Below are 72,089 nucleotides of genomic sequence, written 5' to 3'. Positions count from 1 at the left end.
CTTACCCAGAATCCTCTTGTGCATTGGTAACAGTGTATATGGAGTGCGGGGATACTTGCCTAGATGTGCTAATTTCCTATGCAAAAATTTATATTGATTTACTTTTGAGACATGGAGGATTTTAAACTCAGACTTTTATCTCCACCATACGTTTAATGAATATATATATATATATATATATATATATATATATATATGTCTAAAGATGGATACGTATTTTTTTTTATATATAATATATATATATATATATATATAAAATATATATATATAATATATATGTATATACATCTAAAGATGGATATGTATTTATTTATATATATATATATATATATATATTGAAAAAAGAACTGAATAATATCCCTAAATTTGCATCCGTGTCATATGCAAACCTAAAGGGATTATATAGTATATTGAAAGACTCCCATCAAATCAAGGTGTGATGTCTCTTTAACGGTTATACAGGTATAATGATGTGTATATAAATAAATCTTCCAATGACGGCTGTAAACCTTGTATGTCACACCAAGAACAATTATATTCGTATAGAAAAGTCCCACAAAATGTGTATGTGGAAAAATAATCTGTAATGCGGTATAGGAAGTCCAAATATACAAAGAAAATTTAGCAAAGCACTCACTCACCCTTCTTCTTGTAATGCAGGGGCTGAGTTTCCCTTTTTCAGCAGTACCAGCACTTGAAATGCTTGTAAATCACAGACATATGGTTGTTGGGAGGTTGTTCCCCCAGTCGTATAAACACTTTGGAGAGCGTCCGGTAAGAGGGAGTGTTTGTGGAGCTGCTGGGAGCAGTATAGTGCCAGGACAAACCGCCAAACAGTATTGCAGGTTAAATGCTTCCACACAGGTGGAAATAGTCCAGAAGTGAATGGACCGATAAAGTGAAGTTTAAAAGGTGCCTTTATTGGATATACATTAAAAATACTGTGAATGGTCACAGAGAATCAAAAGCAATATCACAGCCTTAAGCAAGTCAGCCTAATAGCCCAATATCATACGCTCCAACATGTTTCGTGCTGTACCAGCACTTCGTCAGGGATAGTAAGGGGTTAACTGTTCAGCCGTTAAATACACACCCGGTCCAATCAAAAGCATGCAAGACAGTTTAAGCCAATGGCTGTGTCACAATATAAAATCGTCATGATCACCACTCTAGCTAGTTAGTTCATTTGCATATTCAGATTTTGACCGGTTGCAAATAACAGGTGAACAGAATAAAAGACATGATTGCTCGTATATATATATTAAAATACAACAATAGATATTGAGGTAACTAACTACAATTTTATATGGACAATTTTTCTACACTGATGCTAACCCATTTAAATCATGTATAAAAGCATATTTTAGGTATATAGATGACCTATTGGTAATTTGGAAAGGTACTGATATACAACTACAGTCTTTTTTGGAGTATATAAATGACAGCAATATGAACCTTAAATTTACACATGACAGTTCAAGGAGTGAGTTAGCTTTTTTGGATGTGTTACTTAAAATTTCTACAAATAAAATAGAAACTGAAACTTATCGTAAACCTACAGCAGGAAACACTATCCTTAGAGCTAACTCACACCATCCTGAGCATTTAAAGAGAGGTATCCCCAAGGGCCAATACATGCGACAATATCAACAACAAGCCGAGGACCTCACACATGGACTTGTAGCCAGAGGTTATAAAAAGAATACACTAACTAACATATCAAATGATGTTCTATCAATGGTGGATAGGAATGAACTCCTGGCCAATAAATCTAAATAAAAAATAAATCATTTCTCAGGACCAACAGTAGTCTTTTCAACAAAATATAGTAAACAGTTTCAACATATCTGTTTAATAATCAGGAGAAATTTAGTAATACTGGAGAAAGATAAGCTTCTTGATCCTAGTATTATAAATAATATAAAATTTGTATCGAGGGGAGCCAGAAATATTGGGAATAATTTTAAAAGACATTTTGACAAGAAAATAGATAGTGCACAAAGAACATGGCTAGAACCAAAACTTGGATTCTTCAAATGTGGCACTAATCCATGTAAGTCATGTGAATTTGCCGAAGTAGAATCTTCATTTGTTTCCAGTAATACAGGTGAGACATATAAAATAAAATATAATCTCACCTGTAATTCAATTTTTGTAGTGCATTTAATTACCTGTAAACTTTGCAAAAAACAATATACAGGACGTACTTCTCGCATGCTCAAAGATAGAATAAGGGAGCACTTATTGTTCCTATCAGATAAGGAACCAAAGACACCAGTTGCTAAACATTTTAGATCTCACTGTGATAAACCAACTAAATATTTCTAATTTAAAGCTATAGACCATGTTCCAAAGTTAAATACTGGTGGAAATAGACATGACAAATTGAACAAGCTAGAGACCTTTTGGATATTTACATTGCAAACTGGAGCCCCAATGGGTATAAACGAGAAATCTGATATAAAATTATTCATTGGATACAAATGGTAATATATCATACTATATGATCTTATATTTCTTTAAATATTCTCATATTCACAATTACACATTACACCATATTATTTCACACCTCTTCAAATATTTTTGCATTTCCATACACATATTTTCACTATTAATTTTATTCACTTCATTTTTATTTTCATTTTTCATTTTTCATCTCACTTATACTCTGTTTATATATTGTTTGGTTTAAACACTAGTAAGTACACTTTGAGTCACACTTCAGCTACATATCCTACACATCACGAATTGTTTGATAAAATGCACATGCTCCAGCCTCTTCTAATTTCCATATTCCGTGGTCATTCTATTACTTCACTGTATTTTTATACAAAGGTCACAGAACCATGGTATATGGGACAGGACAGCTGGAGCTTATGGACATGCATTAATCATTAGATTATTCAAATACTCATCCGGCCTTAGTGCACATGCATTTATTTTTAATACTTCACACACAACTTAGTTATATTGATATCATCTAAGCACATTATAGAGTTTTTAGTATTCAGTTTTTTCCATTATTCACGCATCACTAAGCGTATTTTTCACTACACCATTAATTCTTTTGCAAATTTTGACTTCATTATAGAAGTCAGTAAATTATTTATTTTAAAGATTACTGCATATTTTCATTTAATAATATAGGCATACAGTTAAACCGTTACATACTAGTCTCTCTTTTTTTGTAGATATTCCATAAATATTGGTCCCATAAAACTTTATATGCTCTAAGGACTATCATTGTTTGTCATGAATGTTGCATTTTCTGCAGCATTTTGTTTTGCACTTTTTTTCATAAAATCTGTTATGGGATTATAATTACGTTATACTGCGCTTCACTTAGCAGGTTTCCTTTTTTTATGACCAAGTTTGGAACACTAAGCATGTATATAATAAGCATTACGGCTTTAACGTGTTGATTTTCTATTCTATGAATGTAGTCCCTACGTGGTCAGAAAAAGCAAGATGCCAGATCCAATATTACAGCAAATGTTCGTGCTGAGTGTTGATTTCAACAAACTAACGGCTAGATTTAGAGTTCTGTGGCCAAAGGGGTGCGTTAGCTACGCATGCTTTTTTCCCCCGCACCTTTTAAATACCGCTGGTATTTAGAGTTCACAGAATGGCTGCGTTTTCAGTGCGTTAGGTTCCAAAAAGGGAGCGTAGAGCATAATTTAACGCCACTGCAAATCTAAATTCTAGCGGTGCTTACGGACGCGGCCAGCTTCAAAAACGTGCTCATGCACGATTCCCCCATAGAAAACAATGGGGCCATTTGAGCTGAAAAAAAACCTAACACCTGCAAAAAAGCAGCGTTCAGCTCCTAACGCAGCCCCTTTGTTTTCTATGGGGAAACACTTCCTACGTCTGCACCTAACACTCTAACATGTACCCCGAGTCTAAACACCCCTAACCTTACACTTATTAACCCCTATTCTGCCGCCCCCGCTATGGCTGACACCTGCATATTTTTTTTAACCCCTAATCTGCCGCTCCGTAAACCGCCGCAACCTACATTATCCCTATGTACCCCTAATCTGCTGCCCCTAACACCGCTGACCCCTATATTATATTTATTAACCCCTAATCTGCCCCCCACAGCGTCGCCTCCACCTAACTACAATAATTAACCCCTAATCTGCCGACCGAACTGCACCGCTACTATAATAAATGTATTAACCCCCAATCCGCCTCACTCCCGCCTCAATAACCCTATAATAAATAGTATTAACCCCTAATCTGCCCTCCCTAATATCGCCGACACCTAACTTCAAACATTAACCCCTAATCTGCCGACCGGAGCTCACCGCTATTCTAATAAATTTTTTAACCCCTAAAGCTAAGTCTAACCCTAACCCTAACACCCCCCTAAGTTAAATATAAGTTAAATCTAACGAAATAAATTAACTATTATTAAATAACTTATTCCTATTTAAAGCTAAATACTTACCTGTAAAATAAACCCTAATATAGCTACAATATAAATTATAATTATATTGTAACTATTTTAGGATTAATATTTATTTTACAGGCAACTTTGTAATTATATTAACCAGGTACAATAGCTATTAAATAGTTAATAACTATTTAATAGTTACCTAGTTAAAATAATTACAAAATTACCTTGAAAATAAATCCTAACCTAAGTTAAAATTAAACCTAACACTACACTATCAATAAATAAATAAAATAAAATAACTACAATTATCTACAATTAAACCTAACACTACACTATCAATAAATTAATTAAATACAATACCTACAAATAACTACAATTAAATAAACTAACTAAAGTACAAAAAATAAAAAAGAACTAAGTTACAAAAAATAAAAAAATATTTACAAACATTAGAAAAATATTACAAAAATTTTAAACTAATTACACCGACTCTAAGCCCCCTAATAAAATAACAAAGACCCCCAAAATAAAAAATGCCCTATCCTATTCTAAATTAAAAAAGTTCAAAGCTCTTTTACCTTACCAGCCCTTAAAAGGACCTTTTGTGGGGCATGCCCCAAATAATTCAGCTCTTTTGCCTGTAAAAAAAACATACAATACCCCCCCAACATTACAACTCACCACCCACATACCCCTAATCTAACCCAAACCCCCCTTAAATAAACCTAACACTAAGCCCCTGAAGATCTCCCTACCTTGTCTTCACCTCACCCGGTTCACCGATCGGTCCAGAAGAGGGTCCGAAGTCTTGATCCAAGCGGCGGCTGAAGAACTTCATCATCGGGCTGAAGTCGGAAGTCCATCATTGGGATGAAGTCTTCTATCAAGCGGCATCTTCAATCTTCTTTCTTCTGGAGCGGAGCGGAGCGGAGCCATCTTCTTCCCAACCGACACGGATCCATCCTCTTCAACCGACGCCTACTAGCCGAATGATGGTTCCTTTAAATGACGTCATCCAAGATGGCGTCCCTCCAATTCCGATTGGCTGATAGGATTCTATCAGCCAATCGGAATTAAGGTAGGAATATTCTGATTGACTGATGGAATCAGCCAATCAGATTCAAGTTCAATCCGATTGGCTGATCCAATCAGCCAATCAGATTGAGCTCGCATTCTATTGGCTGATCGGAACAGCCAATAGAATGCGAGCTCAATCTGATTGGCTGATTGAACTTGAATCTGATTGGCTGATTCCATCAGCCAATCAGAATATTCCTACCTTAATTCCGATTGGCTGATAGAATCCTATCAGCCAATCGGAATTCGAGGGACGCCATCTTGGATGACGTTATTTAAAGGAACCGTCATTCGGCTAGTAGGCGTCGGTAGAAGACTTTATCCCGATGATGGACTTCCGACTTCAGACCGATGATGGAGTTCTTTAGCCGCCGCTTGGATCAAGACTTCGGACCCTCTTCTGGACTGATCGCTGAACCCGGTGAGGTGAAGACAAGGTAGGGAGATCTTCAGGGGCTTAGTGTTAGGTTTATTTAAGGGGGGTTTGGGTTAGATTAGGGGTATGTGGGTGGTGGGTTGTAATGTTGGGGGGGGGGGGTATTGTATGTTTTTTTTTTACAGACAAAAGAGCTGAATTCTTTGGGGCATGCCCCGCAAAGGGCCCTTTTCAGGGCTGGTAAGGTAAAAGAGCTTTGAACTTTTTAAATTTAGAATAGGGTAGGGCATTTTTTTATTTTGGGGGGCTTTGTTATTTTATTAGGGGGCTTAGAGTAGGTGTAATTAGTTTAAAATTGTTGTAATATTTTTCTAATGTTTGTAAATATTTTTTTATTTTTTGTAACTTAGTTCTTTTTTATTTTGTGTACTTTAGTTAGTTTATTTAATTGTATTTATTTGTAGGTATTGCATTTAATTAATTTATTAATAGTGTAGTGTTAGGTTTAATTGTAGATAATTGTAGGTATTTTATTTAATTAATTTATTGATAGTGTAGTGTTAGGTTTAATTGTAACTTAGGTTAGGATTTATTTTACAGGTAATTTTGTAATTATTTTAACTAGGTAACTATTAAATAGTTATTAACTATTTAATAGCTATTGTACCTGGTTAATATAATTACAAAGTTGCCTGTAAAATAAATATTAATCCTAAAATAGCTACAATATAATTATAATTTATATTGTAGCTATATTAGGGTTTATTTTACAGGTAAGTATTTAGCTTTAAATAGGAATAATTTATTTAATAAGAGTTAATTTATTTCGTTAGATTTAAATTATATTTAACTTAGGGGGGTGTTAGTGTTAGGGTTAGACTTAGCTTTAGGGGTTAAAAAATTTATTATAGTAGCGGTGAGCTCCGGTCGGCAGATTAGGGGTTAATACTTTAAGTTAGGTGTCGGCGATGTTAGGGAGGGCAGATTAGGGGTTAATACAATGTATTATAGTGTTATTGAGGCGGGAGTGAGGCGGATTAGGGGTTAATAACTTTATTATAGTAGCGGTGAGGTCCGCTCGGCAGATTAGGGGTTAATAAGTGTAGGTAAGTGGCGGCAACGTTGGGGGGGACAGATTAGGGGTTAATAAATATAATATAGGTGTCGGCGGTATTAGGGGCAGCAGATTAGGGGTACATAGGGATAATTTAGCTGGCGGCGGTGTACGGAGCGGCAGATTAGGGGTTAAAAAATTTAATAGAGTGGCGGCGATGTGGGGGGACCTCGGTTTAGGGGTACATAGGTAGTTTATGGGTGTTAGTGTACTTTAGAGCACAGTAGTTAAGAGCTTTATAAACCGGCGTTAGCCCAGAAAGCTCTCAACTCCTGTTTTTTTTTTTCTGCGGCTGGAGTTTTGTCTTTAGATTTCTAATGCTCACTTCAGCCACGACTCTAAATACCAGCGTTAGAAAGATCCCATTGAAAAGATAGGATACGCAATTGACGTAAGGGGATCTGCGGTATGGAAAAGTCGCGGCTGCAAAGTGAGCGTTAGAGCCTTTCCTTACTGACTCCAAATACCAGAGGGTGTTAAAAAACAGCGTTAGGACCCTCTAACGCTGGTTTTTACAGCTACCGCCCAACTCTAAATCTAGCCGTAAGTCCCTATATATGTCCTATAGTCATATTAAGCACTATCTCAGTATGGTAATAATAGGTTCCCTCTGCAGTTAGAATAATGAGGACTTTAAATATGGTCGACATGCTTTGGATGTAACATGTAAAATTTAATTAAATTACCATTTAACAATTGTACCTCTATTACCAACAGGAGTAACTCAAATTCCTTTTGTTAGGATTTTGTAACTACATTAAATAAACCTTGCTACTTTGTTACCTAGATATAGCTTATATACAATTCCACATGTAGCAGGCATATTATATTATATATCGTAACTTAGGCTGTTCTTATATATAATATCCACAAAGCTGGTATTAACTTTCTTAGCGCATTACTATAAAAACAAGAAAAAGACAAAGGCAGCAAGTTTATTTATTTATTAAAATTATTTATTAAAATTGTATATTTTAATGTTTCTTTTGAAATAATTTGTCCATATAAAATTGTAGTTAGTTACCTCAATATCTATTGTTGTATTTTAATATATATATACGAGCAATCATGTCTTTTATTCTGTTCACCTGTTATTTGCAACCGGTCAAAATCTGAATATGCAAATGAACTAACTAGCTAGAGTGGTGATCATGACGATTTTATATTGTGACACAGCCATTGGCTTAAACTGTCTTGCATGCTTTTGATTGGACCGGGTGTGTATTTAACGGCTGAACAGTTAACCCCTTACTATCCCTGACGAAGTGCTGGTACAGCACGAAACATGTTGGAGCGTATGATATTGGGCTATTAGGCTGACTTGCTTAAGGCTGTGATATTGCTTTTGATTCTCTGTGACCATTCACAGTATTTTTAATGTATATCCAATAAAGGCACCTTTTAAACTTCACTTTCTCGGTCCATTCACTGCTGGATTTTTTCCACCTGTGTGGAAGCATTTGCCCTATATATATATATATATATATATATATATATATATATATATATATATATATATATAATAGGGCTGGGCGATATGAGGAAAAAAAAAATCGCAGTTTTTTTGGAAAAAAAAACCTGATTGCTATTTAATCGCAATTTTATTAAAAATTACTAAATGACTAACACACCTTCATTTAGCATTAAACAATTTATTTAACACTACAGAATCTATATGTACATGTTTATCAAGAGCATAAAAATACAAAACAAAAAATAGTTACAATAAAATCTGCTGCCTGTGATGTGATTAAATAGTAGCCACTAGCCAGTTATTAGGTCTTATGACACACAAGTTCACACAACATTGTCATGTTTTATTGGACAGTCATTCTAACAGTGTGGACACAGTGGTATGATTAACATATGAAGCAGTGTAAGCATGGAGAAACCTGAACATTGCTGTCTTTACAGCAGTATGACTTGTAAAGTTCTGTATATAAATAAATATACGTGCAATAAAGTAAGTACAATGAATGTACACACTGCTGCATGTGTTATTCATTTTAGCAGTTACTGACCAGGGAAACATGAGGGATGTGGCATTGACAAGGTCAATCCTGGCATCCTGCAGCCTGTCATATACATCACACACTAGTCACAGCTATTCTGTAGTAGTAGATCTATATAAAAGACCACTAAGAAGTAGAACACATCAACACAGTTATATACAGGAGGTTAGTAGTACATAACAAGTTAACTCAACACATACAAACAAAGCTAATTTAAATTAAATTAGCTGGCCAGTTCTTACCACATTGCCCATGTTTTCTTGGGCAGTCAGTCTACCTGTGGTAAGAGTAACATATGAAGCAGTGTGTGCAGCATGTAGAAAGAAACCTGAAAAGTTTTGACTGAGGACTATCCAGCTCCAGCTGCATGATTTGTGTTTCTAAGTAAAGGTAGTACAATGCAGCACACTGCTGCATGTGTTAGTAGTTTAGCTGAGTGACTGTCCATGAAAACATGGGGAATGTGGCATTGACAAAGTCAATCCTGACATCCTGCAGCCTGTCATATTACATTAATTTTTACAGCTGTAGCTATAGTACAGAACACAGTAGAACACCAGTTATAGTTAGAGTAACTAGTACAATACATAATACAAACAACTGAACTCAACAAACACACAGCTAATGGAAATGAAAATAGCTGTCCAGTTCTTACCACATTGTCCTTTGTTTTCTTGAGCACTGGGCAGTCAGTCTAGCTGTGGTATGAGTAACATATAAAACAGTGTATGCATTGCATGCATGGAGAAACCTGAAAAGTGCTGAGTGTGCAGCAGCATGATGTGTGTTCTGTTTCTAAGTATAGTAAAGCTATTACAATGCACACTGATGCATGTGTTAGTTATTTAGCTGAGTGACTGTCCACTGTCCAGGAAAACATGAGGGATGTGGCATTGACAAGGGCAATCCTTACATCCTGCAGGCTGTCATTACATACATTTTTACAGCTCTAGCTGTAGTACATAACACTTAGAACATTGGTAGTTAGAGTACAACTACAATACATAATACATTACAAATAAGTAAACTCAACACACACAACAGCAAATTGAAATTAAATTAGCTGGACAGTTATTACCACAACATATTGTCCATTTTTTCTTGGCCAGTCAGTCTATCTGTAGCATGAGTAGCATATGAAGAAGTGTACATGGATGGAGAAACTTGCAAAATGCGTACTGTGCAGCACTGATTTGTGTTTCTAATTGCACATTAAAGGTAGTAGTACTTAGTACACTGCTTCATGCGTTAGTTATTTAGCTGAGTGACTACTATCCAGGAAAACATGAGGGATGTTGCATTCACAATGTAAATCCTGCAACCTGTTTTTAACATCCATGCATCAACTAATAGAAGCAGCACTGCAGCATAGTACAGTAAGAGTATATTATTCAAGATTAAAAGTAAAGGTAGTACAATGCAGCACACTGCTGCATGTGTTAGTAGTTTAGCTGAGTGACTGTCCATGAAAACATGGGGAATGTGGCATTGACAAAGTCAATCCTGACATCCTGCAGCCTGTCATATTACATTAATTTTTACAGCTGTAGCTATAGTACAGAACACAGTAGAACACCAGTTATAGTTAGAGTAACTAGTACAATACATAATACAAACAACTGAACTCAACAAACACACAGCTAATGGAAATGAAAATAGCTGTCCAGTTCTTACCACATTGTCCTTTGTTTTCTTGAGCACTGGGCAGTCAGTCTAGCTGTGGTATGAGTAACATATAAAACAGTGTATGCATTGCATGCATGGAGAAACCTGAAAAGTGCTGAGTGTGCAGCAGCATGATGTGTGTTCTGTTTCTAAGTATAGTAAAGCTATTACAATGCACACTGATGCATGTGTTAGTTATTTAGCTGAGTGACTGTCCACTGTCCAGGAAAACATGAGGGATGTGGCATTGACAAGGGCAATCCTTACATCCTGCAGGCTGTCATTACATACATTTTTACAGCTCTAGCTGTAGTACATAACACTTAGAACATTGGTAGTTAGAGTACAACTACAATACATAATACATTACAAATAAGTAAACTCAACACACACAACAGCAAATTGAAATTAAATTAGCTGGACAGTTATTACCACAACATATTGTCCATTTTTTCTTGGCCAGTCAGTCTATCTGTAGCATGAGTAGCATATGAAGAAGTGTACATGGATGGAGAAACTTGCAAAATGCGTACTGTGCAGCACTGATTTGTGTTTCTAATTGCACATTAAAGGTAGTAGTACTTAGTACACTGCTTCATGCGTTAGTTATTTAGCTGAGTGACTACTATCCAGGAAAACATGAGGGATGTTGCATTCACAATGTAAATCCTGCAACCTGTTTTTAACATCCATGCATCAACTAATAGAAGCAGCACTGCAGCATAGTACAGTAAGAGTATATTATTCAAGATTAAAAGTAAAGGTAGTACAATGCAGCACACTGCTGCATGTGTTAGTAGTTTAGCTGAGTGACTGTCCATGAAAACATGGGGAATGTGGCATTGACAAAGTCAATCCTGACATCCTGCAGCCTGTCATATTACATTAATTTTTACAGCTGTAGCTATAGTACAGAACACAGTAGAACACCAGTTATAGTTAGAGTAACTAGTACAATACATAATACAAACAACTGAACTCAACAAACACACAGCTAATGGAAATGAAAATAGCTGTCCAGTTCTTACCACATTGTCCGTTGTTTTCTTGAGCACTGGGCAGTCAGTCTAGCTGTGGTATGAGTAACATATAAAACAGTGTATGCATTGCATGCATGGAGAAACCTGAAAAGTGCTGAGTGTGCAGCAGCATGATGTGTGTTCTGTTTCTAAGTATAGTAAAGCTATTACAATGCACACTGATGCATGTGTTAGTTATTTAGCTGAGTGACTGTCCACTGTCCAGGAAAACATGAGGGATGTGGCATTGACAAGTGCAATCCTTACATCCTGCAGGCTGTCATTACATACATTTTTACAGCTCTAGCTGTAGTACATAACACTTAGAACATTGGTAGTTAGAGTACAACTACAATACATAATACATTACAAATAAGTAAACTCAACACACACAACAGCAAATTGAAATTAAATTAGCTGGACAGTTATTACCACAACACATTGTCCATTTTTTCTTGGCCAGTCAGTCTATCTGTAGCATGAGTAGCATATGAAGAAGTGTACATGGATGGAGAAACTTGCAAAATGCGTACTGTGCAGCACTGATTTGTGTTTCTAATTGCACATTAAAGGTAGTAGTACTTAGTACACTGCTTCATGCGTTAGTTATTTAGCTGAGTTACTACTATCCAGGAAAACATGAGGGATGTTGCATTCACAATGTAAATCCTGCAACCTGTTTTTAACATCCATGCATCAACTAATAGAAGCAGCACTGCAGCATAGTACAGTAAGAGTATATTATTCAAGATTAAAACAGAGAATACAATAGAAAAACATTGGAATTTGGAAGCTGGCCTACCCTGGTTATGGCATTGGCCATCGATACAGCCAGAATACAGTCAGTGCACAAAGTGCATGTGCATTTTCACACAGGAGAGAAATGTGAATAACTAAGTATTTGAGCTCACAACATCATAATGTTTTTTTTTGTCATAGTGAATGACACGTTAAGTACAACTATAACATAGAGCTTGTAAAAGCAGGGCCCATGAAGGAATTCTAATGATTTTTTTGTAATAGTAAATAATTTAGTAATATATGTAATAACAAGAGAATAACATACATAAAATATATTATAGCATTTAAAAATTGCATGGTTTTTAGACTTTGGATACAAAAACCAACATCTGACTAGGACAGTACAGCTACAGTAGTACTGTAGTACCATTTTTTTAAGCATTACTAGTGTTTTTAGTGGGTTAGGTTTTTGGTTAAAAAAACAACAACATATGTACCATTTCTGGCTTTAAGCATGAACGTTGACAGGTCACCACATTTCCTCCTGTGCTAAACACCCTCTCTGATGGTGAACTAGTTGCAGCAACACAAAGATATTTTTGTGCTAGCTTGCTCAATTTTGGAAAGTTAATCTGATGTAGTTTCCACCATTGCAGAGGATTTTCCTCACTATCAATGGAGGGAGAAAGCAGGTAGCTGTTCAGCTCTGATGCTATGGCTTCTTCAAGTTGCAGAGATGGCGCAGCGGACTCAGTCTTGAAAAAACTTCCTAAAGACTTTCTTGATTTCTTTGCAGGTGGAGGATCATCTGCTGCAGGTGCTTGCACTGTTTCTTCTTCTACATCTATAACTTTGCATGGTGGACTGCTGATTGCTTGACTTGCCTTCTGCACAACTTGCTGCTCATGCTCAGACACAATGGCCATATCAGACATCATCCTGGCCTTGATGCTTGTAATTTTATCCGCATTTATGTAGGTTGTCTTGAATCGTGGATCAAGGAATGATGCCATATCTAGCAGATATTGAGTATCTTCATCTTCATAATTTCTATTTATATATTCAAGAATTTTGGATTTCAGTGTCTTGGTAAGGTCAGAATCATTTTCCTCCAGAGTCAGTATCTTTGTGTTTAATAGATGCAGAACTGGTTTAACATATGATACACTGACGTAGTTTTCTCCAGAAAGGGCATTAGTAAATTCTTGAACTTGCCCCAGTGCCTTACTCACAGATTCAAGAACATCAGTTTCCTGCCATTGTGGAACCAGGGGCGCGATCCGATATATGGCGTAGTTTTTGGCGCAAGCGAGGGAATCTGCGCCACCCGTAATTTCACCTCGCAACTCGACCTATCCAATATACTGCGCCATCAGATTCTAAACTGGCGTAAGTAGGAAAAACCGGCGATCAGCTAAAATGTGCGCAAATACACATTTTAGTCATCGCAAGTACTTACGCCAGTATTTTGTTCACGTAAACTCTCAATAAAGTGTAGTTTTATGCAAATTAGGCAACGAATCATCCAAACTAACCGCCAGCTCTAAAAGATGTGCCACGTAATTACGAAATTCAAAAATCATACTTAAACCCTTGCACAGCCGCAATTTTCTTTAGTGTGTTTGGTTGGTTCTTGGAGCTACAGCACACTACAGTGAGTAGGAGAAAGTGGTTAGAGTAGAGAGAGAGGCGCATTGCATATATTTAGTTAGGTCAGATTTTGTGGATTTGTTAAGCTTGTACATTACTGTCACTTTTTTACATATTGCACACATTTTGCATACACACATATACAAAATACACAACGCTTTTTTTTTCTAACACCTTACACATTTTATTTATCTTTTACAGTGTGAAAGGCTGAGTGTTTGGTTGTGATTGTGTGTGATTGAAGTGGGAGTGAGTGTGAGTGTGTGTAGTGTGAGGATGTCAGGGAGAGCTAGGGTGGGCGGGAGGAGGGAAGGGGAGTTTCAGGGAGAGGATTATGGTCAGGAAGAGCCACAGGGTCCCCGTCAGGGAGTCAGTGGGGTGGGGAGAGGGAGACATAGAAGGGAGGATGGGAGTGGGGTTGCCCCAAGGCCAGGCACACTCCGTAGAAGATGGATAGAGGGTGCACATGGGGATAGAAGGGGGGAGGAGGGAGAGGATATGGAGAAACCCACACCAAGGACATCCCAGGGATGGAGCCAGGCGGCCCAGGACGAGGAGCGTATGAGGTGCCCCAACTTCACCTTTGCTGAAAACCTCGCTCTAGTCCAGGCCATCCTGGAGAACCATACCGCCCTCTTTGGCCAAGAGAAGGGCAAAGGAATTGCCCGTAGGTGTAAAGATGCCTGGCTGAAGGTGGAGGAGGCAGTTAATGGTGTGTCCCAGCAGAGGAGGACTGTGGATGGCCTAAAGAAAAGGTGGAGTGATTGTAAGAGGAGAGTCAAGGAGAAGATGGGCCAAGAAGCAATGTCCCAGAGGGCAACAGGAGATGGGCCTCACCAGGAGGCAGAATATAACGAGTGGCAGGAGCTCATTTGTAGGTCCCTGAGCTTCACAGCAGTCCGTGGACTTCCAGGGGTTCGTGACTCAGGGATTGCAACATCAGCGCAGCATGCTGGTGAGTAACATCCCACACACCAGTATTATATCTATTTGAGATATAACATCCTATAATGTCACACATTCATGTACACAATTAGGAGCATGGTATTTGGCCTACTAACAAAAACATCTACAATTAGATTTCACATTAAAGGGACATTAAAACAAATCTTTTTATTTCATTATTCAGATAGAGAATACAGTTTTAAACAACATCCCAATTTACTTCTATTATCTAATTTCCTTCATTATTTTGTTATTCTTTGTTTATTAAATATCAATGCACATGGGTGAGGCAATCACACGAGGTATTGATGTGCAGCCACCAATCAGCAGCTTCTGAGCCTATCTAGATTATTATGCATTTCAGCTAAGAATATCAAGAGAATGAAGCAAATTCGGTAATGGAAGTAAATTACAAAGTTGTTTAAAATTGCATGCTCTAGCTGAATCATGAAATAATAAAGATGGGTTTAATGTCCATTTAATGCTACTTAACACATTGAAATTCAAGATATGATGTGGAATAGTGAAATACTAACATGTCTCAGAGTAACACAGGCCACACACCACATGTAGAGTTTTCAGTAAATGGACACTATAGTCATCAAAACCATAGTGTCACTTAAAGAACACATTTTCACCATCACTGACATGTACACAGAACTATTGTATGAAACACATACATGTATACTTTGCATATTAAAAACCCTCATATCATAAATCTCAATGTGCACATGCATGTTATAGAGTTTGACATGAGAATGTGTATAGGCCCTATTGTATGCCCACATGGATATATATCTGACTGTACTAATCCCTCTCATCATTTGACTCCTCCACAAAACCTCCAGTCCCCAGGGTGCAACACCCATGCATCCACCTCCATTACCGCTAGAAAGAATTTCTCCACCTCGACCACCGGTCCAGAGAGTCCAACAAGAGTATGCTCCCAGGCATGAGCTGGGATGGACTGCCTCTATTGACAATCCAGATGTCATGCCGCCAGCATTGCAAGAGGATACCTGGCAGGAGCCCTGGCCGGAGGACAATTCCTTTGGCTTGGAGGGGGAGCCAAGTCAGCCCCGAAGGGTAGATGTCTTTACCCCCCCAACAATATCAGGCCAGTCAGGGATTATACCACCAGGCTGAGTGGGTGCACACCAGCCGGCAATGGGACTACCAGTCCATCCGGAGATCTCCACCATCTGCTTCGCTTGGAAGAGCTCCAGCATCTGAGGAGGAGCATAGAGCTGTCATCATCCCTCAGGCAGCACCGCCTGTGATCCCTCCGGCAGCACCAGCAGCTGTGATCCCTCCGGCAGCACCAGCAGCTGTGATCCCTCTGGCAGCACCAGCAGCTGTGATCCCTCTGGCAGCACCAGCAGCTGTGATCCCTCCGGCAGCACCAGCAGCTGTGATCCCTCCGGCAGCACCAGCAGCTGTAATCCCTCCGGCAGCATCAGCAGCTGTAATCCCTCCGGCAGCACCAGCAGCTGAGGATATTGAAGTTGAAAGAACAGATAGAGGTGAACCTGCGCCTAGAGTCCCTGCTGGGGAAGAGCCTATAGATCCTCTGACTTTCGCCATGGGTGATGAATACATTGCCCTACAGAGGAGGCAAACATCAACCTGCAAGAGGCTCACATCAACCTGCGAGAGAATGCAGAGAGACCAGCGCAGGTTTTACAGGAGCCAACAGACTTTACTACAGCGTTCCATTGAGCTGCAACGGGACATGGCAGCATCTTTAAGTGGTATCGTCCAGAACCAATCTCAGATGCTGAGAGTTATTTCGGACATGCAGATTCAGAGTGACAACAGATGGAGGGAACAAAACCAACTGTTGGGTGTGTTGGTGGAGCATTTCACACACCAGCAGGACATTGTCTCCAGCATCTCATCTGTGGCCAACACTCCTGCTGGATCCTCTGAATCCACACAACGCAGGAGACCCACTCCAGGCCCCTCAGCCCCCTCATCTAAGAAGCCAAAAAAAAAAAAATATTGTTATATTTCATCCTAAATTTTGTCCTCTGTTATTTACCATATAATTGTCATCCACATCCATGTGAGGGGTGTTTTAGTACACTAATATCTTTGAAAAATATAATAAGGCCTGTGTGGAAATAACCCAGAAAAGGTAATATCATCATGTTTCTGACATATTCATGTTCTCTAAACCACATCACATAGTTGTGTATGAAGGGTACATATAGTGATATTCACTTTTAAGATGTAAATCAAGGTTTCTCACATCCAATAGAAATTGACCCATGTGCAGAGATAGGCACGAGCCAAGGCTCTGGTGGATATTTTCTAAGGTAAAGAGTTTTAGTGAAGGACACCTTGCCTATCCCTGCACATGGCTATATATATCTAAATAATAATGTTTTACAGAAGGTGTGAACATAAGGTATAAACATCCATTTTCATTCCTCGAAAATGATAGTCAATAAATCATAGTGACCAAAACATGAATTGAACTAATGATATATTTTCAGTAATTAGGGTGGTTAAGGGAATGGGGGTGGGATGTAGTAGTTTTACTTACATGCAGTGGAACTCCACAGTATGTAATTCGATGACCAGCTGCAGCAGGGGCAGCACCATCACCATGGACCTCAGCAGCAACTATAGAATCAGCATGTGTAGACATAACAACAGGGAATTGTAGGGCTTCCAGCACCCCTTGTGCCCCATGATGTCCCCTTGTGCCCCATGATGTCCCCTTGTGCCCAATGATGCACCCCTTGTGCCCCATGATGTCCCCTTGTGCCCCATGATGACCCCTTGTGCCCCATGATGCACCCCTTTGTGATTGGTTTGACAAACTTGCAGGGGCAGGAATAATAAATGCTTTGAAGAGGTTAACTATTTGTGATCTAGCTGCTGATATGTATGTTGTTATGCATGCACTTGTTAGGCCTTCAGAGAGTTACGTTGGTTTCTAAGTCAGTGCAAGGGTTCCTGCGGCTGAAATTTGTGGCGAGATGAGAATGGAGTAGATTTTCTGAAATCTGCGCGCGTAAGTACTTATGCCGTATATTGGATACCAAACTGCGTGTGTTTTGTATGTCAGTCTATGGGCCAAAAAACGACGGACAAAGGCAGAAATATATGCGCGTAACTTCTAAGTTACGCCGTATATAGGATACCAAACCCGTGCAAATATTGGCATCGCCGGCTTTTGCAGGCGATGATTTATATCGGATCGGGCCCCAGATGTCTGGTTTTTCTGTCTGCAGAGAAAACCTGAGTCAGTGCTCTCTGTTGCTCTAAAACTCTCTCTATCATCTTTTGTCTTGAGTTCCACCTTGTTGGGCTCTCTGTTATAAGTGAATGCTTTGGCAGTTGAAGTTCTTCCTGGGCTTGAGTTAATGCCACCTTCTTTTTCCAGTTGTGTGAGAAATGGCAAACCATTTTCTTGCATAAGCCTTTGGCTCTAGAAATGCGAGGCTCATCTTTCACTGCATTTTCAATTGCAAGATGCAACCTAAGCCCAAAACACTGTAGTCTTCTCCATTTATTCAGAGCAACAGCCTTGACGATGTTTGTGCCATTGTCTGTGGTGATTGATACTTGTTGATCCTCACAGAGTCCCCATGAGGCCAAAGCTTCTCTCAAACCTTGTGCTACATTCTCTCCAGTGTGGTCAGAAGGAAAGTATGATGTTTGCAAACATAGACTTTTCATCTCAAAATCATCATTGATGAAGTGCACTGCTAAACTCATATATGGCTCCATTGTTCGGCTTGACCACATATCTGTTGTTGTTGCATAGTATTTCATTTGATTTATCTCAGATTCGACTATAGCTTTGCATTTTGCATGCCTTTCTGGGATTGCAACTACTGAGAAGTAATTGCGAGATGGCATTTGGTATCTCTTGTCGAGTGTGTGTATCATTCTTTTGAAGCCTTCTTTACTAACTGTGTATGCAGGCACCATGTCTTTGCATATATTATATGCAATAGCGTTGGTTATTTCTCTATGCCTTTTTGAGGTCTTCCCATATGGTGCTGTGTTTGCAAATGCCTTTATGATTGATCACTGCTGCTCAACTTTAGATTCACAGCTTGTTTGTGTTGTCTTTTCTCTACCAGGGTTTTTTTTTTTGCCATACATCGTTCAAAGATTTCCTTATGCCGCTGTTTATGGTGCTGGAACAGGTTTGATGTGTTACTTCGTTTTGCTGCAACACTCATTCCACAAGTTTTGCAGATTACTTGGTTCTGTTTCACATCCTCTTTTTTGAATCCAAAAATCCAAACTATTCCCAAACAACTGATGTTGAATTTTTCTTTGGCACCAACAATTCTGTAGCAACATCAAAATAATTTTCATCATCATCATCATTGTTGTTGGACATGGACAGCTCTTCAGAACTCATCTTGAATTTTATGTACCACGCACACAATACCAGCTGGCATAAAAAATATGAGGAGATTATACTACCGCACACACTGCCAATATCAGTAGGGTCAGGTGTCACTGGCAACCATGGCACAAATAGACTAGATCACAGTCTTGCACTTGAATACAAAGACAGGGAACTATTGAATGGCCTTGATAATGCAGTTAGTTTAGCTTTGACGATGCTATTATAGCTTCTTCAAGTTGCAGAGATGACGCAGCGGAAGCAGTCTTAAAAAAGCTTATTAAAGATTTTTGATTAGAATCAAACAATTTATTTTGATTAATAATTAAAGAATGGATGAAATGCTTCTGTTGCAATTAAGACAAGAGACCACAGGCACTTGAAAGTCTTGAATATAAATAGATGACAACAATGTGCTATATGATGTAGTCACCTTGATTGAAGAGAGAAAACAGGCTAGCTGCACTTGAATATAAAGAAGACAATGATGGGCTTGATTAAGCTGTCACCTTGATTGAAGAGAGAACACAGGCTTGCTGCACTTTAAAGAAGAAAAAGATAGTCTGACAGTGCTATGATGCAGTCACCTTGATTGAAGAGAAGTAGAGAACACACTGGCTTGCTGAACTTGAATATAAAGACAACAATGGGATTGATGATGCAGTCACCTTGATTGAAGAGAAAACAGGCTAGCTGCACTTGAATATAAATAACACAACGATAAGCTTGATTAAGCAGTCAGTGCACCTTGATTGAAGAGAGAACACAGCCTTACTGCACTTTAAAGAAGAAAAAATAGGCTGATACTTAGTGCTATGACGCAGTCACCTTGATTGAAGAGAAGTAGAGAACACTGGCTTTCTGCACTTGAATATAAAGACGACAATAATGGGCTCGCTAGATTAAGCAGTCACCTTGATTGAAGAGAGAACACAGACTAGATGCCCTTGAATATAAAGAAGACAACAATGGGCTATTGGGCTTGATTAAGCAGTCACCTTGATTGAAGAGAGAACACAGGCTTGCAGCACTCTAAAGAAGAAAAAATAGGCTGATAGTGCTATGATGCAGACACCTTGATTGAAGAGAAGTAGAGAACACAGTGGCTTGCTGCACTTGAATAGAAAGACAACAATAGGATTGATGATGCAGTCACCTTGATTGAAGAGAACACAGGCTAGCTGCACTTGAATATAAAGAAAGAATACAACAATGGGCTTGATGATGCAGTGACATCACCTGGATTGAGACTAGAGACAAGAAACCACAGGCTTGTACTTGGTCTAGATGTAGAATATAAAGAAGACAACAATGGGCTTCCTTAACTTAATGATGATGCAGTCACCTTGATTGAGAAGATACAAGAGACCACAGGCTTATACACTTGAAATGATTTGAATATAAACTTTAAAGATGACAACAATGGGGTTGCTCATATTCATGTTTATTTAGACTGAGGCAACACTGGCTTTCATTGTAGGAGACTGACCTTGCAGCTGTAGAATACTCTGGGTTTGGAGGACTGACCTTTCTGTTGTAGAAGACACTGGCTGAATGGCTGACCTTGCTGTTGTAGAAGATACAGGTTTTAAGAGTTGTAGTACACCTGCAGGATGACTTTGCTGTTGTAGAAGAAGAAACAGGCTGCAGGATGTGTGGATGACCTTGATGTTGTAGAAGAAGAAACAGGCTGCACTAGGATGTGGATGACCTTGCTGTTGTAGAAGAAGAAACAGGCTGCAGGTTGTGTGGATGACCTTGCTGTTGTAAAAGAAGAAACAAGCTGCACTAGGATGTGGATGACCTTGCTTTTGTAGAAGAAGAAACAGGCTGCATGATGTGTGGATGGCTTTCTGTTGTAGAAGAAACAGGCTGCAGGATGTGTGGACGAACTTGCTGTTGTAGAAGAAGAAACAGGATGCAATCTGGAACCACAGCTGTTGGCTGACTTTGGTGAACTTGAGTAGATGACACACAGGCACTGTCAGGCAGTATTTGCTGTTGGTTGAACAATGAACATTAAAGATTTTTAGAATAAGGTGGTGGTGGGAGGGAGACAAGTTCTACTTTTTGGAAAGACAAAATAAATGAATGAAAAAAGTGTTTTTTTACTTTGATGTCCCTCCCAGTCCATTACTGTTTCTGACTGTGTTGTGTTTGTTCATTGTTGTCAACAACACAGTCAGAAACAGTAATGGACTGGGAGGGACATAAAAGTAAAAAAACAGTTTTTTTCTACATTTAATTAATTTGTTTTGTGTTCTGAATCAAGAGCAATAGAGTATAGCATGGCATCCATAGCTTAGCTATTTTTTTTTTTCTTAAACACAATTGGTTAGACATATTTAGGGCTGCTATTTTGTGACTGCACAATGCACATGGACAGTTAATAGGGTATTGCAGACTTGACACAATGGGGCCCATTTTATCAAGCTCCGAATGGAGCTTGTGGGCCGTGTTTCTGGCGAGTCTTCAGACTCACCAGAAACACAATTTATGAAGCAGCGGTCTAAAGACCGCTGCTCCATAACCCTGTCCGCCTGCTCTGAGCAGGCGGACAGGAATCGCCGGAAATCAACCCGATCGAGTACGATCGGGTTGATTGACACCCCCTGCTGGTGGCCGATTGGGAGGTTGGGATTGGGAGGATTGCAAGGTCTGCATTAATTGCAGAGGCTGAGCTACAATAAAAAATTATTAGAATTGTATTTTTTTTTTAAATAAATAAAAAATATTACTTTATTTGCACTTGCAGCAGCTGCAGCAGTGCATCCACCCATAAATAAAAAATAAACATATTATTAAACCAATATAACTTATTTGGGAACATAAACTAATACAATAAGAGATCTTTTTTGATTATTTATTAAAAATGATTTGTGTTATGGTACACTACTGGACTGCAAACTGGTATAATAAGGGTAATGGTAATGCAAATATAATATTAACTATTTAAAATTAGAGGAAAAATATTATAAAAAAACAAAAATATGTGCACTGACTGCACCACTGTACTGTTTAGGAGATTGATGATCTATCTTCTGGGAATCTAAATTAGTATCTATTAAAAAGTAACTATCTCGTTATCTATATCATTATCATGATAATCCTCTATATTCTGATGATGGAGTAGAGCTAGAGACTGTAATGTAGTAGTAAAATATATTATTATTATATTTATAATATTATTTTATGTGTAACATAAATAATTAAAATTCACAAATTTCACAAAGCAATACATCCTACAAGCAAATAGTAGTAGTAGCAAATGCAACCCTTAATGAACAAACATGTTATCAAAATTTCAATGTTTACATTCACAATTTAACATGCATCACAGAAAAAAAGTGCATTTTAAAAGTTTTTATTTTAATACTCACTTTATTGCTCACAACTTTGAGCTGTCCCACCGCCACACCACTGCTTGACCAAAGCTTGACCACCGCCACACTACTCCCAGATGGCTGCAGGATTAAAGCCAGTTGCTGCCACACACTCAGAATTCTCGGCAAAAATGGCCGTTTCACGGGCATTCTCAGGTCTACCCACGGCCGCACCCTGGTCCGCCTCTCATCCTCCCTCTCCGCCTCCGTTTTCATGAAGAATAAAGAATGTTTTTTTTCATGAAAATCACGTACACTCGCGGTTTTTAAACCGCGGCGATTAATCGCGGTTTAAAGCCGCATGTGCGGTTAATCGCGCAGCCCTAATATATATATATAGAGTATATCTGTATATATCATACCTATATATAATTATCTATATATAGGTATAAATATATATTCTAACAAATATAAATGTCCCATTGACTTATATGAGGGAATACATTATCAAATTCATGATATTCATAGTTCAGCTTTTTATACACGGGTAAGCACGCAAGCGAAAAAAGTTTACTTTTGACTCATAATACCAGCGCAATCCGACACGTGCAAAAAGCTTACTTTTAGAGCAGTTAACACAGTTAAATAGTGCTCCACTTGTAATCAAGCCCTCTATGTTCATGATACTGGATGTATATAATGTTGATAATGTAAACAGGGCCGCCATCAGGGGGTGACAGGGTGACCCCTGCCAGGGGCCCAATGGGCTAGGGGGGCCCCATTAGGCAAGAACTAAAAAAAATTTTTTATTTTTTTTTTACATTTTGGCAGCCACCAGTGGGTACTACAGCAGAGTGCTAATTGAACATTGGAAATGTTATTACAAGGAGTAAATTATTAGCATTTGAGAGGATTTCTGAGTGTGCACTTGGCACTCTGTTTGTAGAGTGTGTGCCTGAGTCAGACGGCTGATCACTTTCATTTGCAGAGGAGGTAGGAATTACTTAGCAAATGTTTTTTATTTCTTTGTGCAATTTAAGATTGTAACTTCAGTGTGGTAGTAGTTGTATGGTGGGGCCAGGGGTCCATAAAAACACATTTTTTTAGCAGCAGTGTATTTATGATTATTTGACAATGCTGTAGAAATTCTATATTTAAAACCATGCAGAAATGTTTTCTCCTCAATACACAAATGATATATATTACATTCCAGTTTACTGCCCCTTTATGCAAGGACTTTCCAGATACAAGGAGGCTTTTTATCTAAGATTTTTACATCTGCATAACATGTTATACTCTCAGACTAAGATTGCTCAGTGTTGGAAATGAGACAGGTTAACTTAAAACTGTTCAGTTTACTCTACAGCTGACTTCATTTTAAAATGCATACCAACAAGCTTAAATCCTGGATTTAACCAGATCTAATGGTATGAGTACCACAGCTTATGGTTCCACCAAGACCATATAGAGTACATCATTTTCAAAATCCACAAGTACAGCTGACAGATGGGAACATTTGTACACTATATTTGAAGTGGTGCTCTTGGTTGGGGAAAATATCAAACAAACATATGTCAACCTTTTAAAAGTACTTTTCTTCATCTAGCCATCTACCAGATCATTAATGTACAATTTTGAATTCACAGAATTATTTTTGTTTGCACATTTACAAATATGATTCTTTAAAAAGTGATCTCTTAATTTCTGCATTTTTTATCATGCATGTCACACACTGTTGATTTCGGGGATGCAAGGTGCATAAATGTTTCCTCCTTTGAGTGTTTCTGTGGGTGTCTGTGTTTATGTCTTTGTGCTTTGGTTTGTGTCTCTATGAGTGTGTATGTATTTTTTTTCTGTTGGTATCTGTGAGGATGAGTGTGTATGTATTTGTGCATTTTCTGTGGATGTCTGTGAGGGTGTTTACATATGTCTTTGAGCTTTTTCTATGGGTGTCTCTGTGAGGGTGGGCGTGTGTTTGTCTTTGTGTATTTTCTCTGGATACCTCTGTGAGGGTGGGTGTGTATGTCTGTGTTTTCTGGGGATGTCTCTGTGAGGGTGTGTGTGTGTGTGTATGTATGCCTGTGTTTTCTGTGGATGTCTCTGTGAGGGTGTGTATTTTCTGTGGGTGTCTCTGTGAGGGTGTGTATGTCTTTGTGTGTTTTCTGTGGCTGTCTCTGTGTGTGTGTCTTTGTGTGTTTTCTGAGGCTGTCTCTGTTGATGTTTCCTTGGGTGTATGTGCAAGTTTGAGCTTGTGTGTGTGTGTCCATTGTGTGTTCCTTTTTAGGATATTTTGACCTTACTACTGATTATTCACATCTTTCTACAGACTTTGAGACTAATGAGACCTTTCCGGAAGTCACCAATCTACCATTTAACCTTTAAATTATTGTTTAGGCAGTTCAGGGCCCTTCCTTTCAGCCACTGCCTGCTGTTGTCATCATTTAGTTGGCATCTTCCTTTACAAAAAGATAATCAGAACTCCATATTTTGTTTTCTAAATCTCCTTTTTTTACAAAACTGTAGTTTACCTCATTACTTGTCAGGTCAATGTAAACAAGTGCTAAGTGTCTGTTTGGGTGTCTGTGTCTGAGTTTCTTTGCGTGTTTGCTAGAGTGTCTATATGTGAATCCTTATGTGTGTGTGTGTGTTTCAGTGTATGTTACTACCTTTACAATATTTCCAAGTTTAAATAGACACTTAAGAATAAAGTGCATATACGTTTTAGTCACTTGGTCAAAAATTGCACATGTCAAAGGAGGGGGGGGGGTCTGATCAATGGTTAAGTCAGGGACCCCAAAATTTCTAGTGGCGGCCCTGAATGTAAATTGAAAATTATATAAAAAAAACAAAACTCAATATGCTGCCCTTCCTGTGGGAAATCATTCTTCAGTTTTCTTAGATAGTTCTTAACTTAAGGTATAATTGTAAAACCATAACATATTTTTTGCAGGTCACAGAGGGCTCCATGTACTAAGTAGCGTAAAGCTGCTTTTCAGCCCTTGTGGGGCCCATATTCTTAATATGGATCATACATTTGAGTAATAATAATAATAATAATAATAATAATTATATAACTTTGGTTACACTACTGCTGAAATGTAATTTATTTTAATTAAAAAACTTGGATTTTCTCCAGTTCAGAGTGTTATTAGCAAAGTAATATAAAAAAGCACAGTGTAAATATGTTAATTAAGCTGGACTTTAATAACCTTAGCAGAAACTTGTTTCATTTTTTCACCAACAGCTATACACTTAACATATTTTTTTCCTTACAAATTAAATATGTTAATAGAAGGTTTCCCATGTCAGATGCAGTCAGTGTAAAACGAGACAGTTTATTTTGGCACCGTTTCTGGAATACTTGCCAATTTATCATGCTCCTCCCTTGTGTAACTGCTAAAAGAATGTAGCAATCAGTGTTATTCTTGGACTTCTTTAGAAATGCTTTATGATTCTGTTGCTCTTTTAAACCAGTTACCTTAATAATATGTCAGTAAAATTTCAGAAAACTAAATGTTTAGGTAGGAAAATTATTGTACTATATAGATTAGGAAAAATATGTAGTTTAATGATAAAATTACTTTTATAAATATTTGTAATAATTAGAAAAAACATTTATTCATTTTATCAAACATTAATAAAAGGTTAAATACAGAATACATAAGCTTTGAACTTCAGAGGGAAAATGTATCAAGCAGTTCAAGGTATATTATCGGCAAGATTTATTACGAGGTAAATGCCCCGATCGGTTGCAGGCCCGCTCATCTGAGACTGCAACTAATATTTATAAAGCAGCATTTTAAACTGCTGCTTCATAAACTCTCTGCGCCAAACTGTAGTTGGCAGATGAAAATCACCCTGGATTCATTCTACCAGGGTTGATTGACAATCCGTACTCATGCAATTGGCTGAGTGATGGTAGAGGGGCAGTATTGCACAAGTGTTCCCTCGGGCTATGAAAAATATGAGGAACATATTTGCCCCATATTTTGCGATAAGATGCGGATAGGTTTTGCTCACAAATTGATAAATCTTGCCCTATGTAATATGTTTGTTTGGTAAAATACTTTAATCTTCTTATTATGTCAATAACAAAAACATTTGGACAGTATTCTCTATTAAAAACAGCAGAGCAGAACATGTATCAATAACTTATATCTCCATATTGATGCTTCCAACAGTCTCTGTAAAGCCTTGCAGCTCATTATTTTCCCAATCATTCAAGAGACAACAGTATTACTTTCGATAGGTGGTTTTAATTCCTTCAGATTACTTTATGGATAGCTTGTACTAGCTTTACATTTTAGGCAGATAATTAATAACTGTCTTTAACATATATGAAATTGTATGTTACCTCATTAGAAGAGAAAAAGATGATGCAAAATCAAATTAGTAGTTTACATATAATATCTGTATTTTGTAACACAACGTTTTTGGAGCGGCACAATGGTGATGTGACGTTTAACTGTGACTCACTGTGGGTCATATGTTCTGAAGCTCTCTGCTCAGATTCATAACAAGATCCTTCACAAGATTCTAAAAAGGCAAATGTTGCTATACTTCTTTAAGGGACTTTACCTGCATTTCTGGATGTAAAGGAGAGACAAACCCGGTATATCCCCAGACAGTCTGTTCTCAGTGCACAGTACCTTAAAATCACTGTTATTTTCATATGTATAGGTTTTCCTTTTAGAGTAATTATGCCCAGATTACAAGTGGTGTGATATCGTTACTGCATAAAGCGCAAAAGTGACCTCGAGCTCGCAAAATATTTTACGCTCGCATCAATATTACAAGTGCCGCATAGATTTAATTATCACTCCCTATACAGTCTATGCTGACCATCAAACACATTTTTTCACTCTTTTTACAAATTTCTGAGTAACCATTGGGCATGAACGGGACTTGTATTATTGCACAACTCTTTTACCAGAAAATAAAGCTCTGGTTAACCAATTGTGCTTCCCAGCTTCAAGCATATTTCAGCTAACAACGTTCACTTATCATTATGAATGTGTCCCTAGTGCACTATAAATATCACATAGTCAATATGTCCTAGGTGACTAAGTTTGTGCATCAGATCACATTTGCGTGTTTTTTTTTATCTAAATCATTTTTATTGAGGGTAATACAAGTACCAGACATACAGGCCGCTCAATGAAATAGATACATACTTATTGTTATGAGTAAAACATATACATCTCTAGGTACAGTGATCAATTTGGGGAGCAAACCCACAAGCCACCATCTATTTTTGTCCCTCAAGAATAACAAAGGCTACTTTTGGACCTTCAATTGCACAGCACACTAACTGAGGGTTTTTTAAAGAAGATAGACCACTCTTGGGTCTATACCTTTCAATCACACCTCCTAAGCCAGCCAGGGCCTCAGAGTGCCCAAAAACAACTAACATTTCAGAGGAGGGCAAATGGTCTATTATGGGTAATGATGGGCCACTTTTGAGCCCTTAACTATTACTTGAAAATTTATACAGAAAGTAAGAACTATTTGTGTAGCAAAAGCCATTTTTTAAAATTAAATGCACAAGAGGAAATATCTTGCTTAAGGAGGGGATTGTAGCAGGGTATCTAAGACTCGGGCATATCAAACCTTATTACTAAGCTGTAATTGAGGTACTACATGACATTATCGATTATTCAGAAAATATACATATAGGGAAAACATTCTATGATATGGGATATATATAGGACACTTCCGGTTAAATAATAAGTTTGAAAACAGGTCTCTAATAAGACTATAAATGGCAACTTCACTGTTATGCAGGGTAAATAGGGAATGATAAAAAAGAAAGGGAGCATAGCTTTCATCCAAACATTATGTAGAACTAAAACCAGCATTCCGGGTACTGAGCATGGTAGGTACAAAATCCAAATACCCCAGAGGATATATGTACATGTATGAAAGGGTAAGTCATACTATGGCCCACCAAGCCTACTATTCTCTATGCAATAAACATGTAGAAACATTCTAATCATCAGGGATGTCAGTGAACCTAGATAGTCCCATTAATAAACATTTTACAAGAAGCAAATCGTTATAGATTCTAGACTTCTAAGCTGTATTAAACTGCCCTATGTAAATATACTAAGCCGATTGCAATTAATAGACATAAAGTAAAAACGTTCCTTTCCCACAAGCAGCACACTAACAGAGGCTGCTGTTGCTAAGTACAATTGGTTGTTAAATCGGGTTGGGAATAAAAATGTATATTAGTCAAAGTATAACGCTACACACAGATCCCTGAAATGCCATGAGTAACTAGAACCCTCAAAATGTCCAGACACTTCGGCTTAAGCATCATAACTTACATGGTACTCATAAACAGGGGCATTTAAAAAAAAAATATGCCACATAAATGAGCACACCCATTATTAGTAGGTTATCTGTTTTCACCCATCAGGTCTTATTATCCCAATACAGCTGATCTAGTTGTGGAGCTTTGGATAGACTGTCATAACATTATAGTATGCAGTGTGGAATAGATGGGGTGGGGCGGAAGTGACTACCCCATGGGCAAAGGCCATGAATCCAGGTTAGCCATATCCTATACGCAGCTTCTAAGGGAAGAATCTAGAACATAGTCCTCTTGCTACATGAGTAGTACAAGCGACCAAACATGTACCTATTTGAATGAAACAGTTCACACTTGGTCCCTATGGCAAATGGAACACTCAGAAAAATATGTATAACACTTATGTATGACCATGACTCATCTCATTAAACCTCTCTAAATAAATATCGCCAAACTAAGCAATTAACTGGAACGAAGTCTGATCCTTATCTTAGTCAAGGCACATATTTTGTAATATTAACATGTGAAAAAAGCATATACTAGAATAAAAAAACAAAAAAAACCTGGGTGTAAAAGGTGGGACATCATGTGAACAAATGTAAGTACATGTAAGTGTGTCCCTTGTGCTCATGAAAAAACAGACCGGGCAGTAGTTGGAATGCAAGTGCTTAGCGTCGGCATTGTTCTCAGATATAAGCCTATCACTGAGCCTGCCAGCTAAGAGAATAGGCCTCCTCCACTAACCAACACCAGCCCTGAAGATTCTGCAGAGTCCCAGTCCTGAGGAGAGACCGCAAACTATGCTGCATGCAAAAAATAACAATGCGTTCCCCGGGTCGATGGTGCTGCAGCATGAATCCATTTCTTTCAGGGTAAAATCCACTTGACATCTTCAATCCAGATAAACGCTGAGGGGCTGTGGGAGATGCCAAGTAGTTAGGCATCCCTGGTATAGAGGCAAAGGTCTTTCCAGCCTTGTCGCATAATGTAGTCACTCCACTCTCCACCGACTCAATCATAGCAACTTCCCTCTCCTTGTCTTTCCCTAGAGGGCCGGCCACATCCTCCTGGGACACAATAGAAGGTAGAGATCTCACTTATGCTGGACTGTAAGCAGACCTGCCCCCCCTCTCAGAAGGTGCAGACATATGTAATTGCTTTTCCGTGACCACTTCTTCTGGCTCTGCATCAGTCTTTGCTTCATGTATAGATGCCACCTCGCCTAAGTGGATATACTCCATGAGGGACAAGAAGCGGTCTAATCTATCGCACATTGTGCGCTCAAAAGAGGTCATCAGTTCTTGTAGAGTCACACATAAATCCCCCATCTTTAATATTGCTGTTAGGCAGAGGATTTCGATATTCTCTGCTTGCCCGGTTCTCTGGGGGGTGGGGAGCTGAGCTCTTTCTTCTTAGAAGCCGCCAGAGACACTCAGCGGTCCAGTCTGGGAAGTCCTGTTGCAATGTGAGCACAGATTTTTATGTTGTTCCATTCAGCAAAGTGACCTCTGTGTCTTGAGTTATGAATACTTGCTGAATGGCTAATTATTTTCCAGATTACAGGCGGAATGTAACACTGAATTACAGATCTCCCAGTTTAGTGGCCATCTTGGACCATAGCGCGGACACGCCCCCCACATTTGCGTGTTTTATTACCATTGCATACCAGTACTTTTTTGTTTTGCAAAAATCGATCCAGAATTATTTAACTAAATTGCTATTGCACAGATTTGTCTCTACAGGATTACATGTGCCAGGTATCTTGCACAGAGGCACAGGGAGTGTGTGATAGAGAGGTCTTTGCCCAGGGTGCATGCACCATGAGTAGACAGGGTTAGGCTCACCTCAGTGATGCTGAGGTTTATGACAAATGCAGGCTCAAGAGGCAACAGATTGCTAGCCTATACAATGTCATAAAGGATGATTTGAAGCCACACAAGTGTATGTGCATATCTAATATACTCAGCTGCATACATGTATTGGCATCCAAATATTTACAATATACAGAGGAGTATTTGAGTGGCTTATCTCAAAGCACCTTTTCTGTGTTTTTTTGGAAAAGCGATCGACCAACAAATGACATCTGTTTATAGGATTCCCTCACACTGGGGACACTTGGCTTGACATCAAGATGGACTGCACCCATATTGCTCTGCAGGATCCATGGGCCTAGGAAATGGCATATTGAAATCACAAACACTTTCATTCTATCAATGTGCAGTTTATGGGTGGCACAAACATGCACAAAATGGGGCTAATATATCAAGCTCTATATAGAGCTTGATGCCCCTGTTTCTGCGTGAGCCTTCAGGCTCGCCGGAAACAAAAGTTCTGAAGCAGCAGTCTAAAAACCGCTGCTCCATAACTTGTCCGCCTGCTCTAAAGCCGCGGACAGAAATCAACCTGATCGAATACAATCGGGATGATTGACACCCCTGGCTGCGAATCTGCAGGGGGCGGTATATCACCAGCAGCTCACAAGAAATGCTGGTGCAATGATAAATGCAGACAGCGTATGTTGTTGGCATTTATCAATGTGCGGCAGACATGATACGCTACATCGTATAATGTCCGTTCCCACATTAATAAATAGGCCCTAATGAGTGTGTTTGCAGGCTTTCCTGGGTCTAGACATGATTTGTATGTCCTTAGACAGTCATCCATGCAATGGCAGTTTGAGGGGAGACAGTTACCTAATGGATGGGTCATTAGTGAGTACTACTGGCCATCATGCTCACAAGAATTAACACTGTATAGGAGCTTATTGTATTTCTCTTTAAAAAGGGGTCATGCATATGTTTGTATTTTTTTCTACAGTTTGTTATTCTGTTTTCAAAGGCTTCCTTTTTTTAATTTTACTTTGCATCTCTAGCTATCTTGATCAATATTGCAAGTTCTAGGCTTGAGGAGATCTCACAGTACGTTTAAAGGGACAGTGTATGTGTTTTCATTTGATAATCAGAAACCTATGTGTTATCATTTGGTTATACTCTTTCATATTTTTTAGTAAAATTTATTTAGTATTGGTAAATTATAATTGCCCTTGATGTGTTTAACATTGTAAATTGACTATTTAGATATTAACGGAATGATATAGCCTTGCGTTGTTGTCTGCACAATCTAACCCACAGTGATTTCTGAAAACAAATACATGGATGTGTATTACATCTTTTTTTTTATAAATTTAATCAAACATTTAATCCATTTAGACAGAGAGGCAAGCTTTTGAAAAATATTTTCATTTCAATGGGACAATATTTTAATTTCTATATCATATTAAACGTTTTGTTGATTATATTAAATAATCAAACCTATATATATATAGACAACAGTCTAGTTACATGCTGAAAAACTGGTTACTTACACCAGAACATAACCCCACAAGTGAGACTGAAGATGCCTATAATGAAGTTCATTGCCAGACCAGGGCTGTTAAAAAGAGACTGTTTGCGCTGCTGAAGATGCATTTCCGGTGTCTTGATTAGTCTGGTGGAGCCCTTCTGTACAGCCATGAGAAAGAAGTGAAGATTTTCATCACCTGCAGCATCCTTCATAACATAGCCCAGCAAGGAGGATTGCTGCAGGACCTTTTGGTTACTGTGAAAGAAATGTAACATTTTGTGCATTGATCTAATGCATTTTTGCTGTAAATGAAATTGCAGACATGTAAAACATTTAACATATGTCAATTTTTAAGTTTTTAAGTTTTCTTCATCTAAAAATATCAATATACCATCAGAAGGTAAGCATCATATTTAAATATGAATAACCTGCATGCTGCATTTTTAGTGACATGACAGAAATTATGACAGACAATTGGACAGAGGAATTGAGCTAAATTGCTTATTTTTAAACAATAGATGTAATTTGCATTGTCTTTATGAACAAAATTTGTTCAATATTAAAATCTTACACTTTTACATTCCATACAGAATTACCCCACGTGTTACTGCAATGGCAAATGTATCATTATTAGAGTGTCCAAGCAGATGAGGAAATCAATAGTATACAAACATTTTGGAATCAATTCAGGTAAATGCTTTTTTTTTTTTTTTTTTTTTTTTTTAAATAACCTACACATAAAGGGATAGTCTAGTCAAAATTAAACTCATGATTCAGGAGCATGCAATTTTAAGCAACTTTCTAATTAACTCCTATTATATTTTTTCTTCATTCTCTTTGTATTTTTATTTGAAAAAACAATACTGTAAATTTAGGGGCCTGAAATAATTACATTACACAAAAAAGAGAAAGTATGGGGACTTGCAGCACAAGTCCCTACTTATAAAACATAGCCTTTATTAATAAATTAAAATCATTAAAGGGACATAATACTCATATGCTAAATCACTTGAAACTGATGCAGTATAACTGTAAAAAGCTGACAGGAAAATATCACCTGAACATCTCTATGTAAAAAAGGAAGATATTTTACCTCACAATCTCCTCAGCTCACCAGAGTAAGTTCTGTGTAAAAAGTTATACTCAGCTGCTCCCAGCTGCAGGTAAAAAAAAATTAAAAAATTAAGAAATGAACAGCAGCCAATCAGCATCAGCAGTGCTGAGGTCATGAACTCTTACTGTGATCTCATGACATTTGACTTAACTCTCATGAGATTTCATAGTAAGCTTCCTTTACCTGATTGGTGAAATAATATGAGAGTGCACAACAGACATACTAATATGCTGCTTAGAAACCTTTACAATGGGAGGTGGCTACTGAGGAGCTTTTGAGGTAAAATATCTTTCTTTTTTACATAGAGATGTTCAGGTGATATTTTCTAATCAGCTTTTTACAGCTATGCTGCATCACTTTTAAGTTTTTAAACATTTGGGTATTATGGCCCTTTAACAGAAGGTAATATCACAGCTGAGAAAATAAACATAAAAAGTTAAAAAATAAAGCATCACACTAATCCCAAAGAGTCCTGACTGATATACTGGAACCTCGGTATCAGGTGGGATAGTGGAGAGGCAAGTTAGAAAAGTGCAACAAGTTTCGGCCCTGTACTGCCTTTTTCAATGCTGAAATGGAGTTTTTAATTGAAAAAGCAAAACTGTAAGTTTAGGAGCCTGAAATAATACCTGATAATAATAGTAATACTGTAAGTTTAGGAGCCGGACCATTTTAGGTTCAGTACCTGGGTAGTGCTTGCTGATTGGTGGCTAAATTAAGACACCAATCAACAAGCATTACCCAGGTGCTGTAACTCCTCCTGAACTTTTAAAAATGTTATTTATTTAAATATTGTATTGTAATCAAAATTATTATGCACATTTACAACACAATTCAGGAATTAATCCAAAATATAAATAATCAAAGGGACGTTAAAATAGATAAATTAAATTTATATCAACCAACACAATTTAAATTAAAACACAAAAATAACTGGGGGGGAGGAGCCGACCAGCAACGAGTATGGTCGTACTTTGTTAGAGCTCTGTGATAGCCAGCTCTAATGGGCCCATAACAAGCCGGATCAAAGGCAATATTTAGCTCCAATCCACATCCCTTCTGCCAAAGATAATCTCAGGGGGTGGATAGCATTGGGAGTGGACTACAAACCTCGACCAAACAATCTGATATGACGAGCTGCAGCACACCCTCAGAACAGACCACGATCAAGAATACGAGATCCCTGGTAGAACACAGTAGCTCACGAGCACCGTAATACAGGACAAGGTCTCCAGGCATTGAGCAAAGCTCTGGTAAGGCCAGAACACTGGTTATGGATAAAGCTAGCAGCAGAGGCCTGTCCCAGCGCCATGGCCTACATAAACAGGCAACACCTCATGGTGCAGCTCCTACCATTTCAGAGCCTAAGACTTTAAAAAGACACGATTTAAAAACTTGCAAAGTAAGTGAAGCTACATATCTAACTCTGTGGGGGCATTTAAGAAGCCATTGAAGGACACTTTGACCTGTCAAAAAGCGCATATTAGGGGCAAATACTCAACCTAACTAACAAAACAAGCTACTACACGAGTAAAACAACGCCATTCTCAACACGCTATTTCTCAGACAAATAGCAGAACTGAACAAGGCAAGATTTATCACGATAGGATAGCTTCTAAAAATGAGAGCAAAGCTGATAAACTGTCCAGGGGCCCTACTCAGTCAGGTGGGAAACTTAACACTTTTTTAAGGCCATGGAGCTGCAGATCAGCGGGGAAACAGAGTTACAACAGAAACAACAGACATCACAGATCACACGGCTACCTCACAGTTGGGAGACTATACACCTATAGCTAGAGCTGACCTCTAAACCTTGACCACCAAAGTGGATCTTACATTCTTTATGATGCAGGTCAGTAAAGTTATTAAAGATGGACTTGCTGAAGTCAAAATCAGTGAGTTTGTAACAGAGTCCTTCAGTTAGAAGAGCAGATAGAAGAAACACACCAGTCTTCAGATAACACGACAATGGCTCTGCAACAGCAACACACAGCTATTGAGCACCTACAAACACAAATAGAGGACTTAGATAACAGAGGACGCCGCCAAAATCTGAGAATCCATGGTGTTCCTGAAAAAATATTACCGCAACAAATTCCTTCATACCTCCAGAATTTATTTAAGTATCTGCTTGATGATGAGAAAAATGCCATCAGTCTGGATAGAGCTCACAGAGCCCTAAGGCTGAAGCCACCATTGTCAGCTCCTCATAGGGACATACTCCTTTGCTGTCACAGATTTTCGGATAAGGAAAGAATCTTACAAGCAGCTAGGAAAAAATCACTGATATACTTTGGGGAAGATGCTCTTCAAATCTATGCTGACCTTAGACCCATTTTATTGGTGAAGCACAGAAAAGCACGCTATCTGACCCTTCATCTACAAGATCTAGAGATCCCCTACCGTTGGGGGTTCCTATTTGAAATAAAAGTGGTGAAAGAAGACAAAACCTATATCTACACAGGACCAGATGATTTGGATCACTTTTGTAAACAGCTGGACATTGCCCAACCTTCTCTACAGAAGCTATCAGATAACACCCAAGACAGACAACAGCATAAAAAGAATGCATCAAAACCCCAACATGCAGAATGGACAACAATGGCAAAGAAGAGGAAAGTGCTGTCATTACAACTCCTACAACTTCATCAACATTCCTAGACCCAACTTGAAACCATGCCATCAATGGATCTCATAGATCTAGGAAGAAGAAAATCACTAAATGGACATTAGCCTATGGGACAGGCTTAATAATGAGAGTAGCACTTTGATCCGACTTTATTATAACTCTTTACTATTCTAATATTTTGTGGCCACCCAGAGTGGACTGGCATTGGCAGCTGCCTTACCCCCCCCCCCCCCTTTTCACCCCAATCTCATTTCTAAGATGAGAAGTGGCTTTATCACGAGAATCCTTTCTCCTTTTAAGTTTTACGCATATATACTCAACTGATTTTTGTTTTAAATTGTATGTTAACTTGTTTAAAATGTTTACAGGTTTATTGTTGTTTTGTACTTACTCACTCTAGATCACAAAAGAAGAGAATTTCAGGCTCCCACCTTAGTACCAGTTTTACCAACTATCTCGTCGCTAATCCCTTACTCCTAGGCTGGGGGATCGCCCAGACTGACTAAAGGATACAACAAAAGGGTAAGACCAGCAGAACCCACAATCATGACACATACAAACGTAAATATTATTTCCCAAAATGCAAAAGGGCTTAACTCCCCTACTAAGGGCTCAATTGCCAGATACTTTGCCAGATATAAAGATTCTATAATATTTATCCAAGAAAACCACTTCCCATTGAAGGCAGAACCGAAATTCACCTCTGGAGACTTCCCATTAGGGTTCACAATTCATACACATCTAAAAAACAGGGATTAAGCATACTAATTCACAAACATTTACACTTTTAACTTTTGAATAAGGCTATCGACACTGAAGGGAGAATATTGTTAATTACAGGCCTCCTATTTAACAGACCAATTACTTTGGTTAACGTGTATGCACCACACAGCAATAGACATAGGTTCTTCCAAAGCTTACTTTCACTAGTAACTGAACATAGGAAAGGGACATTGATACTGGGAGGAGATCTAAATATTACAATAGACTCCATTTTAGATATAAGTGTGTCTAAAAAAAGAGGTGCGCCAAAGAATTGATATAATACCATATACTAACTTACTATGTAATATTGCATCTAAAAATATATAGGGCTACAGTGTCATAGGTATATGAGCCAATAAACCATAGCATGCACTTACACTAATAAATTGAAACTCTATAAAAATTATTATTAAACCTCTATATACAATTCATTACAAGTTAGAAACTCTCATACAAGAGTATGCAAATATAATTAGTCCCAAAATTGGTGATCCAAACAAGGTGTGATCAGCGTGTAATGACCAGAAGGTAGCTCTCTCCAAATGGATGAAAATAATGACAACAAGTCCTAGAAGACAAAAAACGAGAGGCGCTCTTGGTGCAGCGAGTTCTAGGCAAACACAGTATACAAAACGATGATAGTCAGGTACTCACAATGGATGTTGCACATCCAGTGCAATATAAAATGAGCCGAAACTTCAGAGCCATTCGGCTGACTCCCCCAGGCAGAAACTGCTGTTACCGGAACAAGGCTCCTGACGACCTCACCACTTCCGGTTCCGTATCCCGAATCAAAACGCTGGTAGCGACACTCACAGAAGTGTGGCGCCAAATGAAAGTTACCCAACCAGGCGGGTTTCCCAAAAGATGTATGGATATTAATAGTCCCAGAGCAAGGTTGAAAGTATAACAATACTTTATTAAAACAAATTAAAATTTTTGCTTAGCAACGCGTTTCTCAGCTGTATGCCGTTTCATCAGGCTATATAATATCAAATGATACCTTGCTCTATTTATATCTCCAATATCCAATCAAATGCTGAGAAATTTACACACCAACCAAATTCACGTAGGCGTTAGTTGGAGAGACAATATTCTAATATCCAATCAAATATCAACTGTAGATCAGATGTTATGTGGTCAATAGTTAGACAAAACTTCTAGCATATATATATATATATATATATATATATACGTGATATGCGTGATGAAGGGGATTATTCATATGTGGCTAGCCCTCATAAAAGTGTAGTGCTCAAATGTATATATTGCTACCTTATATAACCCACATTATACACATATATGTCTTAAAGTATCCTTAATAGGGGCATTGTGCTAGGTACCCAAAACCCTCAGACCTCCACAATGCCAATTATTAGAAATACATTGCCACATATTGGATCATGGGACACAATATTGACACAGAAGCAGTATATATCAGGAGAAAGATCCCCCCTTTTTCTCATTTCAGTCAATGCCAAACTCACAGGTAGACTAGATAAAAATTCCTAAAGATCAACAGAATGGGGATATACAACCCCCTTAAGCAATTTCATAAAAGAAGGTAAACTTCTAGACAGAGATAATATTAAAGACATAGCAAATGGTAATTACTCCACATGACTTAAACACCTACAACTCTCTCATTATATACACACATCTCCACATAAGGCAGACCTCTTAAGCAACCTTACCCCATTCGAAAACATTTGTTTTTGACAACAAGCCAGTACCACACTCTGTCGAAAATGTGAGTACTTTTGCAAACACAGCACAAAACTAAACTACCGATATATGCTACTAAGTGGCATGAGGACTTAGGAAAAATTTTAACTGAGGAGGAGTGGGAGCCTACATTTCAAAACTCTAAAAATTCCTCCACATAACCCAAGCTACTAGAACTTAACTACAAAGTGTTAATGAGGTGGTACCACACGCCTACACTCTATTTACGCAGGAGCCAGCGAAAAATGCTGGAGGGGTTGTGATACTAGGGGTAGCTACAGACATATGTAGTGGGACTGCAGAACACTAAAACAGCTATGACAACATGTGGAAGACCATTTCCAAAAGATATTAAATGATTACTTCAATCTGAAACTCAACATAGCATTATTAAATGATCTTCCAAAATTCCCATGTAAATTGAGACTGTGATTGATCCAAATGGGGTTAAACGAGGCAAAATCACTGATAGCACATAAATGGAAGACACAAGACACCCCGACTAAAAAACTGTGGGTGGACAAAGTATCAGACCTATTGACTCTAGAGGAATTTGAGTACCTTAAAAGACAGAACCTGAACTTCTTTCATGACATAAAATTCATATGGGATGATTCAATCCAGCCCACACGTTTGAACACAGATGAGTGACAGACATACATGACATAGACAATGTTTGGGGACGGACGTGGTGGGTCCCCCAGTCATTAATCCTTAGCCCTGTGTACCTCACCCTTTCCTTCCTCCTCCTTCCTGAAGCTAAACCCCCCTTAAAAGGTTCATCCTACATAATGACAATACCAGTAGGTTAGAGGCATTAACGTCATCCGGACCGCTACAACAAAAGACATTACCCATAAGTTTCCTTACCATTACCCTTTAACAGGTGAGGAGAGGTTATAGGAGATCAAATTTAATTGTACAGAGATAAGAAGATTATGGAAATTCTCTTACATATCAATATTACAAAATAATAACAGCTTGCGTGAGTACAACCAGTTCATTATTGTTGTCAATTTTATTTGTATTTTTTCTTTCTGCTTAAAAGGACAGTCTAGGCCAAAATAAACTTTCATGATTCAGATAGAGCATGTAATTTTAAACAATTTTCCAATTTACTTTTATCACCAATTTGCTTTGTTCTCTTGGTATTCTTAGTTGAAAGCTTAACCTAGGAGGTTCATATGCTAATTTCTTAGACCTTGAAGGCCACCTCTTTTAAGAATGCATTTTAACAGTTTTTCACCACTAGAGGGTGTTAGTTCACGTATTTCATATAGATAACACTGTGCTCGTGCACGTGAAGTTATCTGGGAGCAGGCACTGATTGGCTAAACTGCAAGTCTGTCAAAAGAACTGAAATAAGTGGGCAGTTTGCAGAGGCTTAGATACAAGATTATCACAGAGGTTAAAAGTATATTAATATAACTGTGTTGGTTATGCAAAACTGGGGAATGGGTAATAAAGGGATTATCCATCTTGCTGGTTGCTGCTACACATGCTTGACACAATCTGAACCAAATAAGTTTATCTTGGTCTCATCTGACCACAGGACATGGTTCCAGTAATCCATGTCCTTAGTCTGCTTGTCTTCAGCAAACTGTTTGTGGGCTTTCTTGTGCATCATCTTTAGAAGAGGCTTCCTTCTGGGACAACAGCAATGCAGACTAATTTGATGCAGTGTGCAGCGTATGGTCTGAGCACTGACAGGCTGACTCACCACCCCTTCAACCTCTGAAGCAATGCTGGCAGCACTCATACGCCTATTTCCTAAAGACAACCTCTGGATATGAAGCTTAGCACGTGCACTCAACTACTTTGGTCGACCATGGAGAGGTCTGTTCTGAGTTGAACCTTTCCTGTGAAACCACTGTCTGGTCTTGCCCACCATGCTGCAGCTCAGTTTCAGGGTCTTGGCAATCTTCTTATAGCCTAGCCCATCTTTATGTAGAGCAACAATTCTTTTTTTCAGAGCCCCAGAGAGTTCTTTGACATGAGGTGCCATTTTGAACTTCCAGTGACCAGTATAAGAGAGTGTGAGAGCAATAACACCAAATTTGCTGTCCCCTCAAAATAACTCAACACACAACCATTAATGTCTACACCGTTGGCAACAAAAGTGAGTACACCCCTGGAGTGGAAATGTCCAAATTAGGCACAAAGTGTCAATATTTTGTGTGGCCACTATTATTTTCCAGTACTGCCTTAACCCTCTTGGGCATAGAGTTCACCAGAGCTTCACAGGTTGCCACTGGAGTCCTCTTCCACTCCTCCATGACGACAACATGTAGCTGGTGGATGTTAGAGACCTTGCGTTCCCCCACCTTTCATTTGAGGATGCCCCACAGATGCTCAATAGGGTTTATGTCTGGAGACATGCTTGGCCAGTCCATCACCTTTACCCTCAGCTTCTTTAGCATGGCAGTGGTCATCTTGGAGCTGTGTTTGGGGTCGTTATTATTTTGGAATACTGCCCTGTGGCCCAGTCCTGAAGGGAGGGGATCCTGCTCTGCTTCTGTATGTCACAGTACATATTGGCATTCAAGGTTCCCTCAATGAACTCTAGCTCCCCAGTGCCGGCAGCACTCATGCAGGCCCAGACCATGACACTCCCACCCCCATGCTTGACTGAAGGCAAGACACATTTGTCTTTGTACTCCTCAACTGGTTAGTGCCACACATGCTTGACACTATCTAAACCAAATAAGTTTATCTTGGTCTCATTGGACCACAGGTTCTTGGCAATCTTATTATAGCCTAGCCCATCTTTATGTAGAGCAACAATTCTTTTTTTCAGAGCCCCAGAGAGTTCTTTGCCATGAGGTGCCATTTTGAACTTCTAGTGAACAGTATGAGAGAGTGTGAGAGCAATAACACCAAATTGTATACACCTGCTCCCCATTCACACCTGAGACCTTGTAACACTAACGAGTCACATGATACCGGGGAGGGAAAAAGGCTAATTGGGCCCAATTTGGACATTTTCACTTAGGGGTGTACTCACTTTTGTTGCCAACGGTTTACACATAAATGGCTGTGTGTTGAGTTATTTTGAGGGGACAGCAAATGTTATACAGGCTGTACACTCACTACTTTATATTATAGCAAAGGGTAATTTCTTCAGTGTTATCACATGAAAAGATATAATAAAGTATTTCCAAAAATGTGAGGGATGTACTCACTTTTGTGACATACTGTATTTATATCACTGAACTCTTAAAAATATATCCTGACAATATTACACTGTAAATACCACAAAGTTTCACAATAAACCTAAAAGTGCCATTCTTCCTCAGCAGATTCATGGCTGATGCATTCCTACCACTAACTAAAGTTGGGGAAAGCTTTGTTGCAAGTGTTGATGATTTTTTAGACACAAATCTCAATTCATTAATCAGTGGGACAAAATCACATCACGCCTAAAAATGTTCTTTAGAAACTTACATACTTCATTAAATTAATTAAGTTGCAAAGACTATTCAGTTGAAAAAAACTATTGCATTATCATTAAAACCAAAAAATATTTTTACAAATACTCAAATGTGAAAGTGATTTAATTTCATCTAATGCATGGTTCAAATCACCAAAATGGTATCCTCTTGCCTCCAATCTTCCTATCAATCTCTTGGCCTGTTGTTCAAACAATTGATCTAAATTCTTACTCCTTCATTGCCTTAGAAACTGATAGGGATAATAAAATGACTTGGATATGACAGAAGTGCACATGCAGGATCATATTTCCAGCTGTGGGTTTATGGTAAGTATCAGTTAGAATTACACCCACCCATCTCAGTTGAACCTACTAGTTGTAAATCCAAGAAATGGATTAACTCTTTTTGAATTTGACTAGAAAATGTTAACCCCATGCTCTTGTTGTTTATTGTAGAAAGCCATTAAATTCAATAGGTACTTGGACTATAAAAATAAGATCAATGATGACCCTCATATATTGGACAATTTGCTCTGAATACGGATCTGAATTACTGAACATCTAGTCCACCAACCAACATACAGGTTTCCAAACAGAAAAGCTAATTTTGTCCCATCACTGAACCGTAAAACCAGCAAATAAAATACATAATCAAACATACAAAAAATAACTCAAAAGGAACTCAACTACCTCTGTCATATTCCTATGTACCTTTAAGATGGTTTCCCTTTCCCCTCCTACACATCTAGCTATAAAAGGATGTTCATTCCCCTTCCTCTTTGCTTGATAATTAATGTGTTCTCAGTGTATCTGTTTTCACTGTTCATTGAGCCCAATTTTGCTTACATCAAATCTTACCTCTAAGAAGCCATTTCCTCCCTGCTTCATGGGACATTCTCAACTAAGGATTTGCTTTTCCTTATCAACCTACTAAAGACTTGTTCTTCCTCATATGTGGTAAAGTTAAGTTTGCTACTATTTTCAAATACTAATCTGAATCAAGTTCACATCTAGTTTTCTTTGCTTACCAGCTGCCGTCTGTAGCGGTCATTCCGATTCACGGAGACACTACCATCCAGTGCTGACGTCACGAGCCTTGCTCTCAGCTCCACTCACACAGAGCCTCAGAGACCCTTCCAGTCGGATCCTCTAAAACAGGTACTGTCCTGAATTGGAAACATTATATCTAATACTACCTAATCAAGTGCTAACTGAATAATATTAACTGTTCAACCTGATCTGTACTTGGAAAATTTTACATATTTGGGACAAGGCTACATGTTTATATCACATGGACTAAGTAATTTGGATAACCTCATATGTTTATATAACTCTCATACAAAGTAACTACAAGTTATATTCTGAGATCACAAACAACATCCTTGGTCACAGTCTGCATCAATTAAATATTTACATTCATACAAACAAAACCTGATCAATACAAGACTCACTTTGTTAACTAGTAGATAAACCCAACCTGTGCTGATTATGTTTAACTTAATCAACAAGAGACCAAATGCTTTTCCTTTTTAAGGTTCAATTCCTCAATATTGAACTATATAACCTGAAAAGCTACAAATCCATAACTAACCTCTAATTAAAGTGGTTAAAGCATTACAAAATGATCAAGCCATTAAAGAAATACCTTAAAGAGATAGATTGCTATGGATACAAATCAAATTCAAAACCTTAACCAAAAGGTAGATATTTTAGCTCAAGCTATCACTACCCTACAAACAGAGAACACAACATTAAAAGGAATGATTAATGATATAATAACCCACAAGACATCAGAGTATCCTGAACCAAATTTAAATCCAGTAAAAAAATGAAAAAGTCCCGGGAGATAAAAATATTGAAGTTTATTAGTAATAACTAAAACAGCAAAAAGTATATAGTAAAAAACATAGTCTAACACAGTCTAACGCGTTTCAGCTAGCTTATGCCATAATCATAGACCATGCCTAGTATACATTTACTCAGATTTATATACATATCTAATTACATGTTGATCAGAGTCAGCTGTATAGTTAACCCATTCAAACCAGAAGTGGAATAAAGGGGCTGCAGAGAACAGAAACATAATCCTATCACACTACGTATATCGAATATTTTCATTGTCATTATAATTAAGATAAAAAAAGAGTCACATATCTTTTATATAAAGAAATTTGCAAATAAGCCTAGTAATTTCATAAAGCTGGATAACATAACCATTATTAAGGGACCTCTTATTGCAACCTAGCACATAATCAGCTTATCCGTTATATAAATACTATTAGCTCAAACTTGGTTCACAGACAGGGGCGTGTTATGGCCTAGGCCAACAAGGCCTGTGCCTAGGGCGGCAGATTTGGGAGGGCGGCACTTTTAGCCATCACTTGCAACTAAGGCTGCCACCACTGCCCGCAATTTGCCCACCAAAGTTTTAGCCCGGTGCGGCTGGATTCTTTGTACGCCAATGAAGGGTGTGTCAATGGGCGTGTCAGCTATTTCAGAGCACACTACGCTAACGCCAATTTCACAGCATGGCATGGAGCAACGCTACACTAACGCTACAGGATTTATGAGCTGAGAATAAACACATTCATAGTTAATTATTAGATGAGCAGCTAGGATAATAAATCCTGAATTTTGGTCACATTCAGTAACTAATGAATACCTGCATATAGAGATATTCAGAAGATGCACAATTTCTATTCAAGTAAATCTTTTTAAGAAAAAAAGAAAAAAAGAAAAAGCATTTTAGGTACTTTAACCCAGTATAGCCAGATTTTCATGCAGGCATTATTACTCATTGAGTACACTCTTATAAATTAGAAAATACTGATAAAAATAGATATAGGATGACTAACTGAAATGTACATAAAAATAAAAACAATAAAGATAAATCTTGATATAAATGCACGGCTGATGCCTTAAATTAAAGGGAATAGGCTCCTTATTGTATGTCATTTATATCATGTAACCCATTTTCATTTTTATTTCCATTTCAGTTATTAAGGCGGTATAGAATAGTAGTATATATTTATTACTCCCAAAAGTTAACAAGATCAAACTCTGAGTTATATCCCCTAGGGACCTGGGTTTTGAGCCTAAATATCCAATAGACTTCTTGTCTACCTAGAATTAAGGATCTATCACCTCCTCTTGATGGGGTCTTAATGGCTTCGATTATACTCCAGCTAAAGGATTTTACTGATTGGTCATGAATGTCGATAAAATGTCTACTAAGTTCAGAGCAAGGGACCTTGTTTCTGATGTCCCCAAGATGCTCTCTAATACGTGTTCTCACATAACATGTAGTGAGTCCCACGTATTGACCCTTACACAGTGTGCATTCTGCCAAATATATAACTTAGCAAGAGCTACAGTTATGACACCCTTGTTTGTTAAAGGTTTCACCAGTTGTATATGATGTGAATGTATTGGTAACATTGTGATATTCACATACTTTGCAGCGGTTACTACCGCATCTATAGCTACCATTGTGCTTTAGCCATGAACTGTCATTAGTATGTGCTTGTGAATTTTTTAGTACACTAGGTGAAAGTAGATTAGCAAGTGTATTATTTTTAGAGTAGACAAACCTGCATCCATTACCAATAATTTCTTTTAAAACCTCATCCCCATACAGAATAGGGAGATATTTCTTTACAATGTTGCAAATGTCATTCTACTGATTGGAATATTTGGTAATAAATGTAGGTCTAGCGTCAGCTTTTTTCTCTTTTTTGTTTTGCAATAGATCTTCTCTCTTATATTTGTCCACTTTATTTTTTATTTTCATAACCTCCCTTCTACAATAGCCTCTTGCGATTAATCTATCAGTCAATTCATCACTCTCCTTAACATAGTCAGTATTTTTTTAACAATTACGTTTAACTCTCATCATCTGTCCTTTAATAATGCCTTTGAAGACATGTTTTGGGTGACTGCTGGTAGCATAAAGTAATGCATTTCCAGCAATCGGTTTGCAAATATAAAGTAGTATTAATACAACTTTGTTCAGTATTCCCCAGTAATGTGATGTCAAGGAAATTTATTTCTTTTTTGTCCCAATCTTTAGTGAAGCTTAAACCCATTTTATTAGTATTGAGATAATTGAAAAATTCATTAGCTGTACTTTCATCTGCCTCCCAGACTAATACAAGATCATCAATAAATCTTTTATATTGAATCACATGTTTACGAAATGGATTCTCATCTCCATAAATAAATAATTCTTCAAACCATCCCATTACTAGGTTCGCGTATGAGGGCGTAAATTTTGCCCCCATCGCAGTCCCTTGTCTTTGTATATAGTGATCATTTCCAAATATGAAGCTGTTGTGTAAATCCTTTAGCTGGAGTATAATCGAAGCCATTAAGACCCCATCAAGAGGAGGTGATAGATCCTTAATTCTAGGTAGACAAGAAGTCTATTGGATATTTAGGCTCAAAACCCAGGTCCCTAGGGGATATAACTCAGAGTTTGATCTTGTTAATTTTTGGGAGTAATAAATATATACTACTATTCTATACCGCCTTAATAACTGAAATGGAAATAAAAATGAAAAAGGGTTACATGATATAAATGACATACAATAAGGAACCTATTCCCTTTAATTTAAGGCATCAGCCATGCATTTATATCAAGATTTATCTTTATTGTTTTTATTTTTATGTACATTTCAGTTAGTCATCCTATATCTATTTTTATCAGTATTTTCTAATTTATAAGAGTGTGCTCAATGAGTAATAATGCCTGCATGAAAATCTGGTAATACTGGGTTAAAGTACCTAAAATGCTTTTTCTTTTTTTCTTAAAAAAGATTTACTTGAATAGAAATTGTGCATCTTCTGAATATCTCTATATGCAGGTATTCATTAGTTACTGAATGTGACCAAAATTCAGGATTTATTATCCTAGCTGCTCATCTAATAATTAACTATGAATGTGTTTATGCTCTGTGAACCAAGTTTGAGCTAATAGTATTTATATAACGGATAAGCTGATTATGTGCTAGGTTGCAATAAGAGGTCCCTTAATAATGGTTATGTTATCCAGCTTTATGAAATTACTAGGCTTATTCGCAAATTTCTTTATATAAAGGATATGTGACTCTCTTTTTTGATCTTAATTATAATGACAATGAAAATACTGGATATACGTAGTGTGATAGGATTATGTTTCTGTTCTCTGCAGCCCCTTTATTCCACTTCTGGTTTGAATGGGTTAACTATACAGCTGACTCTGATTAACATGTAATTAGATATGTATATAAGTCTGAGTAAATGTATACTAGGCATGGTCTATGATTGCGGCATAAGCTAGCCGAAACGCGTTAGACTGTTCTATGTTTTTTACTATATACTTTTTGCTGTTTTAGTTATTACTAATAAACTTTAATATTTTTACTTTTACTCCCGGGACTTTTTCATTTTTTACTAAGTTCACTTTTAAGAGCTGTGAAGAGCCCTTATTTCTCCGTCCCTTTGAGTATCAGCACAATAGGAGCATATCCCTTACCTTGAGCCTGGATTGGATACTGAGTTTTAGCCTAGAGGAAACAAAGATCGGAGGAGAAGGTGACGTCACGTCCAGATAGTAAGTCCCGCACTCGCAAGCAGCTGAACTGGAGCTGGTGAGAGTTTGGCGGTTGCGTTTTTATAGCGTAACCGTCGTCCCGTCTGCATCTAGGTGAGCTTACCCAGTATGAAGCAGAGGTCTTCCGCCTTGACGACAAGGTAACCTATGAAAAAGAAGGGGTTATTTTGCTGAGGTGCGGGTGAAGCTTTAAACATGACCGCTGTGTCAAGTTTTTCTAAAGTGGTGTCTGACTTGGTGTTATCCTTGTGTTTCCCTAGCATATATCCTTGAGGCTTTTTTTGCATGCACTTTTCCCTAAACAGCGTTACATTTCTATTTCTATTATCACATTTAAATCCACCCACAGTATTCTCAGGAGTACGTTCTGACTTTAGAAGATTTAAAAACGCCTGTTTGTTTTTCTCTCTAAAGCCTCAAACTTATCATAATGAAAAAATTAAAGTTTGCACTGCAATTTCTTATATGAGCGAAGAACACAGGGCATGGGCCAATAGATTTTTTGAAACAAATGACATAATTGTGGACTATCTTGATAACTTATTTTCTGCTATGGCAGTTTTATGATGACACTAATAAACAAAACACTGCGGAAAATAATATAAGGGCTTTAAAACAGGGTAAAAGACCCGTTGAAGATTATATTGCTGACTTTAAGTTATGAGCAACTGACTCACAAACACAATGGAACAAAAAAAATAAAAAATAAATTTAGACTAGGCTTGTCAGAAAATTTAAAAGACGAGTTGTCTAGAATTTAGATGCCAGATACCCTGGAGAATCTGATTAAGGTCTGTATCAACATAGATAGGAGATACAGGGAGAGAAGAGCAGAATGGCCACTCCCTGAATCCTATTCCAAGAAATTTTCACCTTCTTATGTCAAAAAATTACCAAGCAGTTAAACTCCTATGAAAATAGGGACATTTAGAGGTCCACTATCACAGGAAGTAAAACTCAGGAGACGCTTTTCAAATCTCTGCATGAATTGTGCACAAAAGGATCATGTACTTTCAGTCTGTCACATATTGAATCGACAATGAAAGAGTAAGCTAAAATCAATTGTCTCTCTGACTCAGCCTAAACATAAAACTCATCTCTCAATCATGTTATCTTTACAGTAGGAACGTCTTCAGTTCCAGAGCGAGGCTATGATTGACTCCGGGGCTTTTGGAGTGTTTATTGATGAAAATGTTGTGAAAGTAAATAAAATTCCCTGTGTTGAAAAAAACAACCCCTATCTACGTAACGGTTATTGATGGTTGCTAATTTTTTAAAAGGTCCAATCACACAACATTTTATACTACTACACATAACAACTAAAGATGGTCATACAGAGTATTTATCCTTTGATGTGATATCCAGTTCTTTACATCTTATAATACTAGGACATCCGTGGTTGCTGAAACACAATCCTTCCATCGATTGGGTGGAGAATAAATTGAGTTTCCATTCTACGTTTTGTTCCTCAACATGTTTTCCATATACAACTATTTCTCATACTGACCAACAGCTACCAGCAGAATATCAAGATTTTACTGATGTGTTCAATCTCAAAGAAGCAGAAAATCTACCGCCACATAGAGTATAAGATTGTCCTATTGAAACAAATCCTTAAGCTAAGATTCCATTTGGACGAATATTCCCATTGTCTCAATGCAAATTACACCATCTTCGAGAATATTTCGATGAAAACTTGAGAAAGGGTTTTATCAGTCATTAAACCTCCTCAGCTGGGATCAGGATTTTCTTTGTTACCAATAAAGATGGTACTCTCCCACCAATCATAGACTATGGAGCATTAAATTCCATTACAATTAAAAACAGATACCCACTTCCTTTAATCCCTGAACTTCTAGAGCCGTTGAATGAAGCCACCATCTATACAAAATTAGATCTCAAGGGAGCATACAATTTGATGAGGATATGGCGTGGGGATGAATGGAAAACTGCCTTTAGAATCTGATATGACCTATTTGAGTGCAATGTAAAGCCATTCGGGTAATGCAATGCCCCAGCTACCTTTGAATTCTTCATAAATGAAATATTCAAAGATTTAATGGATGTCTGCGTCGTAAATTTATCTAGATGACATTTTGATCTATTCATGAAATAAAGAAGAACATATAAAACACGTTCGCTGGGTTCTAAACAGACTTAGAGAACACCAGTTGTATGCAAAGATGGAAAATGCCAGTTTCACGTCCAAAGAATAAAGTTCCTAGGGTATATCATTTCTCCTGATGGAATCCAAATGGACCCAGAAAAAGTACAAGCAATATTAAATTGGCCACAACCCACATCAGTTAAATCGCTGCAATGTTTCCTTGGGTTCTCCAACTTCTACAGAAAGTTCATTCATAATTTTTCCACAATTGTTAAACCTCTGACTAAATTGGCAGGCACTCGATTTAAGTTCAATTGGACACAAGACTCTCAAGATACATTTGACACCCTAAAATCACAATTCATTTCCGCTCCCATTCTTCAACTCCCAAACCCTGATCTCCAGTACACAGTTGAAGTGGATGCCTCCAACATAGGACTCAGAGCCATACTCTCTCAACGCAGTTCCATTTCTTCTCCCGCTGAGATAAATTACTCAGTTGGACATAAGGAACTTTTGGCCATAAAATGTGCTCTCAAAATGTGGCGTCACCTGCTAGTAGGAATACAGAAACCTTTCCTAATATATACTGACTACAATAATTTGGAGTATCTCAGAAATAATGAAGCATTATCCTCCAGACAGGTGAGATGGAGCCTATTTTTTGAGAAGTTTGATTTTCTGATAACATACCGACCTGGTTCAAAAAACACTAAAGCTGATGCTCTATCCCGTAGCACTTCCCAGACTCCTGAAAAATAAAAACCAGTTTACATCCTTCCACCCGAAAGATTAATTGGAATTTTTATGACACTGAAGTCAGATATCCTGTCAGCACTAAAGAAGGACAAGAATATTCCTATCACCCTCCTAAGAAAATCATCCTCAGGATTACTTTACCACAATAACAAGCTCTATGTACCAGAGTCCAGACGGAATCAAATTCTTCATCAATTCAACGACACTCCACTAGCGGGCCATCCAGTCATCTCCAAGACAAAATAACTTATCCAAAGACACTTCTGGTGGCAAAACTTAGCTCATGATGTTTACAAGTATGACCACCAAAAACCCTATGGGTTACTGAAACCTCTACCAACTCCAGACATCCCATGGTCCTTAATATTAACAGATTTTATTGTTGACTTACCTACTTGAAATCATTTTACCACTATTTTAGTGGTTGTTGATCATCTCACAAAACTGGCACATTTTGTACCCTTTAAAAAAAAAAAACATCAACCTTAACAGTAAAGATCTTCAACAACCATATTGTAAAACTACATGGCCTACATCTACCATAATCTCAGACAGGGGGACACAGTTTACCTCCAGATTCTGGAGAGAAATATGTTGAACACTCAACATCAACTGTAAATTCTCAACAGCATATCATCCTCAAACGAACAGAGAGAATAAATCAAACTTTAGAACAGTACCTTCATTGTTATGTTTCTCACTTACAAGAAGATTGGTCAAAAATCCTTCCACTTGCAGAATTTGAATACAACAATTCATTTAACTCATTCATTAAATCAAGTCCCTTCATGGCCACTTTTGGATACCATCCTTCAACCTTTCCATCCTTGACCTCAACTTCCATAACTCTAATTTTTCCAATAAGATCAAAACAACTTTAATGTTGCTTAAAAAACATCTACTTGATGCAAAGGTTAAACGGAAGTTCTATTGCGACCAGAAAAGAAGACAAAACCCTCCTTACCAAAAAGTGGACTTAGTCTGGCTTTCTACAAAAAAACTCAAGTTGAACGTGCCAAGTAAAAAAACTAGCTAGCCAGTTCATTGGACCTTTTCCCATATCAAAGATCATAAATCCAAATGCAGTCATCCTCAAATTACCATCCACATACAAGATTCATCCGTCTTTCCACATCTCACTTCTATAACCTTATGTCCCTGACTCCAATCTCCACAGACAAAGATCACCTCCACCACCAGTGTTGATTGATGACCACTCGGAATACCAAGTTGAAAGCTTACTTGATTCAAGAATATGAAAAGAACGTCTTGAGTACTTGATTCGATGGAAGGGCTATGGTCCTGAAGACGATTCTTGGGTCCCAAGTAAGGATGTTCATGCTCCTAAGTTGATTTCCATCTTTCACAACACTATCCGCATAAACCTCATTCAGAATCCACATAGAGGATTCCTTGAGAAGGGGGATCTGTCATATTCCTATGTACCTTTAAAATGGTTTCCCCTCCAACACATCTACCTATAAAAGGATGTTCATTCCCCTTCATCTTTGCTTGATAATTAGTGTGTTCTCAGTGTATCTGTTTTCACTTCTCATTGAGCCAAATTTCACTTACATCAAATCTTACCTCTCAGAAGCCATTTCCTCCCTGCTTCATGGGACATTCTCAACTAAGTATTTGCTTTTCTTTATCAACCTACTAAATACTTGTTCTTCCTCATATCTGGTAAAGTTAAGTTTGCTACTATTTTCAAATTATTATCTGAATCAAGGTCGCTTCTAGTTTGCTTACCAGCTGCCGCCTGTTGCATCATTTCGATTCACGGAGATGCTACCAACCAGCACTGACATCACGAGCCTCGCTCTCAGCTCCGTTCTTTGCCGCATCTCACACAGAGCCTCATAGACGCTTCCAGTTGGATCCTCTAAAACAGGTACTGTCCTGAATTGGAAACATTATATCTAATATTACCTAATCAAATGCTAAATGAATAATATTAACTGTTTAACCTGATCTGTACTTGGAAACTTTTACGTATTTGGGACAAAGCTATATATGTATATATCATGGACAATTTGGATAACCTCATATGTTTATATAACTCTCATACAAAGTAACTACAAGTTATATTCTGAGATCACAAACAACATCTTTGGTCACAGTCTGCATCAAGTAAAGACTTACATTCATACAAAAAAAAACCTGCTCAATACAAGACTCCCTCTGTTAATTAGCAGTTAAACCCAGCCTGTGCTGATTATGTTTAACTTAATCAACAAGAGACAAAATGTTTTCCTTTTCACGGTTCAATTTCTCAGTATTGAACTATATAACCTGAAAAGCTGCAAAACCATAACTAACCTCTAATTAAAGTGGTTAAAGCATTACAACCTCCCACAAAAACATTTTAAATTCCTGTCAATAATTTGTTTTACTATCCATAAAATACCCTATAGCCTCAATCCCTAAAGAATGTGGTATGCTAAAGTATAAAGATTTAGTATCAACTATAGCCTAATTATATTCTTCTTGCCATGCAATACCACATAGGATGGACAACAAGTGAGTTGAAAAATAATAATCCCAAAAATAATGGGACGGCCAGGCGGCCTAATAGAGTCTTTGTTTAGGCAAATTATGGAAGATTGGTATAATAGGGAACCTCTTCTGATGATAAAATGTCCAATGCAACTACCTGTTCAGTCCAACTTTGTTTTACAGTCCCTCATAGGGTTACTGGGTAATTATCTATAGGTTGTAACTTCACCAGTTGTCTACTAGTCTCCTGAAAATAGTCAGGCTTATTCATAATCACAACACTGCCACCCTTATCCAAAGAATGGATGAAAAGGTCATGGTTATTTAATAAATATTTAATGATTTTCTCTCCAATCTCATTAAATTGTGACTATACATTTTATCACAAAGGTTCAATATTTCTTGCTCTTTTATCATATGATACCAATTCAGGCAATTACCCGGATATTGTATTGGATACAATTCTGATCTTTTTTTCATACGTAGGTATGTCAGCATCATTAGGACCAAATTGATTACTCTGTAAGTCCCTCAATTGCTCTAACATACATAAATCCTTAAAATTAAAATTCAACTCCTCAGAATCATTTTTTCAAAGAGGGAATAACATCAAAAGGTATCTACAATAACATTATTCATTGCTGTAGCAAAATATCTTTTCAACGCAAGTTTTCTTATAAACTTATAATGTCCTGAAAAAATATTAGAATTTTTTTTAGATAAACCATTTTTTTCAGTTAGATAGACCAATTCAAAATATTTAATTCAAAATGTGAAGTAAATATATGTTTAGACTATTCCTTTACATGCACATGATATTATTGTCAGTTTTTGATGAACAAAGTACTATTAAAATATGTTTATTTTTTAAAAGATCATTATAGTTTTGTGAGTCTATCTAAAGGCATTGTTGTAAAAGATAATTTTTATAAATTATAATGTATGAGTATTTAATGTCCATTTAATTGATGATTATCATAGAAGAGCAACAGTCTGTGCATCATATATAAGGAAATTATCTGCAGAGAATGTTCTACAAGTGAGATTCTAGAGCATGATGACATGCATCACTATAAGGATTTTTTTTAACAATCTCACTCCTAGGACCATAAAGCAGATTGAAAGCTGAGTATGTTCCATAGGTGTGAGTTTTTCACAAAATCACACACACTACAAAAGGTTTTTTTTGTTACAAAAAAAAAGTGTTGTAAAAAAAACCTAAAAAAAAAAACCTGTTGTGATTCATATTATGACGATCTAGAATCTCACTTGTAGAACATACTCTCCAAACAATCTCCCTCCATGGTCCCAGTACCATAGAAACAGATTGAATGCTGAGTACGTTCCACAGGTGTGAATCTATCACATAATCACACACACTACAAAAAAATTTTTTGTTTACTTCAAAATAAATATATATATATATAAATAGTAGTATGCACTCATCAGGATTTCCAAAGTTACCTTTAATGTGACGTTTCAGGGTGTTACCCTCTTTGTCAGACAATACAAAATAACAATACACAACCTACTTACCACTGTGCCTTTTAAACTAACCTAAGTGATACAGTTCCAGGTCATCACCCGTGATGCCACTTCCACAATCAGCAGTTAACAGGTGTAGACCCCCACTGCCCTCCCAGTGTATGTGACTACCTAATCATATAAATATATTAACTAAAAGTGAACACCAAGTGCCCTATCTTAATAAAAGAACCACATAGCAAAAATGTGTACATAGCAATGCTCACAATAGGTTAAAGGAGCAGTGAAAAACCTTTTGGGAAACTATGATATCAGTCCTTGATAAGCCATATGTGTTTAAATCTGATAACGGCCTGTGGGTGGTTGCCATAGCAACCAAAACTAGTAACAACGGCCCCTAATACTGGGTAAGGCATGATATGGCCAATCAACGGTACTGCAACATGAAGGAGCACACTACTGCCGGATAGTCAAGCCAATCACCCAGAAATAACATACAGCATAATATGTAAATTGAATAAAATCAGCCAAATTGCACAATACCTCATAGCGCTATATAATTACAAAATTGGCCAGTAATTAGTAAACAAGCCCTATAGCTGGTACACAATGCACCCCTCAAATGCCAGGCTATCAGGATGTCTAATAATGTCCGACCTGGAGGTGTGACCTTGTGAACCAATCAAGGGGCTAGACTACGTTGTAGAGCCCCAGGGGCATGTTAAATACAAACGGCAGGGCTGAAAGTATGCGTAAGGCATCAAAGTCAAGATACCAATAAACATGAACAACGTCAACAGGCTGCTACTCCTCACGCAACCCCACGTCTAATGTACAAAATAAATATTAGCATGCTCAGCGCAACCGGCAATACCAGGTATAGAGGCTTGATATAGATAGCCAATTAGGGGGCATGGTGTACCCTCAGGATAAATAGTACAAAAGTATTCAAACAGGAGTAGAATATACGTAAGCAATAAAACCCTAGACTAGATGATACTGGCATACTGGGAAAACATGTGCAAAATGAAAAACTATGCAAGTTAAACCAGGGAGGAGGGGAGAGAGAGAAGGGAAGGGGAAAGGTACATAGTATCGTATTGGAAACCCCATGTGTGGTAAAGCATTGCAAAATGTGCCAATACAGCCTATATTGCCAAAGCAACTAAGTATGCAACTTACTAATTCAAAATAACAAGAGGACCAGGGGAAAAATAAATAAAAAGAAAGAAAAGTGAAGAAAAGTAAATAAAAAAGGATAAGCAGAGAACAAAGAAAAGTACAAATACTAAGTGTAAATACATGTATAAAGAGGGTCATAGAACTAAAGAATAGATCTAAAACATGTGCAAATCAATAAACGCATAGTTGCAGTGTAACTTTACAGAAAACAATGCCAGTCTAGATGAACATTTAGGCCATTCAGGGCCAGGGTGTTCAATCTGTGGGTCCACCTAGCTTCTCTTTGCAGAAGAATTTTCCCTCTGTCCCCACCTCTAGATAAAAGTGGTACATGGTCGATGATAGTGTATTTTAAATCAATCACTGTATGTCTTTTTTGGATGAAGTGTCTTGCCACTGGTTGGTCCGATGTTCCCTTCAGAATGGCCATACGTATAGATGATCTGTGGTTCACCATTCGTGTCCTCAAATCATCAGTCATTTTCCCAACTTAAAACAGGCCACAGGTACAGTGGAATAGGTACACAATGTATGTGGTTGTGCACGTCAGGCGATATCTATGTTTGTACTTCATCTTCTTGGTGGGATGAGTGAAGTAAGGTCCTGTCTGTAAGGTGCTGCAGGTCGTGCAATGAGACATCTGAAACAACCTGGTTTCGTTTTCTCCAACAAGGACTACTTCTGATAACAAGGACGGGGGTCCATCTTTACCAGCATGTCCCTTAGTGATGTGGCTCTTCGAAAGCCCATGCGTGGTGGTACCATATTTTTGAAAGGCAACGCTGAATCACTCTTCATGATGTCCAAGTGCTTGTTATTATTATTTATTATTATAATCCTATATAATAAAAGGCCAAGTGTGTTTGTCCGAAGCTGTCATGCGCAGTAGACAGCACAGCACGAGGACAAACACACCTGGCCTTTGAGAGTCCCTAAGTCTCTGCTCTGCAGTGCGAGCAGAAGTGGGCATGACCGAGCGTGGCCGGGGGCGTGGCCGAGCACGAGGGACGTGAGGGGGCGTGGCTGAGCATGAAGGGGCGGGGCCAGGTGGGCCGTGAAAGGCTGTGCAGTCTGAGAGCTCAAAACAGCTCAAAAGAGCGGGAGAGAGAGATCAAGAGGGGAGATAAAGAGGGCACAAGAGAGGGAGCAAAAGAGAGGGGGAGAGACAGCAAAAGAGAGGGGGAGGGAGAGCAAAAGAAAGGGGACAGAGAGATCAAAAGAGAGGGGGGAAGAGAAAGAGAGGGGGAGAGGGGGGAGAGAGAGAGGAGGAGGAGAGAGAGAGGGGAAGAGAGAGAGAGGGGGGGAGGAGGAGAGAGAGAGAGAGAGGGGAGAGAGAGAGGGGAGGGAGAGAGAGGGGGGGAGGGATAGAGAGAGGGGGAGGGGGAGTGAGAGAGAGAGGGGAGGGGGAGTGAGAGAGGGGAGAGAGAGAGAGAGGGGAGGGGGAGGGAGAGAGAGAGGGGAGGGGGAGAGAGAGAGGGGAGGGGGAGAGAGAGGGGAGGGGGAGTGAGAGAGGGGAGGGGGAGTGAGAGGGGGGAGAGAGATAGAGAGAGGGGGGGAGAGAGAGAGGGGGGAGAGAGAGAGATAGAGGGGAGAGAGATAGAGGGGAGAGAGATAGAGGGGAGAGAGAGAGAGGTAGAGGGGAGAGAGAGGGGGGAGAGAGAGAGGGGGGGAGAGACAGGGGAGAGAGCGCAAAATAGAGGAGGGAGAGAGAGCGCAAAAGAGAGGGGTGAGAGAGAGCGCAAAAGAGAGGGGTGAGAGAGAGCACAAAAGAGAGGGGGAGTGTTATGGTTGCCTCCAGGCTGGCTGGAAGTTGGACCGTAGAAAAGGATGCTCCTAGCGCTCACCCAAGGAGCAGCAGCACCGTAGACACTATAATTACTGCGTAGCCACCATACGTAATGCAGACTCTACGAACCACCGCTGCTGGGCTGGTATCTTGCCGTCTGCTCTGCGCCCTGGACCTATGACCAGGCTCCAGTAGGTGAACCTCTTCCTTCTGTAGCAATCCCTGTAGCTAAGGGAGTATGAAAAACATAGCAATCCCTGTAGTGATTACAGCTGTCCCTTACAAACATGAGTCAAATCTGCAAGTTAGAGGGTCAGAATAGGTCTGATGTGCTGGACCACACAGCCTGGTTTTTATTGAGGTTACATGCAAAAAAGACACTATCAGGGGGAGGCATAAAATCCCCAATCACACATTTAGATACATTTAGATAGAGAGGCAACGCCCTTTGACAGGCCACAACAGCAGATAACATTACACACAAGAAAACAATGCAGTCCACCTTATCACTAGCAGTCTGATTAGACAATGGGAAAGTTTATCACTAAACTTAATTAGAGCTGATCCCAGCAAACTTGTATTTAGAATGCTTCTTGAAGCTGAACAAATTTATCTCTTTAGTTCTGACCGAAGGGTCTGTCACATAGCACTTAATGGCACACAATGAAAACCAATGCCTCTGTAACAGTGCTCCCCCTCTGTGGAACACTCTGCCTGTGTGGCACCTGGCTCAGCAAGTCCCATTCACTGAACCAAGTGGGAGAAAGCCAGGGACAAGCTATTTTACAGGTCTGGGGACATAGTCTTAAAGGGGCATTGTTCACCAAAGTCACAATATGTCCCCAGACGGTTCTTAAAGGGCCATACACACCCAATAAAAGTTAATCTGTTCTCAGGGGCACAATCTTCCAGGGGCCATAGTCATGAGGAAGGAGGCTGGCAAATAGGCTTCTCCACGATCCATGGAAGCAGGGCAATTTTTCATTTAAAGGGCCAGTTACAAATAGCAGTTTGTAACAGGGAGAGAGAGCGCAAAAGAGAGGGGGAGAGAGAGCGCAAAGAGGGGGGGAGAGAGAGAGCGCAAAAGAGGGAGGGAAAGAGAGAGCGCAAAAGAGGGGGGAGAGAGAAAGTGCAAAAGAGGGGGGGAGAGAGAGAGCGCAAAAGAGGGGGGGGGGGGAGAGAGCACAAAAGAGGGGGGGATAGAGAGAGCGCAAAAGAGGGGGGGAGAGAGAGCACAAAAGAGGGGGGATAGAGAGAGCGCAAAAGAGGGGGGAGAGAGAGAGCGCAAAAGAGAGGGGGAGAGAGAGCGCAAAAGAGAGGGGGGAGTGAGAGAGCTCAAAAGAGAGGGGAGAGAGAGAGTGCAAAAGAGGGGGGAGAGAGAGCGCAAAAGATGGGGGAGAGAGAGCGCAAAAGAGAGGGAGGGAGAGAGATCTCAAAAGAGAGGGGGAGAGAAAGCGCAAAAGAGAGGGGAAGAGAGAGCAAAAGAGAGGGGCAGGGAGAGAGCGCAAGGGGTGGGACTGCTGTACCCTGCAAAAAATGGCCCGTGTGAACGGGCTTTAGGACTAGTTTATTTATAAAGCGCCAACAGATTCCATAGCGCTGCCCCCTGCCCCACCCCGATTACATACCACTCCATTTCTAGTCTTTGACAAACTGTTACAGAGATGTGCTAGTAAGGTGTTTGTGTGTGTGTGCCAGTGTGTGAGTAGTATATGTATTTGTGTGTGTGTGTGTGTGTGCGCATGTGCATATAGACACACACATACATTTTTACACATCCACACACTTATACACATTTATATACACATACACATACATACATGCAGTTATTCATACCCACACACTTATACACATTTATACACACATATACACACACACACACATGCAGTTATACACACACATACACACACACATGCAGTTATACACACACACACACTTATACACATTTATATACACGTACATGCAGTTATACACACCCACACACTTATACACATTTATATACACATACACACACTCACACACACACACGCACACATACATGCAGTTATACACACCCACACACTTATACACATTTATATACACATACACACACGAACACACACGAACACATACATGCAGTTATACACAATCACACACTTATACAAATTTATACACACATATATACACACACACACTCACATTTATACACACATACATGCAGTTATACACACCCACACACTTATACACATTTATACACACATATATACACACATACACTCACATTTATACACACATACATGCAGTTATACACACCCACACACTTATGCACATTTATACACACATATACACATACACAAACACGCAGTTATACACACACACATGCAGTTATACACACCCACACACTTATACACATTTATACACACATATGCACACACACATTCACAGTTACACACACTTATACACATTTATACACATATGCACATATCTTAAATAAGTCTTGTGAGCTAAGTAACGCCAGGTAACAAGCAGTGAACAGTATTAATTTACCCATGGGACTAAAATATTTACCCCTAAAAGCCAAAACAAATAATCACCTCATAGGAGATACTTTGAGAGCAACAAAACTACAAGTGTTGCACTAGTGAGTGTGTGATGTGACATCAGTTACCAATTATATATGATTCATTCACCATCACCAATCTCAACAGGTTCTCTCACCACCCAGTGACCCAGCAGCCACGGTCCCACTCCCAGGCACCAGTAATTCATTCTCACAGAGAGAGAGAGAGACTAAACTTCTGTACATCCGATTCCTATATCCTTAAGCTTTACTTAAAACATTGTTTTACATTTGCTCAAAACAAATCTTATGTGCCCCCTGATGTGGGAACGGTGGTTATCCCTTAGTTACAGAAACAGGTGCTTAGTGGTATTAATAAGGCGGGAAGCATGAATAAGTGCCCAGTGATATAAAGAGCCTTCTAAGTCCCCAGTGATTGCAGGGTCTGGATTTTGGGTTACAGAAAGAAGTGTCAGACCTGCCCTGCCCACCATAATACCCATTTCATTGTTTCAACAATCTGATGTCCTGACTCCTAGTGCTAGCTGTCACAGATGACCCATCCATGATTTTCCTACCTGCTCTCTCTCGAGATGAGTCCTCACTCACTCTCGACATCTTCAGTCACTTCACAGTCTCTTCTGCCTGGTCATCTGATCTGCGAGACTGTCTGCGACTCACCTCCTCACGACGTAGCTCAGATGGTGGCAGCTGGCTAGCCTACTGCTGGCTGCAGAAGAGAGTGAACACCTGTGTCACGTGGAGACGTTCCCTCTCACAGTCTCACTCAGAGTGAGTGACATCATCAGGTAGTCAGCCAGTCAGACAAGAGTCAGCCACTCACTGCGCTGCGCAAGGCAAGTGAGCTCCACCTCCCTCGTCATCACCACCAGTCCTCCACCGAGCTCCTCTGACCGTTCGTCGCGGTGTGTGATCAATGTCAACAGTCACTCACAATCAGCGTCAGCGTCAACATCAGCGTGCAGCACGGCCACGGACTAGAGGGTCATAGGGCTACTTAGCAAATCAATTGATGGAGGGGTTAGGCACACAGAAGAGATCAAATTGAAAAAAAATAAAAAATAACTTTAAAAATAAAAAATTCTCATAGGGCAGCAGTTAGCAATTAAGCACTGATCTCAGCGCCACCCTGCTAGTGTGCGCTAAGGCGGCAGCCTATACTGCCTAGTACAAAACGCTGGTCCTGCCCATGAGTAATGGATAAACAATATGATAAAAGACAAAATTTTACAGGCAAATACAGGGGGGATTGAGGGCCCTATTACCGTGGGAACTTACAATCTAGATGGGTAGGAGGATGGGAAACAGGAGGTGGGGACTGCAAAGGTGAGAATGATTTTAGTGAGGAGATAGACGCAACTGTTAGTTAAGTGAAGTTAGTTTGTTAATAAGTCAGGAGATAAGCTTCCCTGAACAGAAAGGTCTTTAGGGAATGTTTAAAGGAGGAGAGGTTAGGGGTAAGTCTGACAGCTTGAGGAAGTGCGTTCCAGAGGGTTGGTGCCGCACGAGAGAAGTCCTATAGTCTAGCATGAGAGGAGGTGATGGTAGAGGATGCAAGAAGCAGGTCATTGTTGGATCTGAGGGGGCGGGCAGGAGTATATTTGTTGATGAGTGAGGAGAAGTTGGGTGGGGCAGCGTTGGTGAGGGCTTTGTAGGTCAGGGTAAGAATTTTGAATTTAACTCTGCTGTGAATGGGGAGCCAGTGAAGGGATTCACAAAGAGGTGCAGCAGAAACAGAGCATCGAGAGAGGTGGATTAGCCTGGCAGATGCATTTAGGATGGATTGGAGGGGAGAGAGGCGGGAGAGAGGGAGGCCAGTTAGTAAGTTGTTACAGTAGTCAAGTCGGCAAATTACCAGGGAGTGGATTAGCTGTTTAGTAGTTTCAGCACTCAGAAATGGAAGAATGTTGGAGATATTGTGTAGGTGGTTGTGGCAGGATGAAGAGAGCAGTTGTATGTGGGGAATGAAGGACAGATTTGAGTCAAGAGTGACTCCAAGGCAGCGGACTTGGGGTGATGGGGAGATAGTGGTGCCACCAACAGTTATAGAAAAATTAGAAACTGGAGTAGAGTTAGAAGGGGTAATTATAAGTAGTTCGATCTTGGCTATGTTTATTTTTAGGTGGTGAGAGGCCATCCAGGAGGAAATGCCAGATAAGCAGTCGCTGATGTAAGAATTGACAGAAGGAGAGAGTGCAGGGGTGGAAAGGTAGATCTGGGTATCATCAGCATAGAGGTGATAGCTGAAGCCATAGCTGTTGATAAGTTTACCCAGTGAAGAAGTGTAAATAGAGAAGAGTAGAGGACCCAGGACAGAGCCTTGAGGTACTCCAACAGACAGAGGAAATAGAGAGGAGGAGTCACCAGCAAAAGAGACAGAGAAGGATCTGTTAGAGAGATAAGAGTGAATCCAGGAGAGGGCAGTGTCACAGAGACCAAGAGAGTTGAGAGTCCGTAGGAGAAGGGGATGATCAACAGTGTCAAAGGCAGCAGAGAGGTCAAGTAAGATGAGTATAGAGTAGTAGCCTTTGTTTTTAGCAGAAATTAGATCGTTAGCAACCTTGGTGAGGGCAGTCTCAGTTGAGCGTTGGGGACGGATGCCAGATTGCAGGGGGTCGAGCAATGAGTTGGAGGACAGGAAGTGGGTTAAGAGATTGAAAACTAGTTTTTCAAGTAATTTTTAAGCTAGCGGGAGCAGTGATATGGGGTGGTAGTTTGCAGGGGAGTTAGGGTCAAGGGAGGGTTTTTTGAGGATGGGGGTAACCTTTGCATGTTTGAAGGAGGCAGGGAATGAGCCGGTAGAAAGGGATAGGTTGAATATCTGAGTAAGAGCCGGAGTGAGGGTGGGAGAAAGAGGAGGAATTAGATGTGAAGGAATAGGGTCAAGTGGGCAGGTAGTGAGGTGTGAGGAAGACAAAAGGGAAGCCACTTAACTCTCTGTGGTTGGGAGGAGGGTGCAGAGGGGCAGAGGGGGTGACTGGGAGCGGAGTTGGAAGATTGCAGGTTTCTGTTGGGATGTTTCTTCAGATGGCAAGTGTTTTATTGAAAAAATAGTCAGCAAGGTCTTGAGCACTGGTCATTGTTAAAAGAATCTCTAAGGCATGATTTGTCGCTTGTGTACATTGTCACAAAAGTGAGTTGTTCCTGTAATCCATGTGTTTTGGGGGTGTCCAACTCCATCAACTATTGATCAAGGATCCTTGAGGGGTACCCTCTGTCCTGGAATCTTTTGTACATTTCTTCCATCTGCTTTTGGGCTCTCTCCTCATCCAAGTTGTTTCTTTGGACCCTTTTAAATTGGGACTTAGGCAGGGATCTCTTGAGCGATGGTGGGTGGCCACTGATAAATGAGAGCAGGGAGTTCCTATCTGTCTCCTTTCTATAGAGTGTACTTTTCAGAAGGCTTCCATCCTTATACAGCTGGAGGTCCAAAAAGTGGATCATTCTATCATCTGTCTCCATTTTGCACTTGAGTGCCGGTTTGGCATTATTCAGGTTCTCAAACCATATGTCCAATGTTGCTCTGTTGCCTCTCCAGATCAACACCAAATCATTGATGTAATGTCTATAGAATAGTATACGTGCATCTTTGAAAAATTCTGTGTCGTTGGTTTCAAATTCTGCCATATACAAGTTGGCATAAAATGGGGCCACATTGGACCCCATCCCTGTCCCCGTTCTCTGTAGTTAAAAGTGGTGTTCAAAATGGAAGTAGTTCATTGTGAAATAGAATTCCAGAAGGTTAATTAGAATCTCCATAGGGGGTCCTATATATAGATACTTGCCAAGCTGTCTGTGTACTGCTTGTAGTCCCTCCTGGTGGGGAATTACAGTGTAGAGGCTTATCACATCAAGTATGACAAGCAAGTCATCTTCTTCAAGGGGTGGTAGTTCTTTGATTGTTTTCAGTAGTGCCTGTGAATCAATAAGGAATGATTCCATATTCCTCACCACTGGCTGCAGTAGTCTGTCAAGCTATGTAGCAATAGGCTGTAGTATTGAACCTATGATACAACCTATGATACAATAGGTCTGCCGGGGGGAGAGATCAGGCTTTTATGAACCTTCGGTAAGATATATGGAGATTCTAATTAACCTTCTGGAATTCTGCCTCACTATAAACTACTTTTGTTTTGAACACCACTTTTACCTACAGAGAACGGGGACAGAGATGGGGTCCAAATGCATGTATACTATTCTACAGACGTTACATTGATGATTTGGTGTTGATCTGGAGAGGCAACAGAGCAACATTGGACATATAGTTTCAGAACCTGAATAATGCCAACCCGGAACTCAAGTTCAAAATGGAGACAGATGATAGAATTATTCACTTTTTGGACCTCCAGCTGTATAAGGATTGAAGCCTTCTGAAAAGTACACTCTATAGAAAGGAGACAGAAAGGAACTCCCTGCTCTCATTTATCAGTGGCCACCCACCATCGCTCAAGAGATCCCTGCCTAAGTCCCAATTTAAAAGGGTCCAAAGAAACATAATGAGGAGAGAGCCCAACAGCAGATGGAAGAAATGTACAAAAGATTCCAGGACAGAGGGTACCGCTCGAGGATCCTTGATCAATAGTTGATGGAGTTGGACACCCCCAAAACTTGTGGACTACAGGAGCAACTTACTTTTGTGACAACGTACACAAGCGACAAATCATGCCTTAGAGATTCTTTCAACAAGCACTAGGACATCGTGAAGAGTGGTCCAGTGTTGCCTTTCAAAAATATGGTACCACCACACATGGGCTTTCGAAGAGCCACATCACTAAGGGACATGCTAGTTAAGACGGGCCCCATCCTTGTTATCAGAAGAAGTCCTGGTTGGAGAAAATGAAACCAGGTTGTTTCAGATGTCTTGGTTGCACTACCTGCAGTGCCTTACAGACAGGACCTTACTTCACTCATCCCACCAAGAAGATGAAGTACAAACATAGATATCGCCTGACGTGCACAACCACATACATTGTGTATCTATTCCATTGTACCTGTGGCCTGTTTTACGTTGGGAAAACGACTGATTATTTGAGGACATGAATGGCCAACCACAGATCATCTATACATATGGCCATTCTGAAGGGAACATCGGAACAACCAGTGGCAATACACTTTGTCCAAAAAGGACATACATTGATTGATTTAAAATACACTATAATTGACCATGTACAACCTTTATCTAGAGGTGGAGACAGAGGGAAGATTCTTCTGCAAAGAGAAGATAGGTGAACCCACAGATCAATAAATGCATAGTTGCTGTGTAACTTTACAGAAAACAATGCCAGTCTAGATGAACATTTAGGTCCCGAACGGCCTAAATGTTCATCTAGACTGGCATTGTTTTCTGTAAAGTTACATGGCAACTATGCGTTTATTGATTTGTACATGTTTTAGATCTATTCTTTAGTTCTATGACCCTCTTTATACATGTATTTACACTTAGTATTTGTACTTTTCTTTGTTCTCTGCTTATCCTTTTTTATTTACTCTTTTTTCACTTTTCTTTCTTTTTATTTATTTTTCCCCTGGTCCTCATGTTATTTCTAATTACTAAGTTGCATACTTAGTTGCTTTGGCAATATAGGCTGTATTGGCACATTTTGCAATGCTTTAGCATACATGGGGTTTCCAATACAATACTATGTACCTTTCTCCTTCCCTTCTCTCTCTCCCCCCTCCATGGTTTAACTTGCATAGTTTTTCATTTTGCACCTGTTTTCCCAGTATGCCAGTATCATCTAGTCTATGGTTTTATTGCTAACGTATATTCTACTCCTGTTTGAATACATTTGTGCTATTTATCATGAGGGTGCACCACGCCCCCTGATTGGCTATCTATGCCAAGCCTCTATACCGTGCATTGCCCGGTTGCGCTGAGCATGCTGATATATGTTATGTACATTAGATGTGGGGTTGTGTGTGGAGTAGCAGCCTGTTGATGTTGTTTATGTTTATTGGTATCTTGACTTTGATGCCTTACGCATACTTTTAGCCCTGACGTTTGTATTTAACATGTCCATGGGGCTCTACCACGTAGTCTAGCCCCTTGATTGGTTCACAAGGTCACACCTCCAGGTCGGACATTATTAGACATCCTGATAGCCTGGCATTTGAGGGGTGCATTGTGTACCAGCTATATGGCTTGTTTACTAATTACTGGCCAATTTTGTAATTATATTATGTATAGCGCTACGAGGTATTGTGCAATTTGGCTGATTGTGTTCAATTTACATATTATGCTGTGTGGTGTTTCTGGGTGATTGGCTTGACTATCTGGCAGTAGTGTGCTCCTTCATGTTGCAGTACCGTTGATTGGCCATATCATGCCTTACCCAGTATTGGAGGCCGTTATTGCTAGTTTTGGTTGCTATGGCAACCACCCACAGGCCGTTATCAGATTTAAACACATATGGCTTATCAAGGACTGATATCACAGTTTACCAAAAGGTTTTACACTGCTCCTTTAACCTATTGTGAGCATTGCTATGTACACATTTTTGCTATGTGGTTCTTTTATTAAGATAGGGCACTTGGTGTTCACTTTTAGTTAATATGTTTATATGATTAGGTAGTCACATACACAGGGAGGGCAGTGAGGGTCTACACCTAATAATTGCTGATTGTGGGAGTGGCATCACAGGTGATGACCTGGAACTGTATCACTTAGGTTAGTTTAAAAGGCACAGTGGTAAGTAGGTTGTGCATTGTTATTTTGTATTGTCTGACTAAGGGGGTAACACCCCAAAACGTTACATTAAAGGTAACTTTGGAAATCCTGGCGAGTGCATCCCCATTCTTTACTACTATCAATACTACGGAAACACCCTGGGATTAAATGTTAACTGTGAGTACTTGCCTGCCTGCTGTCTATAAATATATATATAGTTGTAGCAAGAGATGGAATGCCAGAATGAATAGTAGGTGGAGGAGGCAGACAAGAAAGTACAGGGGTTTAGGATGGTACTGAGAGACCATGTACTGCCTGTTATTCCTTCTGCACCTGGGACTCCTTACAGCTTGAGACAGTTTTGTAATTTCCTATCACTAAGTCCCTCACCTCAGACCAGAGGAGTTTGAGCTCTTTTATATTTTGATCTTGATATGCAAGGAGGCATTCATGGAACATTCTATTATCCTCCCTTGATGATCCAGATTTTGAGGCCGACAGACATCGATGAATGCAGAGAGCCATACGCTCTCCATATTCAGTATTGCACCAGCAGCTCACAAGAGCTGCTGGTGCAACGCCGCCCTCTGCAGACTCGCGGCCAATGGGCTGCTAGCAGGGAGGTGTCAATCAACCCGATCGTACTCGATCGGGTTGAATTGTGGTGATTCCTGTCTGCCTCATCAGAGCAGGCGGACAGGGTTATGGAACAGCGAGAAACACGGGCCCTCAAGCTCCATTCAGAGCTTGATAAATGGGCCTCATGATCTCTAGCTGTCTCATGATGTTTGTCTCCGGGACTGGTTGAGGGCAAGAAGTGTCTTGGTCAGACAAGGGAGATAACATTGGTGTAGCAGAAGGGTACTGTAATTCTACAGCACAGGGGGTCATCTTCATACCACAGCTCCTCCTCCAGTAATGGTTCCTCCTCCCTGGGTGGGAGCTGGGTTTTTCATCCCTTTCCCTGGCCCACAGCACTGGTGCAGTCTGTTGAGAAAAAAATTAAATATATTTGGTAGAATTTTTTTAATACCATTTGTAAAAATAAAAAAGCTTTTAAAATATATATAAACTATGTATTCTTTGAACTTCTTAAAGGATTACTTTCTGTTATAATTTTTAAGCTAAACAACTAACATATTAAAGTTAATAAACATTAATTAAAACCTACTGACCTATATTTTCTCCAAAACAAAGTTTTATAACGTTCTAAAAGTTATATCTTTTATTCGCCGATGATGTCACGTTATCCTGCCCACTATTTTCAGCACTGCATGTTCAAAATACTTAAACCATTAACTTTGTGTTTAAAGCGCCATTTAGAAACCTAGGTATTGTAAACGGATTGGTACAGAGCAAAGGATACCCAAGGAGTGGGTTTGGAAAACAATTAAATTTGCAGACAAGATTTCTAATATACGGTAGAGATATGTTAATGAAATGCTATTGATAAAAAGCGTATTTGGGGTAGTTAGTTAGTAACAGGCATCGAAAATATTTACTTACAGTGGCCCTTTAAGAATTTTAAACACTTCTATTGTAAGTGTCTAAAATTAAAATTTGAAGGAGTAAATTATGTAATTTTGATGATATGTCATTTTAATCAAGGCAAACAGTAACATTTTGTAATGTAAAATAGCAAACCACATTTATCATATACCAAAAAAATCAGTATTTGCAAGTTTTAATTATTATTAAGGGGCCTATATATGAAAGGCCTGTCGGACATGATCTGACAGTGCGGATCATGTCCAACAGACATCGCTGAATGCAGAGAGCAATACGCTCTCCGCATTCAGCATTACACCAGCAGCTCTTGTGAACTGCTGGTGCAATGCCGCCCCCTGCAAATTTGCAGCCAATCGGCCACTAGCAGGGGGTGTCAATCAACCCTATCGTATTTGATCAGGTTGAATAGCGGCGATGTCTGTCCGTCTCCTCAGAGCAGGTGGACAGGTTATGGAGCAGCGATCTGTCTGTCTCCAGAAACACGGGCCCTCAAGCTCCATACGGAGCTTGATAGATAGGCCACTAAGCATTTACAAATCATTATTTTTAAAAAATTTAAATCAAATCAAATAATGTTTAACACAATGCAAACAAAAAAAACAATGCCTGCAATGTAGCAAATGTTTTCTTAAATACTTTGACATTTGTAACATCATTACTAATATTGTAAATTAAATGTTAATTATTTATTTACTATCGGCTAGATTACAAGTGTTGCAGTACAGCTTTAAATGCTGAAAAAATGGCCATTCCTGTGAAATGGCCAGGAATGCATATTATGAGTGGTGTTGGTATAGCTATACCGTAAGCATTTTAGCCTGTAATGCAACGTCCATTCCGCACTCAAAAAAAATGTGTGGGATTTTCATAGCTCCGGTATTACAGGTTGTGTGTTAAGGCTAAAAAGCTTGCGTCATGATCTATACCGACACAATCCATACCTCCATCTGAGAGCAGTAGTTATGGATTTTGCGAAAACAAAAATGTTTCACAAAACTCATAACTAAACTGTTATAAAGTACACTAAACTACCTATTAACCCCTAAACCGCCGCCCTCCTGCATCGCAAACAATTTAATAAAGCTATTAACCCCTAATCCATTACTCCCCGACTTCGCTGACACTATAATAAAGTTATTAACCCCTAAACCTCCGGCCTCCCACATCCCCACCACTAAATTAACCTATTAACCCCTAAACCTCCAGCCCCCCACATTGCCGCTACTACATAAACATAATAACCCCTAAACCGACAGCCCCCCACATCGCAAAACACTAAATTAAACTATTAACCCCTAAACCTAACACCCCCCCAACTTAAAATTAAAATTACAATATAACTATCTTAAAATAAATAAAAACTTACCTGTGAAATAAAAATAAACCTAACAATAAACTATAAATTAACCTAACATTGCTATTCTAATAAAATAAAAAAATACTATCAATTAAAAAATCTAAATTACAAATTTAAAAAAGCCTAACACTATGAAAAAAAAATAAATCTAAAATTACAAAAAATATTAAACACTAAGGCCTAGATTTAGAGTTCGGCGGTAGCCGTCAAAACCAGCGTTAGAGGCTCCTAACGCTGGTTTTGGGCGCCCGCTGGTATTTGGAGTCAGTGATTAAAGGGTCTAACGCTCACTTTACAGCCGCGACTTTTCCATACCGCAGATCCCCCTACGCCATTTGCGTAGCCTATCTTTTCAATGGGATCTTTCTAACGCTGGTATTTAGAGTCGTTTCTGCAGTGAGCGTTAGAGCTCTAACGACAAGATTCCAGCCGCCTGAAAATAGCAGGAGTTAAGAGCTTTCTGGCTAACGCCGGTTTATAAAGCTCTTAACTACTGTACCCTAAAGTACACTAACACCCATAAACTACCTATGTACCCCTAAACCGAGGTCCCCCCACATCGCCGCCACTCGATTAAAATTTTTAACCCCTAATCTGCCGACCGCCACCTACGTTATACTTATGTACCCCTAATCTGCTGCCCCTAACACCGCCGACCCCTGTATTATATCTATTAACCCCTAACTTGCCCCCCACAACGTCGCCGCAAGCTACTTAAAATAATTAACCCCTAATCTTCCGACCGCAAATCGCCGCCACCTACGTTATCCCTATGTACCCCTAATCTGCTACCCCTAACATCGCCGACCCCTATGTTATATTTATTAACCCCTAATCTGCCCCCCTCAACGTCGCCGACACCTACCTACACTTATTAACCCCTAATCTGCCGAGCGGACCTGAGCGCTACTATAATAAAGTTATTAACCCCTAATCCGCCTCACTAACCCTATCATAAATAGTATTAACCCCTAATCTGCCCTCCCTAACATCGCCGACACCTACCTTCAATTATTAACCCCTAATATGACGACCGGAGCTCACCGCTATTCTAATAAATGTATTAACCCCTAAAGCTAAGTCTAACCCTAACACTAACACCCCCCTAAGTTAAATATAATTTTTATCTAACGAAATAAATTAACTCTTATTAAATAAATAATTCCTATTTAAAGCTAAATACTTACCTGTAAAATACATCCTAATATAGCTACAATATAAATTATAATTATATTGTAGCTATTTTAGGATTAATATTTATTTTACAGGCAACTTTGTAATTATTTTAACCAGGTACAATAGCTATTAAATAGTTAAGAACTATTTAATAGTTACCTAGTTAAAATAATAACAAATTTACCTGTAAAATAAATCCTAACCTAAGATATAATTAAACCTAACACTACCCTATCAATAAAATAATTAAATAAACTACCTACAATTACCTACAATTAACCTAACACTACACTATCAATAAATTAATTAAACACAATTGCTACAAATAAATAAAATTAAATAAACTATCTAAAGTACAAAAAATAAAAAAGAACTAAGTTACAGAAAATAATAAAATATTTACAAACATAAGAAAAATATTACAACAATTTTAAACTAATTACACCTACTCTAAGCCCCCTAATAAAATAACAAAGCCCCCCAAAATAAAAAATTCCCTACCCTATTCTAAAATACAAATATTACAAGCTCTTTTACCTTACCAGCCCTGAACAGGGCCCTTTGCGGGGCATGCCCCAAGAATTTCAGCTCTTTTGCCTGTAAAAAAAAACATACAATACCCCCCCCCCAACATTACAACCCACCACCCACATACCCCTAATCTAACCCAAACCCCCCTTAAATAAACCTAACACTACCCCCCTGATGATCTTCCTACCTTGTCTTCACCATGCCAGGTTCACCGATCCGTCCTGGCTCCAAGATCTTCATCCAACCCAAGCGGGGGCTAGACATCCACTGAAGAAGTCCAGAAGAGGGTCCAAAGTCTTCCTCCTATCCGGCAAGAAGAGGACATCCGGACCGGCAAACATCTTCTCCAAGCGGCATCTTCTATCTTCTTCCATCCGATGACGACCGGCTCCATCTTGAAGACCTCCAGCGCGGATCCATCCTCTTCTTCCGACGACTAGACGACGAATGACGGTTCCTTTAAGGGACGTCATCCAAGATGGCGTCCCTTGAATTCCGATTGGCTGATAGGATTCTATCAGCCAATCGGAATTAAGGTAGGAATTTTCTGATTGGCTGATGGAATCAGCCAATCAGAATCAAGTTCAATCCGATTGGCTGATCCAATCAGCCAATCAGATTGAGCTCGCATTCTATTGGCTGATCGGAACAGCCAATAGAATGCGAGCTCAATCTGATTGGCTGATTGGATCAGCCAATCGGATTGAACTTGATTCTGATTGGCTGATTCCATCAGCCAATCAGAAAATTCCTACCTTAATTCCGATTGGCTGATAGAATCCTATCAGCCAATCGGAATTCGAGGGACGCCATCTTGGATGACGTCCCTTAAAGGAACCGTCATTCGTCGTCTAGTCGTCGGAA

Source organism: Bombina bombina, chromosome 4, assembly GCF_027579735.1.
Source record: "Bombina bombina isolate aBomBom1 chromosome 4, aBomBom1.pri, whole genome shotgun sequence".
In the NCBI taxonomy this organism is placed as follows: domain Eukaryota; kingdom Metazoa; phylum Chordata; class Amphibia; order Anura; family Bombinatoridae; genus Bombina; species Bombina bombina.
This window is presented reverse-complemented; position numbering follows the sequence as displayed.